This window comes from Chrysemys picta, chromosome 7 (assembly GCF_011386835.1).
Source record: "Chrysemys picta bellii isolate R12L10 chromosome 7, ASM1138683v2, whole genome shotgun sequence".
Lineage (NCBI taxonomy): Eukaryota > Metazoa > Chordata > Testudines > Emydidae > Chrysemys > Chrysemys picta.
In genome coordinates, this window is record NC_088797.1 from 126,818,488 (window position 1) to 126,887,957 (window position 69,470).

The 69,470-nt window shown below is 56.1% G+C and overlaps 2 protein-coding genes across 3 annotated transcripts in view; both read right to left on the reverse strand.

Annotated features, from left to right (window-relative positions):
- Positions 1-409: 409 nt before the first annotated feature.
- On the reverse strand, positions 410-51,179 carry FGF8 (fibroblast growth factor 8). Of its 2 annotated transcripts, XM_065552678.1 has the most exons (7): positions 47,858-51,179; positions 20,403-20,535; positions 14,819-19,281; positions 14,620-14,656; positions 12,226-12,373; positions 6,774-6,880; positions 410-2,034 (listed from the first exon to the last, which is right to left on the reverse strand). In XM_065552678.1, the coding sequence occupies exons 3-7, from the start codon at positions 14,848-14,850 to the stop codon at positions 1,747-1,749; spliced, it is 612 nt and encodes a 203-aa protein (XP_065408750.1). In that variant the 5' UTR covers positions 14,851-19,281; positions 20,403-20,535; positions 47,858-51,179; the 3' UTR covers positions 410-1,746. The 2 variants fall into 2 exon arrangements, with proteins under 2 accessions (XP_065408750.1, XP_008178015.1); XM_008179793.4 differs by lacking the exons at positions 20,403-20,535; positions 47,858-51,179 and having other exon boundaries at positions 12,226-12,406; positions 14,819-16,509.
- Positions 51,180-65,358: 14,179 nt separating this feature from the next.
- NPM3 (nucleophosmin/nucleoplasmin 3) overlaps positions 65,359-69,470 on the reverse strand; it is a 5,578-nt gene continuing 1,466 nt past the window's right edge. Inside the window, exons 2-6 of the mRNA XM_005289392.4 lie at positions 68,945-69,030; positions 67,922-68,041; positions 67,171-67,264; positions 66,575-66,680; positions 65,359-66,237 (exon numbers count right to left, since the gene is read on the reverse strand). Coding sequence (XP_005289449.2) covers positions 66,580-66,680; positions 67,171-67,264; positions 67,922-68,041; positions 68,945-69,030 — 401 coding nt within the window. The 3' untranslated portion in view covers positions 65,359-66,237; positions 66,575-66,579. The remainder of the gene's footprint in view (positions 66,238-66,574; positions 66,681-67,170; positions 67,265-67,921; positions 68,042-68,944; positions 69,031-69,470) is intronic.

Here is a 69,470-nt window from a genome sequence, read left to right on the forward strand (position 1 = left end):
GGACGGTGATTAACCACTGAAACAACCTGTCAAGGGAAGCGGTGGGTTCTCCCTCTCTTGAACCTTCTAATCAAGACTGGCTGCCTCTCTGGAAGACGCCTTAGCCAGGCTGAAATTCTACCCCTGTGCTATACAGGAGGTCAAATTATGATCGGCTGGTTCCTTCTGGCCTTAAAATCTACGACTCTAAGTGGGAGCTGAACTCTTTGGAAAATCTGCTCCCGATCGTGTATGCCGAGCCCTGGGGACTCCGGCCCTAAAAGGCTCAACACAGCTGCAAATCACTAAAACCTCCTGGTCCTACAAGTTCCAAACAGGTTCCTCATTTCCAGGCCTCACTCTGTCCCTCTCTAAAAAAATTCTTCCCCCTACCCCGCCCTTGAGCCCGGAAAGCAGACAAGCCCGTTCGTACTAATACAAATTTTAATGCACATATTAAATAAATATTTCAATCATTTCATATTCAATTTGTACACAACAACAAAAAATCCTCAAGGAAATAAAAACAAACAATCAAAAAGATCGGCTGAGAAGCCACCCGGGTTCTGGCTTTGCTAGAGTGTCTCTGTTCTTTCTCCCCAGTCACAATCTCTTTTAACCCTTAGGCGAGTCCTCCTCCTGGGGCTTGGTTCAGAGCCAGGATGGCTGGAAATTTTTCCATCAATATTTTCCCCCCAAAGGAAAACTGGGCATTTGACAAAATGAAATTTGTCATTAAAAATGGCAGATTTCCTCAAACCAGTTCCATCTTTGTGTTGGAGGACTGGAACCTGACAAATTTGGCCTGAGAATGGAACGTTTTTTTTTCAAATTCAGCCAAAAACTGCTGAACATTTTTTGGTTTTGGGAATTTCTGTTTTAGCCAAAAAAATGTTTAGTTTTCAATGAAGAGTCGCAATAGTTCATGGGGACAAAACCCCCGTTATCCAACCCTCCCCAGTTCAGTCACTGCCCCCTGCCCTCCATCGCAGCTTTAGAAAATTCCCAGGTTCCTTTTGTTAACAGAGGGGCCATCTCCATTCAGGATTTTGCCCGGGGGCATCTCTATCCCCCCATCCACTCCAGCCTACTGTGGAAAGATGGGGAGCTGGGAAAGAAGCAGTGTTGTGGGATCAGAACAGTATCAAACCACCCCTTGTCCAGCTAAAGATATAGATATATTGATTGTGGAAAGCCGTAGGCAACCCAATTACCACCAGAAACCCAACAGGCCTCTGAGCAGAGCTGGGGAAAGAACCCAGGAGTCCTGGTTCCTAGTCTTCAAATCCCTCCCCCACCTCTTTTATTTCCCATCTTTTTTTCTTTTCAAATAAGCATCCATTGCTTTATTTGAAGTAGTACTTTGGTCCCGGATTGGGGTGGGGTTTTGTTGTTGTTGTTGTTTGTTTGTTTGAAAACGATTTTTTTGCCCCCTTTCCCCTAGAGCTACAGAAATAAAACACAACCCCAAACCGACTAGAACGAGTCTAAGTGACGGGGCTTTCCCCATTCACGAGTCTTTGAACATTTCATTGCTTTTTTAAAGTTGGAATACAAAAATAGAGCCTCTTTCTTTTCTTTTCTTTTTTTTTTGTAAAAAACAAAACAAAACAAAATTATAAACAACTCGATCGGGTCGGTTTTTTTGTCCTCCTTTTTTTCCCTCTTTTTTAATAACCGTATAAAAAAAAGTCTCTAGTCACAGTCCAGCACATGTCTACGCAGAAGAAAAGGGGGCAGGGCTTGGGAGGCAGGGGGCGGGGCAAGTCAGGGGCCCTGCCGAGGGCTGGAGTTTCGAGTCCTTTTACTTCTCCGGTTGAACGGGTAATTGAGGAACTCAAAGCGCCTGTGGGGCTCGGTGGTCTGGTGGCCCTTGGGGAGCCTTTTCATGAAGTGCACCTCGCGCTGGTGCTGCCGCGTCTTGGAGCCCTTGCGGGGCCGGCCCTTGCGGGTGAAGGCCATGTACCAGCCCTCGTACTTGGCGTTCTGCAGCGCCGTGTAGTTGTTCTCCAGGACGATCTCCGTGAAGACGCAGTCTTTGCCTTTGCCGTTGCTCTGGGGGGAACACAAAGATACATTCAGCCATGGTTGGACTTCACTGTGGCCAGCCCCACCACTCACAAAGATGGACCAGGCCCCCAAAATCATGAGATTGGCTTCAAAAAAAGAGAGCTTTCAAAAGAATAGATGCGGGAGTCTCCTTCTGAGCCAGGAGGGGTCACCTTCCCAAGCTTGTCTCGTCTCCACCCGCCGGGGAGAGAGACACTATAAATGAAAGCTGGATTCTCCCAGGATCCCCCGTCCCCGGGAGGTGGGCTTTCAGCAAAGCAGCCAGCATCCCAAACTCACCCGATTTGGCAGCGCTGCAGTTTGTGCTGCCGCGGAGCCAAAGGACGTGGCCCCCGGCTCTTTGCAGGAGAGGCTGGTATTTCCTGCTCCCGGCTAGGCCAGACACATCCCAGGACACTGGGAGCCAGGGTCTTAGTTCTGCCATTGTCGTCATTTCCCCTCCCTCACTGGTTCCTACATCCCTCTGCTCTGGGAAGCAGAAGGAACAATAGCACGTAACGCTGTCCTGACGTCTTTATTTCAGGTTCCCGACGCGCGTCACCAATCTGAACTGATGTCATTGGAATTTGGGGTGCAAAGAAGCATTTTTATACCCGTCTCACCAAGTGAGAACCTGAGGCACCAAGAGATGAGCTGACTTGCCCAAACCACCAGTGGCAGAGATGGAATTAGAACCCACGAGTCCTGTCTCCTTGTCTCCTGCTAGACGGCGCTCTCGCCCTGAGGAAACAGCAGGACAGAATCTGCGCTCTGGCCAGTCCTGCCAGGAAACCCCAGAAATCTCAGCGGGAAACTTGCTCACGTGAGATTTCCAAGCACTTGAGGGTCCGTTCGGTGTTGGCCAAGCATCCGCGCCTGCGCTCTGCTCTCTTCCAGGACCCCTTGGAGACACCCCCTCCCCATCGCTCAGGTCTGTATTTTAATGCTGTAACTCAGGGGCAGTCAATTGGGTTTTGTCAAGATTAGGGTGACCAGATGTCCCAATTTTATAGGGACAGTGCCGATTTTTGGGTCTTTTTCTTATATAGGCTCCTATTACCCCCACCCCCTTATCCCCTGTCCCAGTTTTTCACACTTGCTGTCTGGTCACCCTAGTCAAGATCCAAATTTCTTGGTCAAGTTATAGTCAAGTTCCAAACTCCAGAGAAAATAATAATAAAAATAATAATAATAACGATAACAAGTAAAAGATTTTGGGGTCTGTTCAAAAGCTGGCGGTCCGGATTTGGCTGGCGGTCCGGATTTGGCTGGCAGTCCGGATTTGGCTGGCGGTCCGCCTCTTCGCTACCTCTGCTCTAATTGGGGCTTTAGTCCTCTATCCTCTCCTTTGATTGGCTCAAATAGTATCACATGACTACTTAATTTGCAACCAAGAAGGGCGGGCGCGTGCTGAGGAGGAGCGCATGGCGCACTTCCCAGTCCCCAGGTGGCCGCAGTCACGGTTAGGAGGAAGGTCTCACTTCCGCTATTTAAAACACACTCAGGATGCTGCGCTGCAGATGGGACAACCCTGGCCCCAGGCTAGGACGGTTCCTCTGGCCCTGCTGGAACGCCTAGTGCCTGAGGCCGCAGGCCAGGGCATGGTAGCACATTTCCAGTGATCAGGGAACAGTCCCTCTCGCTCTGAAATGCAACTCCCGCGGCTCCCAGGGGCTGAGCATCTGGGCTCCCCCTGACTGCAGCTGTAGGCTGGGTGCTCAGCGCCTGGGAAAGCTCCCGCCCGTGTGACACACCCATATACACACGTCCCGGTAGGCCTCCTCCAGCCCCCATCGTGTGCATCGCCTGGAGCATGGAAGGAGACAGGGCTGAACCCGAAGAGCTCCGAACACTGCATCCCAATCCCAGATTTGTTGGGTTCCGGCTCCGGACACAAACCCCTCGAACCTAGAGGGGAGTTTGGCTACCAATCCAGAGCTAGACCCAACTGCCCTGATAGTACAAACATTTACACACATGCTCCGTTATACCCACACGAACAGCCCCATGGGGTAGGAGCTGTCTGTACAGCTCCTAGCACAGTGGGGTCCTGATCCTGGAGAGGGCTCTGTAGGCGCTGGTGCAACAGTCATACTCAATCACAAGGGGCTGTGGTGTTTTCCATATCCCTCCCGGCGTGAGCCTTACGCTGTGTCTACACTGGCAATTGGAGTGGTCTCCTGCCGACAATGCCAACGCCCCTTGCTGGGGGTGGAAGTGTTTGCCGACAAAGAGCGGCTACACTGCCTGACTTTTAGCCGCACGGCTGTCACTGAAAGCTGTGTAGTGCAGACAGAGCCTTGGTGACCGCAGGCCAGCTGGGCAGGCATAGGGAGAGAAAGAGACTGGGACTGATAGACGGGTAAAGCACTAGAGATGAGCTGGAGTCTCTAGCCCTCCTGGCTGGGATGAGCCGGGCTCCTGAGATACAGAACTGAATGTGATCTGGGGCAGCCCTGGCGTAAACCAGCAACCAGTCCAGATCTCCCGCGCCGGAGCTGCTCGGATGCTGAAGCCCTGATTAAAAGGGTTGCAAATCTGAGGCTGGAAAGCAGCAAAAGAGGTGGCAGAAAGAGGGGGAAAGCCTGGCCCAAGTGAAGTCCGGGGGAGTTTTGCCCACAGGTTTATACTGCTGGAGTGCGGACTGAGTAAAAGGGGAGTAAGGAGCCTGACAACAGCAGCGCCTGGCGTTTCTGGAGCAGTGCGTGAGGACATGTGGGGGTCGCTCCATCGACTGCAGAAGGGAAACTGGCTCTGGGGTGAAGCACGGAGCCTGCACAGCCGCGCACAGCAACACTGCCTGACGAGTTAGCACCGGAAACACAGAGTGCGGGGCCCGGGCAGCACCAGAGGGTGACGGAGCTCTCGGAAGGCAGAGGGTCAGTTCCCAAGCTGGACACCAGCGTTAATTGTCTGGCTCCTGAGACGAACGCCCTGGGATCTCCAGCGAACAGGAGCGGCCAGTCTGAGCCGTTGTAGCAAGGGGCAGGCAGCATCACGTATGCACCTCAAACCCGAGGTGGAGCCCCCTTTCCAACCCTCCGCCTCGGGTTCTCACTAGCCCACGGATAGCAAGGACTGTACCATGGGCCCCCAGATCTTTACAAAGGGTGCACACGGTATGCAGAGACCACAGGTCCCAGCATGCATTGCAGCCCAGCCTCTCAGATCATCCATGCTGGGACCAGGAGTCTCCCCGCGCTGCACCAGTTGCAGTCTGCTCCATCTGTCGCCAGTCCCCTGGGCTCCCTGGGGGCTGGGCACTGTTTGAGCACCCGGAGCACTAGCCGTGTTAGACGACGTTTGGCTCCTTTCTGGGGCCCCGCACCCCGATCCGAGCCCATGCGCTGTGACGCCTACGGCAGCTGCATGTGAGCAGTGAGATCAGGCACCCAAGCAGATGGCAGGACCCAAACAGCGCAGGGAGCTCATAATCCCTCGCAGTCAGATCACACATGCAACATCCGGAAAGAACTGGCCGGGGGAGGCGGGGAAGAGAAGCCGGTTAATGTCCGGCAGCAGAGCCAGGCGAGCTCGGAGTCAGGGAGGAGGGGAAAGGGGACAGGGCAAGGTGGAGAGAGAAACCAGATTTAAGCAGGTTGCACTAACCCTTCCTGCTGCTGCTCCAGACCGGGAGCTGGGGCAGGATGGACGGGGCTGGGGACGTGGGCCAGGAGGCGCCGTTTGACGTGTGCGCTCCATTCATGCATGCAGCTGATGAGCCTGTGGCCAGCCAAGCCCCCGGCAGAGTCAGCGTGCGAGCGAGACATATGGCGCACGCCTGCTGAGCTAAGCCAGGCACGCGCAAAGATCTGCCGAGCTGCCACGCTCCCCGGTTAGCTGATGTCAGCAACTGGACTCTAGAACAGGACACCACCCCCTCCTGGCTGAGAGGAGGAACTGCCCCGATAGTGCTAGGCCCAGCGGAACCTCCTCCCACAAGAACTTCTTCCTGCCAGGCCCCGTTTCCCCAGCGCTGGGATGCCTGCGTGCGCAGAACGCCCCAGGGACAGAGCACCGCAAGCAGGAGCCGGCGCAGGAATTCCTCACGCGCCAGCTCCCCGGCTGGTGCCAATCAGAGCCTGCGGATTGCAAGGGCACGCCCCGATTTGCACCAGCCGCTGGGTTCCTTGTGTCTAAACTTGGCTCTTAAACCAGGGCCCGCCCGAAGAGCTGTGAAATAAACGTGCGTGGAGCTATGGAGAGAGGGAAGAGGAGATAAAGGGCCCACCGGGATGAGAGCCAAAGAACTGCCAATCTATGTACATGCAAGTGGGGGCAGCGGCAGAACGGGGGGACAGGGGGAGGGGGCTGGTTCTGCTGGCAATGGAGGGGTCTGGGGGCGAGAGTACAGGAAGCAGCTACCGCCGCAGGTCTGTGCATTGCCTGATCTCCCCGATCGCCCCCAGACGAGCGCCAGGGAAGGAGAGTAACACAAAACCTTCCAGCCGATCCTGGCCTGAAAGTGGAGTTTACTCTCCCGCCGCCCCACAGAGCAGCTCCCCCGTGAGGAAGGAAGCGTTGGGAGTTCAGGGGGGCGCGTACAGGAAGGGCCAGCCCCCCGGAGCAGCTGAACGCTGCGGGTGCTGGTCCCAGAACCGCAGAGCAGCCCGGCTGTGGAATTCGCCCCAGGCCGCCCGGCTTGCCAGCCCCATCGCCTCCTTGATCCCCGCAGCCACGTTCCCCCCTTCCCCTGCCTCTTCCCCGGGGGGCGCTGGGTCCCCAGGCCTGCCCCCCGCCCTTACCTTGCCAATCAGCTTCCCCTTCTTGTTCATGCAGATGTAGAACCCGGTCTCGGCTCCTTTGATGCGCACGCGGCTCCCGAAGGTGTCCGTCTCCACGATGAGCTTGGCTGGCGGGAAGGAGAGAGGCCAGGTCATAGCGACAGACTCCAGCAGGCACCCCCCACTCCGCTCCCCACCTGGTGGGCCAACGGCCCCCACCCCGCCGGTACCCGCGCCTGACTCTGAGCACACCAGGACCACAGTCGGCTTCCTGTTACGCCCTGGCTAGATCCGCAATCCAGCCGCACCGGACCCAGCACAGAGCGCCGGCCCAGCTAGCCGGGTGTCCCACCTCTGGCCAACACTAGATGCTTCGGAGGACGTTGCACAAGCCCCAGAATGCACCTCTTGCTGGGCCAGGCTATGGTGAAGGGCGCGTATTGGGCAGAGAGGTGCCTCCCTGTCAATCTCACAGGAAGGGCACTGCCTGGGACTAAGGAGACCACAGATTCCCTGGGTGACCATGGTCCAATCACTTAGTGGCTCCATGCCTCGGTTTCCCCTCTGTGAGAAGGGGATGACGGCACTTCCCTGCCTCACAGGGAGACTGGGAAGATCAATAAGATCATGATGCTGGGATAATAAGAGCACAGGGGCTGCGTCAGTACCCCAGGGATCTAGACTTTAGTTGGGAGCTGCAATCCATATAGATGGAGAGAGAGCAAAGTCACCCTGGACGCTAATTCGACACCGAAAGGACAGGCAGGGAGGCAGATCTGGGAACTGAATCCAAGCCAAGGGGAAGGAAGGGGGAGCTGCTTAACTCTCCTTGCATCTCCTCCCCCTCCCTCGCTCCGTCGCTCACCGCCCCAAGCCCAAGCGGGCAGAGGGGGGCCTCTCTGTGCAGTGACTTTGTGGCTGGCAGGGGAGACGCCGACGGGCACGGCCACCCTGCTAACGTGTTTCACCTTTGCGGGAGTTGAGGGGGCGTATTGATTCGGGCTCCATGTTTTAATGGAGCCATCGATCGGCGGCCGAAGGAGCGATGCACATCGCCGATCGATGGGGCGCCTATAAATAGACCTGTCACCACCTCCTCCCTGGGCGTGTGCCGCCCGGAGCAGGGAGCTCCCCCCAGGACTTTAGTCATGTTGATGCTGCCAGCAGAGAAAGCCTCTTGCAGTGGGAGCTCGGGAAAGCCCAGCAGGGACCTGTTCTTAAATATCCACTGGCCTGATCAGATCCCACCCTCCTGCAAACGGGGAGTAAGTCTCTCCCGGTCAATGACGCGGCCCCGGGGTGAATGGGAGGAGTTAAGCCCTATAACTACAGGATGCAATTGACATGAAACAGGACCAGATCTACACTCCTGAATCAGCTAAGCAGCCCCTCCTCCCCCCGGTCACAGAGGCTGGCAGGATCGGGCCCTCATGATTCTGTAGCAATCTGGGGAGCTGGTGATTAGACCTTCCCACAAGGGCTGTCGCTGAAGCTTGCACTTCATGGCCTTGAGGATTGGAGCGCCCACAAGGGCCCCTGAGATCACTGAGCGAGAGCTGGGTATCAGGCCACCTCCGCACGCCCGTGACGAGCGAACGGGCAGGCTTGGATTGGCACGGCACATGCGGCCCAGTCGCCGTGATCTGACATTGTCAGTTCAGCACAATGGATTTCCCGCCACACCTTCAAACCAAGGCTCTCAAAGCACCTTGCAAATATTGCTTCGTTGAGCTAGATTAATTAGTTGAATCAGCAACAATCACCCCCATCTTACAACGCACAGAGGGACGTAATGACGTGCCCAAGTCATTGGTGCGTCCAGGAGTAGAATCCAGGAACCCCCTGGCTCCAATCACTGGAAGATCCTTTCTCCCAGTCCACAGGACTCTGCCCTTTTGCAGACACCTCCCATGGCAAGAACTGCTCTCTCTTGTTTTGGCCTTGTGTTGCTTGCAGGCCAACAGCTCCTGCATTCTGCCCCAGAGGCAGCTGCACTTCAGGGGCGAACGAAGTGATGGAATGGTTCTGGTAGTGCGTTGGGATCCTTGGGGATGCAGGCGCTGGATTGATGCGAGGGGCTGGGGCTTTTTAGAGAGGATCCGAAACTACCTTTGAAAACCAAAGGGAAGAATTGCACAAAGAGCAGCCAGACTGGGACCAATCTGGGACAGCGACTGCCTTCCTTGTGATTAATCTGTACAGCGCCTTGCACAGGGCATGACTGGAGTCCCTGGCACTACCAGAATGCCACCACTGCCCCTGATGTCACTGAAGCAAGGGCCCTGCCCTCAGAATCGTACACTATTCAGTCACAACAGGACAAGTCAGAGTCAGAGCTGCCAGCCTGGCACACCAGCTCACCCTGCAGCCCGGCACGCCGGCTCACCCTGCAGCTGCTGTTAAGAAAGCCCTTTGAAAACCATCCCCAAGAGCCAGACCCCCCTAAAAGAGAGGGGCTTCGACACACAGGGAAGCCTCAGCCAGGGGGCCAACTCTTCCGTTCCTGCAGGTCAGCTAGAAAGATGGGAAGGCTCCAGCGAAGCAAGGTCCACTGAACGAGCAGGAACCCTTGTCCGAGACCCCCAGCCTCACGATGCCAGCACAGCCTCCCACCCCCAAACGGTCCGGGCAGAGCCTGACGCCCTGCTGTGGATCTGGCATTCAAAGCCCACTGGTACCAAACCCGCTTGGACTGGGTCTCTCCCCCATGGGCAGGCTGAACGTTGAATTGATGAGCTGGAAAGAAGGACATGCCCCTCGCCCCCGTCACACCTCCTCTCCTGGGCCCGGCACCTCCCAGAGCACACCAAAATATCTCCAAAAGCACAACTTGAGCCGAACAGAGTCCCTGCGACGGGGACCCCTTCGTGATCTGCCTCTGGAGGGGGCCAGGGGAGCGGAATTGATCGGAGAGGCAGTAAAAGGTTTAAAGAGCATTGATTTTCTTTCCCTTTGCTGATCGATTGACAGATCGGGGTGGGGGGGGTGGAGGAAAGCCTGAGGAAGAGCGGCACAAACCCACAGCTTTAAAGATGCACATCTCTTTCCTCTCCGCCTCCTCCCCTGATTTATAGCCCTGTTGGTCGCTTTTGCTTCCCCGCACCAGCCTGGCCAGGGAGCCGCTCCGATGCCGGGCAGCTGCTCACGCCGAGGACCCTGTAAGCACTCGGCTCCAGAGAGCAGCTCGATAGAAACAATGGGGGCGCAAAAGAAAAGACAAGTCCCAGCCTGTCCCAGGGACATGCAGCTCCCAGGGCTGCACGCTGGATTCGGGCAACCTGCGCCCTTCCAGAACCAAATCCCCCAGCCCCCAAAGGTGCAGCCTGGATTAAATCGTACAGAAATCAGAGCACTTCGGGATCGTTCCTGGGGGATCCAGCACCATTTCCGAGTCACTTGGCCTGTGGACATTGTAATCCGGATTAAAGCCGCTCAGGGTTGGTTTTTGTCAAAGACACAGCTCAGGAAGGATGAGGAGGGCTTTATCATCCAGCCCACTTTGCCCATAATTAAAAAGTCAGTCAAATATTGACAATTAAGACAAATAACCGAGAACAGTGCACGACATTAAGTCGGCAGTAAAAACGTCACAGCGGGGAAAGCGGTCAGTTGCAGAAATAAATCAACCCTTTTATTCCCATCCGAAAAATATAATCCAAATGCTTTCAGTTTTTAATTTTTGTTAAAGGGGATTTTTAAATAACAGTTGTTGGGGTTGATTTTTTTTTTAAAAAAAAGCTTAACATATTCAACTCTATTCTTTCACTTAAGTGACAGATTTATCCCAGTAAAATTATGTTTCATGCTAAAACTTTGAAGGGAAAGTGGCTACGTAAATGCTGAAAAAATGCAGCGAGACACACTTGATCCCCTAACTGGACTGCGAAGAGGAGAAAGTATTCAGGAAATGTTAAAAAAGGTGAAAGTCAGAAGAGTTTTAATAGCTCTTCCAGACATGGGGGTCTCTCTAGAGATTCATATAGAACAATCCTGAACCTCTATTTTAACATTTACAGACTTGCAACTCTTTTAAAACTTTACATCTGAAAAACTGCTTGTACTTTTTCTGTTTTAGATCATTCTTCATTTTTTTTCTTAGCTCTTCAAATGCTTAACCTTTTTTATTACTTTTTAATAGAGTTTTTCATGCTGCCACTAGCCCTCCCTCTTGCTGGCTTTGTTTAACTTGGTCATTATTTAGATTTGCAATAGCTGCTCTTCTTTTTTAAAATACATATATATATATATATATAACAAGAAGAGATTTTTTTCATTTCCTAGGAAATAATCTAATACCCTTTCAACCTGGGGCTGCTTTATGCCAGGGATATGTCATTTGAAAGGTTAATATAGAGCAAGATGTGGAATCCACACTTAGTTCTAACTATTAAAGTTCATCATAAAATGTTCAGCCAAACCAAAATATATCTATTTTCCGCTAATCTCTCTGAGCAAGGAAGGGAAATTGCAGCTAATACCAAAGAAAAACAGTAATGATTCGAATGTGTAGCACCTATAAATACATACACAAACAACAGACGTGAGCGTCTCCTGCCACTGAATTCGCCAGGAGCGGGAGCCAGTCTGTCCCCTCATAGCTGCGTTCCACATATACGCAGAGACTGCCAAAGGCCCGCAACAATTTAGAGCGTCCACAGCTTTGCTAAGACCCCTGACCTCCGGTATGTGTTTGACCATTTGATTGTGTAATTAACACACATGATCAAAGTATTTAGACTTTCACACGTCTTGGGGCTGCTCTGTCACACCCTTTCCCCTTTGAGAGTGAAAGCTGCAAGGCCTGGTGTCTTTCCATGGGTGCCCTGTCAAAGGCCCCATCTGGAACACCCTTGCAAGTGGCCGAGGGAATCTGTCCCTGGACTGATCTCCAATTCCACAGCCTCCTCGCTTTTGTCGCTGGAGCTACACTGCAGTCCTCTTCACCTCCCTCCCTCCCTCCCTGCACCTTAGCTCCGGGCTAGCCCGGGTAGGTGTGGAAGTCTGGGGCACAGAGTATATTTCAGGGAAATACCACTCCCATTCTGGGGTTAGTTCTAATTTGCCCCCCCTTCCAACAAATCAGTAACTCATTTATGTTTCTTTGAAGGGAATATTTGCAGCCATCTCCATCCTGGAGCCTAGCCTGCCACTGGCTGTAGCAGCTATCAGACGTCAGGCCCTCAACGCACCCGGGGTCAGGTGTAAAAAACAACAACTCCAACGCTCCTATTCCCTCCTTAGATACGGTGTCGCTTGGAACACACCCTGACAATTGGATCACGTCAGAGCTAAGTCTTATTATAAGCATTGATCCCCATGTTCTCCCTTTGCAGGACCCCGCGACCCAAACGATTTCAATGATTCCTGGCTAACGAACGGGACGGGAACCATCAGTTACTCCGCTGCACCGGTAACGCTCCCCCATCACCGTCTGTTCCCCCGCCCCCGTGTGCGCCCTGTCCTGGGCCCTTACCATGAGCGTCCCCGTCCTCGGCCATGGCATTGATTTTCTTGTTGTCCAGGACTTGCACGTGCTTCCCGCTGGTCCGGCTGTACAGCTGGTAGGTGCGGACGAGCCGTCGGCTGAGCTGATCCGTCACCAGGCTCTGCTCCCTCACATGCTGTGTAAAATTAGGTGGGGACTGAACAGTTACCTTTAGGAAATTAAAAAATATACAACACACCATTATAATCTCTGCTCCTCCGAGGGGCTAATGGGCTGCGTGACGGTGGCTGGCCTCCAGCGGGGGTTTACGAGGCAGCTAGTTTATATGGTGCAAAGCCAGGATCGCTATGGGTTGTAACACTCATACAGTGCTTTCCAAATGCAAAGTGCTGTACAAACATCAGTCAGCGGCGAGAAGGAAATCACTGACTCCAGGGGTGCGCAGGTGATTACACCCAGGGCGGATTCGGACCTTAGTTATCTCCGGTTTAGAACCAGTGCCATTCCATTGACTTCAGAGGAGTTACTTCGGATTTATACGGGTACAAGCCAGATCAGACTCCAGGCTGGTGCGTACTGAGGAACAAACTCCTCTCTCATTTACATTGCCTGCCGTCAAGCCACTGACTATAAGGGAGTTACTCCAGATTTACCTCCAACGTGACAGCAGGATCTGTACCACTACATTATACATTGTCCATACATTTCCGTGGGAAGAGACTGGTTCTCGCATTATGTAACCACGGTCCTAAGGTGTCACCTAGCCGTGTGCAAGTATGTATAGGCAGTATCATTCCCATTCGTTTTTAACAACTGCTTTTCTCTCTGGCCCTTTGCTCTTCATTTTTCTGCTCTTTCAAACCACCCCCTTCTGATTTTTGAGTCCTCGTTCAACGAAAACCCATCGATCAAGGCAGAGCCCGGAACTGCTCCAAGAGAACCGTGCCTGAGACCAAAATAACCGATGGCACAGAAGGCAAACACAGCCACAAATGATCCCCCAACCGGACTCAGCCCTGTGTAGCAGCCAGGCAGTTTGCAATCAATTTTCCCTCTAATATTTATGAACGGCTCCAGCGAGGGGTTTCCCACCAGCAGCCCCCCCCCAAAAAAACATTCCGATTAAACAGAAACCCGTTAGCACCAGATCAGTTACTGACCCAGTTCTCTACAGAACCAACTGTGCCACTGGGGGGCTTTTGTTCCCGGTGAACGATTTGGGGAGCACCAAATCTGCTTTTCCTCTGCCAGTCAAGTCTGCTCGGAATTCCCTGGCTCTGGGCTCAAATCCCTCTTTTAAGTCTGGAAGGTTTCGCTTGCCCCTGACATTTATAAAGACGTATTCTGAGCAAATGTTGAGGAGATCGCTCTTTTCAGCATCACCCGAGCCCCCCGCCCCACCTCCATGTCAAACATGAAGGATTCCTCCCTGCTATCAGAACAGCCACTGTTTCCCCAAAGCTGAGTTTATATAGATATCTCCCCCTGACAATTTAATCTCGCTCGCTCGCTCTCTTTGTCCGTGTATTTCCTATGGATGTTTTTTGGATAATATCTCTGGGTTCTCTTGCCAACTCTGATGAGGGTACCATGTGGAGAAGAGGATTGCCTGCCATACGGCTATTTGGTCTCCATCTGATACTCCAAAATATTGTAACTATGTTTTAACACAACTCCTTCTCGCTGGGTTGGCTCCGTTCCCTTTGCTTTCCACCCCCTTCGTGCCGGAATCGTTATTTTTCCAAGCTTCCAAAATTGTCGATCAATGTCCTTTTTAAACAAAACCTCCCACCTGTAATCTCTCGATTGTTCCCACCCTGGGTTTGAAATCAGAGGGATCGCAATTCCCCGAGGTGGGTTTTGCACAGCATCTAGCTGTGTTGAGGATGGGCTGTTGAATATATTCACAACACGATTCGAAGCTTTAGCAACCAGAAAGAGTGATGCTAAAGACTGACATTATGGGCTGGGCCAAATCAGATTTTTTTTTTTAAAGTGAAGGCGTGTGTATAAAAAAAGACCCAATAGTGGAAAACCCACAATGCTACTTGCAATTAAAATAACCACGCCACTTACAAGTTGTGCTCTCTAATTTCAAGCCATCAACTTATATTTCCTGCTTTGTATTTTGGGTCTTCTTCTCATTTCATTTCTTAAATCTGCAGACTGCAATAACCTTTTCTCCTTCAACCTCCTACAGATGGATTATTTCCCCTGGATCTTGGTGTAAAATAACTCTCCTTTCTGCCTCGTGTCGGATGGGTCAAGAGTTACCACCAGTTTCCCCCTTCTTCCAAAAACTCCCCTTCGATTATTGTTATCTTTTTGTTAAAAAGCAGATTTGACTCTGGAACAATTAAACAACAAGATTGTTTTTACTGGTTGGCTTCAAACAAAGAAAGAATAAAAGAAGATACTTACCTGAGCTTGTAAGGAGAGAACAAACAAGTGCAATAACCTAGAATGAGGGGGGGAAAGAAAAGGGAAGGGGGGAAAAAAGAGGTGTGAAGTGATTGCTTTGAAATGGAGCCGAAATAAATGTGGAAAATAAAGGGAGGGGGGGGGGGGTTGCACCAAGGCTGGGGGAGGGAAAGGGACAAACTCAGCCGAGATTACTTACAAATAGCTAAATACTGAGGAGGAGGGCTCCATCCTGGGACTGAGTGGTTAGACAGAGCTGTAACTTTGTCGGAGGTGGGCGGCTGGTGCTGGGGGGGAGAAGGGGAGGCTTAAAGGGCTTTTCCAGCACGGTCCTTTCCTTGATGTTGTTGCAAAAAAAAATATTAAAGATTCAGTGGGGCCGAGGGGCGCGTCCCCCCCAAACCAGCTGGCCGCAAGCAGAGAAGGCAGAGGCGGCTACTCAGTGCAGGGGTCCCCGGCTGGCTCGCCCGCCCATCCCCCTGCAGGTCCGATCACGGAGTGGGGGGACTAGAAAGGTGGGAGGGGGACGGGCGAAATCTTCCAGTGCGAGCGCAGGACCTGAGCAGCGAGTGGGGAGCCCGCGGTGCGTCCCAGCGAGGAGGGGGGACGTTGGGGTGCAGGTGGAGGGTGAATCGAGGGGACTCCCCCGTCTTATGGCAGGATCCTGAGAAATCCTTGAAAGTGACCGGCGCTGCGGCGGGGCTGGTCTCGGGGCGTGCCCTGTCCGTGCGCCCAGGCGGACCCCCTCTCCGCCGGCTGGTGGGAGGCTCCCCGGCCTTTCTGCGGGGCTCGCTCTGCTGCCACCCGCGACAGAGGCGGCTTTGGGTGGGGGGCAGCCAGCCAGGGGCGGGCTGGAGGGAGGCGAAGCGAGACCCGGCTTTAAAAGGGCCAGGCGAGGGGCGCAGGCTGGCGAGGGGCGCAGGGGCCCCGGGGCATGGCTGGCAGAGATCCGAGCGCACGGGCCCCGGGAGCGCAGGGGAAGGCGCCCGGAGACGGGTCGGCGGCTCGGGCTGGGCGCTGCGTGTCCCGCTCTCCGCACGGGCTGGGGGAGTCCTGCGGGCAGGCTGGTGGCGGAGGCTCCCCGGGTGATGGCCCCGTGTGGGGACGGACGGTGGCGTGTGGCTCGCTCCTCTCCCGGCGCAAAGTGTGGGAGTGAAGCTGGTCCCTCCTCTCGGCTGCCGCTCTCCAATGTCAGACCCCCTTCCCCTCTGGCCTGAGAACCAGCCCCTCGCCGCCCGGCCTGTGCAGCGCAGGGCACCCCACTCTGCCGCCGAGGGGCCGGCAGCGGAAACCGGCCGGCTGCCAGGGCAGGAGGCAGATAAAGGGAGGGGGCGCGGGGAGGGCGGGGGGTTGTAGGGTGTCAGAGGGTGCTGGGAAAATGGGCTTGTGGGTTAGAGCCACAGCAAGGGGGGGGGTTGTGTGCAGGGGTTGTGAGCTGCACACGTGTGTGTCAAGGAGCAGAGGTGTGCTTGGGTTGTGGCTGAGCCAACACAAGTCATCAGTGGGTGCAGTACAGACCTACACACTACAGCGGTGGGTGCAGCGGGGGTACAGTACCCTACAGGGGAAAGCACAGCCCTACACACTACAGCGGTGGGTACAGCGGGGGTACAGTACCCTACAGGGGAAAGCACAGCCCTACACACTACAGCGGTGGGTGCAGCGGGGGTACAGTACCCTACAGGGGAAAGCACAGCCCTACACACTACAGCGGTGGGTACAGCGGGGGTACAGTACCCTACAGGGGAAAGCACAGCCCTACACACTACAGCGGTGGGTGCAGCGGGGGTACAGTACCCTACAGGGGAAAGCACAGACCTACACACTACAGCGGTGGGTACAGCGGGGGTACAGGGGAAAGCACAGCCCTACACACTACAGCGGTGGGTACAGCGGGGGTACAGGGGAAAGCACAGACCTACACACTACAGCGGTGGGTACAGCGGGGGTACAGGGGAAAGCACAGCCCTACACACTACAGCGGTGGGTACAGCGGGGGTACAGTACCCTACAGGGGAAAGCACAGCCCTACACACTACAGCGGTGGGTGCAGCGGGGGTACAGTACCCTACAGGGGAAAGCACAGCCCTACACACTACAGCGGTGGGTACAGCGGGGGTACAGTACCCTACAGGGGAAAGCACAGCCCTACACACTACAGCGGTGGGTACAGCGGGGGTACAGTACCCTACAGGGGAAAGCACAGACCTACACACTACAGCGGTGGGTACAGCGGGGGTACAGGGGAAAGCACAGCCCTACACACTACAGCGGTGGGTACAGTGGGGGTACAGTACCCTACAGGGGAAAGCACAGCCCTACACACTACAGCGGTGGGTACAGTACCCTACAGGGGAAAGCACACCCTACACACTACAGCAGTGGTACAGTACCGACCTACACCCCGCAACAGAGAAATGCCAAGATCCATTTAAAAAAAAGGCCTTGGAAAAAATAAACCCCAAGCGAGATGGGGGGAAATCCTGGCCAGAAACAAAAGGAGCAGCCGGCTGGGGGCTGCTGTTATCAGGGAAGGCTAAGGGCTGAATATATGCTGCATATGGTGCCACCTGTGGACCTCCAGTGCCCGCGGTGGTGCTGCCCAGTGAGAACCAGGCTGAGTAGGTCCATGTGTCTGGACTGAGGATATGGGAGGGGGCTAAGAAGCGGGGGCCAAAGAGAAGGAAAGCAATGTAACAACGCACACAGCTGTTGCAGAAGGAAGAAAACATTAATTTCTAACACAGAGAGAAAGGGCCAGACACCCAGGGCATTACCGATGTGCCCGGACATGCCCCTGTGCCCATCACACGGGGCCCCTCAGAGCCTCACCCCCTCTCTTCCATGGGATGGGGGCCAGGTTCTCTTTGTGCTTTGAGGTTCTCAAAGCAGAAACTTTCCTCTTCAAAACCTGAGAAAGCCTTTTGGGGATCAGGGGCTGAAAGTCTAGAGGTAACCCAGACCCTGTCCTCACCCCTTACCCCCAAATCCTAGCCTGGCTGCAAACGCCTTCCCCATTCGGCAGCGCTACCAACCAAGGCTCTTGTCCAGCAAAGCACTTAAAGTACCTGCTTAAAGTTAAGTACCTGCTTAAGTGCTTTCCTGAAGAGGGCTGGTTTCCTCAATGATGGCCTATCAGCTTGGCCAGAGATACAGACACTGAGTGTGTCTCCGAATGCATGCACAGACACACAGATCTGTATCATCCCCATCAACCTGCGGCCTGCGGGGCTTGTGGTTCTGCTGTTCTGGGCCAGCGACAGTGTTTGGTCCATTCCCCTAGCAATTGTTAGAAGGGTCCAGCCTGCCGGTAGAGCAGCCAGAGCTGGGTGTGCTGTGTCTTTGTGGATTGGGGCAGACGGCGGGAGGCCGAAGTGCGAGACATTAAAAGGATTACAGTGGAAAACAAGAGTTTTGGGGGCAGAAAACTGTCAACAAATATATACGCTGCAGGGCCCGTGGCCTTCACGCTTAATGGCACATTCTTTGCCACGCTCCCCCAGCACACACAAATACACACACGCGGCACCAATGCCCAAGAACCCCGATCGACAAGCGGGGCCAGTCTTGGGATCGGGGGCCAGCAGCAGCAAATGAAGCCCCTGGAGACCCCCCGGCCGCCTCCCCGACATGTTATTTACCCTCTGCCGCTATCTCAAGCCCAAACACAACAAACAGAGAGGGGGGTCGAGAGGGATCCCGGCGCTGGGAGAATTCAGAGAGCGGCACACCTTGTGCTCTGGGGTAATTCTATCCCCGCTGCCTGCTGATAAGGCCAGTGCAGCAGCGCCACAAACTGCCAGAGCATGCAGAGAGTGTGCGTGCGTGTGTGTGTGTTGTGTGTGTGATGACTCACCTTCAAATACAGCCCGGTGCTGGCTGGTAAAGGGAAGTGCTGGGCACTTTTTCTTGTAATGACCTCTGACCTGCCTACCATTCCAGTAGACGAGGGATGGGTTAAACCCGACCTAACGCAGAGCAGGATGGGCATTTCAAAAAACAAAAATCTTGTCACCCAAACCAAAACACTCCACCACACACACAGCTCGCCCCCTGGGGCGAGAATGACTCACGCGTGACAGATGTCAGTCACGGTGCCTAATGCACCATGGGTAGGCGCTCGGGGGGGATAGAACAGACCTGTGGAAGCAGCAAGGCACCAGAACAGTAACGTCACGTGAAAAGATTGGAGAGATGGGTGGATTAATCGGACAGTCCAGCCTGGACTGATACGCTGCTTCTAACGGCTGTATGTTGTACGAGTTACAACTAATCTACTGCGAACGCTCGTCACTGGCCAGAGGGTGCTGGAGTTCGTGTTAAATCAGCCAAGAGCAGTCAGACTAAAGCGTTTGCTTTCAGCCAGGAAGCCTACAAGGTTAATTACAGTTTCTACCTTCAAACATGCTGAGTCAACCTGCCACAGTGCATGTTTAAAAGCCAGCCAAGGAAGATGCCAGTGATCTTTTTAAAGAAGAACTTTTCATTGTCTATTGCAAAAGGAGGTGGGGCTGTTTAAACTTTACCTCTCCTCCCTCGAGCTTCCAGCATGCTTATTTAGATACACAAACACACACATCACATGAAGACGATGCTCCCTACCTGATCCTGCAGGCGGGCCCATGCACCTGGCTGTGCATGAGATGAAGCAAAATAGAATCACTGAAAAAAAAACCCAAATAAAACAAAGGCAGAAGTCCTGAAAGCAGGCAATTCGAGGATGTGTTTGTGTGTTGGAAAGGCCAGGTGAGCTGCGACGTTGCAGGTCAGATGGAAAAGCCATCAGGAAATCTGCGTCCTCAGACCCTCCGTAGCACCCGAGGAAGGTTGTACAACAGCTGCATTGGGTCCCTACAAACAACATCCATTGGAATCCTAGACCCAACCAACCTGCCCGCCTGCCACTGAAAACAAGCACCTAACAACTGACCTGCCAGGGCATGTATGTTTCCTAGTAAAGAGACCCCAGCACTACACACCCACCCCGCCACCCTTGGGAGCCGGAGACCAGGACAGAGCCAGAGAAGGGTGGGGAAGGGAACAGACACTCTGTGAAATGACAGTGCAGGCAGAGATGGGAATCCCATTTGAAGAGGGGAAAGGGTGTTAGCTCAACACACAGCGAGTGGCCTGATTTGGCCAACCCATGCCCTGCACGGATTGGATAGATTCTCTCCGGTAAATCTAACAGACTTTGCCCCCCTCTGAATCTGGACTGCTGTATGCGCCCTGATCCCAGAATCCCAGCTTCCCAGAGTCACTCATTACGTGGAAATGTTTCTCCAGTGAGAGGGGGCCAAAACTATTTCTCTAGATCTCAACGTCCCCGACCCAACTCGCTTTCATTCTCGACAAGGCCCCAGGGCAGTGGTTCTCAACTTATTTACCATTGTGGGCCTCATCCAATACGACCTGTATGGCCCAGAGGATGTCACATGGGCCACAGCTGTGTGGTGATTGGGCTGCAAGTGGCCCACGGGCTGCAGGTTGAGAACCACTGCTCCATGGTAACCTTGAGTAATACCCAGGGAGCCTTTTCTAGGAGACTTGGGTCCCAACTAAGCAGCTGTCCATGTGAGCGTCAGGTACTGCCCCAGCATTGAGATCCCCTAGATAATGGGAGGGAGCAGAGAGCATTCCAGCCAGCAGGAGGAGAAGGAGGAGATGGCTGCAGGAAAGGAGGCATGTTCGGTGCAGGGGACCCATGTAATGGGCGTTTAAAGAAAACACCAGGTGGCAAAATCGATCCTCTGTGTTACACTGAAAAGCTCTAGGCCGCTCACCTGTCATGAGCGCATCCAAGCAGGGCTCTTTCCACCAAGGGAGAGGATGGGGAGGGCACGCTGCTGTCTTTTCACTCTGCGTGTGTGTGTGTCCTTTTGCCCATCACAGATTAGGTTACTGCGATCTTCACACCTGTCGAGTAAGGGACAAAGGGCATGAGAGGGAGAGAGAACTGTGACTCTGCTAATGACGCGCTGCCCCAAACGCTGCCGGTTTGCATGATGGGGCAGAGAAATTACCTGGCCAAAAATGTTTATCCCCTTGCTGCCTGCTCCTTCCCCCCCCCCCCCCGCCCTGCAGTGAGTGACAGCTGCTAATTCACGGGCTGCCCCCTCCCTCCCCCCTTCTCGCCCTGCTCTCTCTCCTCCTCTGCCTCCTTTATCTTATCAAAGCCCGTAATTACAATTGCTATTTTGTTTCCTCAAATCAGCAATCAGTGCTATCGGGCAGCGCTGGAAAGCCAGCTCCTGTCAGCCTGAAGCCTGAGTGACAGAGTGAAGGAGCTTCCCCACACCCCGCCACAACGTACATTCTCTCTGCCACACACAACACAACACAACACATCGGCCACCCCCACGCGCCCCACACCCATTCCACCAGCCACTCTCCCACACCGTGCATTCTCTCTGCCACACACAACACAACACAACACAACACAACCCCCACGCACCCCACACCCATTCCACCAGCCACTCTCCCACACCGTGCATTCTCTCTGCCACACACAACACAACACAACCCCCACCAGCCACTCTCCCACACCAGATATTCTCTCTCCCACACACCCCCTCCCCTCTACGGACACACACCTACATTCATCACACCCCTCTCCCTGCCCTAACACAAATGCACATCCCTCCTTCTTCTCATACCGCAATGTCTCTCCTCCCGTGGGGAATCTCAAGAGGGGAGACCTGCTAAAACTGGACTAGAGAGCATGTGGAATTTAGCTCCTAGGCCAATGCTTCCCCGAAACCGTCTCCTCAGCTAAAGTGACCTCTAGGAAGAAGGGAGGAGACAGGAGGCTGCCCTAAAAAGCTCTGGGAGAAGGAATGTGACGGGTTAAAGGATCCTTGGTTAACTTCATCACAAAGTGCAAATGCCCCCGGTCACTTTGCTGTGAAACTGACACAGCGGCTGGCCACCAGCCCTGGTCGTGCAGTATTTGCTCAGTTTACCAGTCAGTAAGGGCCATTTCCAATGGCTGGATCTGCAAATTTCCACCTGGTCTAATCCGGACAAGCTCTTTTTCCCTGTCACACCCCAGCAGCGTGGAGCTCCCAAGGCTGTAGCCAGGCAGAATGGACTTCAGCTCCCTCTCCCATCGCTGGGGTGGCGCAGGCTGGCTAGTGGGTCCCCCGCTTGCTTTTCACATTAGGAATCCAGGTCTTGTCTAATCTTCTGTTATCCAGAAGATTCTATGGACAACTGAAGAACTGGCAGGACTGACAGTGAAATCTGATCTGCTGAGTGGGGAAGGGATTTTTACCCACCCTCTTAGCAAATGCTTTGCTTGTGCTAAAACCTATAACTCAAAGCTAGGAGACACACTTGGGAGAAAATCTTTCTCTGGTTAAGGGCCGAGAAAGCTCCCCAGACCATCTCTCTGGGTCACCCGAGGAGACCTCCAGCAAAGCCGGGGTGACAAGATTAGATTTTCCTGCTATTCTGAAGTAAAATAAGCCCCCCTCCTCTAAAAACCAAAATCAAACAAGGGGTACAAACCCCATCTCCCTTCTCCCAAGCCTGCCCGCATTGAAGTCAATGGCCAAACTTCCTTTGCCTTCAACAGAAGCCAAATCAGGCCCCGTGTTCATATCCTGCTATAAGGGAATGGGAAACTCTGCTCACCCCTTCATTGTGTCTTGGTAGCATCCCCACGGCACAGACAGAGCAGCAGCATTCGAACCCCCACCCCCGCCAGGCGTAGATCAGATCCCAGAGCAGACACACAGCCGGCAGCGGAGAGATGGGAGCAGGCTGCACTGACCAGGGGAGATTTATGACAGGCGGTGCGGGGTCAGGGTCAGCAGCGAGCTAACAGGCTAGGCTAGCAGGACTCAGCCAGCTCCGGGTGCCCCCGCTCTTGACATGCAGGTTGAAGTGCCACTCACAGCTGTAAAATAGTTTCAATGGGGGATAAGCCAGAGGCAGCCGCACTCTCCCAACCGCCCAGCATGATGCCAGAGCTGCATTTATCCCGCACGGGGGGTCCAGCTCCCACCGTCGCTAATAGGCACAGAAAACTGCCACCGCATCTTGCCTGCTGTTTAACACTGAGAAGATGAGAGCAGTGTGGTTTAGGGGGTAGAGCTAGGTACCAGGACACCTGGGTTCTATTCCTAACCCTGCTGGGTGACCGGGGCAAGTCACTTTCCCCTCTCAGTGCCTCAGTTTTCCCATCTGTGAAATGGGGCTGACACTTATGCTCATTTGGAGATCTACGGACGCCTGAGAGGTTTGATTGTTTCTTAAAGGGCTTCCCCTCACATACATTCAGAAGTTTGGTCTCATCTCCCCTAGAAGGCTCTATGGGTGGCTGGAGAACTGGTCGGTTTATTGTCTCATTGTTTCCTTGGACTCCCCCCCCCCCCACCCCGTCTGTATCCATCTGTCATATCTTGTCTCACACTTGTGAGCTCTTTTTGTCCTGTGTTTGTGCAGCACCTAGCGCGCTGGGGCCCTGGTCTGGGACTGGGTCTCCTAGTTGCTGCGGTAATACAATTAACAATCCCCGCAGGTATCCCTCGGAATCAGGAGACGCACAACTTGGCCTTTTTCTAAAGCAAGAAACCAACCCACTGGGGATTTCTTTATCCGCCTGAAAGAAACCCGCAAAGGCCCCTCTGCAGGCCGCCTGTAGCGAACCGGGAGAGTCAAAACACTCAGCCCCTGGAACGCAGCTCGTTTCACAGCTCCTCAGCTGCTGTAAAAGGGGCGTCACAGAGGTCGGGGGGGCTGACGGGCCGGCCCCCGCAGCCTAAGGGCAAAATTCTGCTCTCCAAGACCTCATTGCACTCACTGGGAACTTCCCCTTTACAGATATGAAGGCAGGAGAGACCATTGTGGCCCCTAGTCCGACCTTCTGCGTAGCACAGGTCAGAGCTCAACCCAGCGAGTCCCACCTCCCTAGGAACGGGCTGTCCCCACCCCCTGTGAAAAACATGGGCCTTATTTCTAGTCTGGCCTTTCATCTTCCACGCCCTGGACCCCGTTCTGCCTCTGCTAGGTTAAAGAGCCCTGGGCTATCAGCATTCTCCTTCCCACGTAGGTACTCCTGGTCCAGGATCGAGTCACTTCTCGCTGTCCGACTGCTTCCTGATCTCCTGGCTCAGGGGGCCTATCCTCGTGGGCAGGCCGCAGAGATCAGAGCCACCCCATGTGCCAAAGCTGGTGTGGGCTGGATGGGCACAACTGGGGATCAAGGATTCCCCCCATCCCACTCCATAGTACCCCCTTTTGGGGGACGTCTACACTGCAGGAGGCGGTGTGATTGCAGCATGTGTAGACATGCCTGAGCTGTCTTTGACCTAGCAGTGAGACCATGGCAGCACGGACGTCGATCTGGCTAGCGACCCAAGTAAGCACCCAAGGAGCCGGGCAGGCGCATTCAGCCTGCGCTGAAGTCCGGGGCTGCCAACCTTCACGGTAGCTCCGTTCCAGCAAGCGGGGTGTGGCTCCGTGTGCTGCAATCCCGCTGCAGTGAGGGAGGAGCCAGTCCTGCCCCCTGCCGGGGATAGGGATAGGGCAGCCCAAAGCCCAGAGCTCACAGCCCTGTCCCCTGAGAGAGGAAGGGCCGGCAGGCGAGGCCACTGGGTCAGAACAGGCGCTGCCAAGACGCCTGGCAGACCCAGGGCCGCACCTAGAATCTCTTTCCAGGCAGTGCCACAAACCAGTCCCTCTGGCCCCGGCTGGGCTGGGATCCCAGGGGGTTCTCCCTGTCCCACACCTTCCTGCTTCAGGGCCTCCTGCAGGAGTCTGCCGCACTCCACTCACTGAGCACGGCCTCCTATGGCTTCCTGCAGGAGGCCTTTTCCCCAGCAGCGTCCACAGCCTCCCCGCCCAGAGGACTCTGGCAGCCTTTGCCAGGGGACTCCCCGCTGCACCCACTCCCTGCTCCTCTTGTGGAACAATGGCCCCAGGACCGCGCTTCCCCCCGGTGCCTGGCCCCAGGACTGAATTCTGCCCCCCCTCACCCCCGCGCCCCACCGGTCCCAGAACCGACCGGCACCTGGCCCCAGGATCGCCCTTCCCCCCGGCACCTGGCCCCAGGACCAACTTTCCCCCGCCTCACCGGTCCCAGAACCGACCAGCACCTGGCCCCAGGACTGACTTCCGCCCCCCCCCCCCCCCGCCTCACCGGTCCCAGAACCGACCAGCACCTGGCCCCAGGACCGACTGCCCCAGCCCCAGCACCTGGCCCATTGTTCCAGGGCCCACTCCAGGAGTTAGCTCCACTCCTCACGGCTCTGCTCACCAGCCACAACCCAGCTGGGCTGCTCTCCTTCCCAGCCAGCTCCTACCTGTGGGGCTTCCTCCCTCGTTAAGCCCTACACCCAGCGAGGCTAATCCCACAGGGCTGGCTAGCCCCAGGCCACCTGGCCCTAACAGGCGCGCACAGCTAGCACCCATCTGCTGAGCGGGCGCGCACACACACAGTCACAGGGTGCGTCCCGTGCCAATAGACCCCCTCATTGTGACTGCCCCAGGCACGGCCGGCCCCGGGCACATGCTGTCATATTCACACTAGCGTTGCAGTAGTGCTGAGAGCTCAGCCGTGCCAGGGGCTGTACCCCCAGGGTAGGAGACACCTGAGCACCCTCAGGTCCCAGTGCCCTTGGGTTGGCGCCTCCTTGTGCCCTCAGCTCCTGGCATCTGCAGGCCAGTGAGGGTCTCACCGCCTCCGATCCACCCTGGGGTTCTGGCGTCTCTGGAGCCCAGCTCCAACCACTTCACAGAGCGTGGAACGTGTCCGCCTGCTGCGAGTCACCTAGACACCAGTGCCAGTGGCGCGAGGAGCCAGCGCCCCAGCCTACATCCGACAAGCCGGGTGGCTGCAGCATCTCCAGCGTCGCGCTCGGGGTTCCTGGGTCATCGTGAGCCATCACAACCATCATAGTGTGCCCAAGACCCCACAGCCGCTGTCCAGTTAGTCTGGTGTCCCGTGGAGCCACCGTGTCTGCTAGACTCACGGCTCATCTCCTGCCGGTGCCAATTCCACCCTACCCAGGTGTTTGCTGTACCAAGCAGCGATTGCTGAGGTAGCGATGTGGCAGCCCAAGATTTAGACCCCACAAGGGATTCCCTGCTCTGCTCAGCGGGCAGCTGCCACACAGAGGTGTGTGACGCCAGCCCTTCCACAACCTGAGACTAGCCCCAGAAACACCGTCTATGCATAGGAACATGTAATCGCCCATGTACACATTGCAGTGTAGACACAAACACAGTCTCCTCCACATGCGGAATCTCCCATGTGGGTGCACACACATGGTGATCTGAGCTTATGCAGGCGAGAAAATTCCCCTGCATGTGTAGTAATGTCTGCGGAGCGCTTTGAAGATGGTACAAATGATTTGGGCTCCGAGTGAATGACAGACAGACACACACACAATTTTAAATCCGTTCTAAGGGGCTCATGAAACACCCAGAGAAACTCCCCAAGTCAGCGAAGGTCCTAAGGTCAGGGACTTTTCCCCTTCAGGCAAAACATCCTCAAGAAGCTCCACTTTACCGCCCCTTAGGTTTAGGGTGATCTCCTTGAAAAAGCATCTTCAAAGTAAATGCTAAGAGCAACCTCTTGGCAACGAGACAGATGTTTCCCCTGCCAGTTCTGCCTGTCTCCACAAGGTGGCATCAGTAATATTAGGTAGGCATGGAGAAGAATCCCACAAGAGAGCTCGGTGGCCAGCTGTTTGTCCCAAGGATGTGCAGGTGCGGAGTGGGGTTCCCAAGATGGGGATCGTTTCCCTTCCCAGTGCTCCCGACTCGGCCCCAGCGCCCTGGTGCAGGATCCGGGAGCTGCTGCGTGCTGCACCAAATTCCTCCTCCTAGCAGTCCCGCGGCAGGCGCCATCCTTGGGGGAATGCAGGCCATTCGCCGTGCCGGCGCCGTGCGCTTTCGGAAGCCAGGGAATCTGATTCTCGTGGAAGTGAGGAGCTGAGAGCATCAGCAATGGAGTCAACTCTGTCCCCAGATGCAACAGAGTCCAGGGGAGCCGCAGGCAGCATCTGGGGGCGGGATCCGGCCCAGCACAAGTAGGTGCTCTGCAAGCAAACAGCTGAGTTGATCCCCCCCTCAGTCCCAGCCTGCAGCCTCCTGTCCCACTATTCCAGCCCTAGGCTCCCTCCCAGCTCTGCTGCATGCCCCTAAGTCCTGCCCTGCAGCCCCTCTGCACCCCAGCCACATGCCCCCCGCCCCTCAGGGCCAGGGCAAGAGGGAAAGCTGGGGCCCGGTTGGGAGCTGCAGCGTTTCCCTGCAAAAGGGACCCACAGGGCAGAGGAATGGCGCTAGCAGCCTAGAGAGTGCTGGCAGGCAGGGTGACCAGACAGCAAGTGTGAAAAATCAGGACAGGGGGTGGGGGGTAATAGGAGCCTATATAGGAAAAAGACCCAAAAATCGGGACTGTCCCTATAAAATCGGGACATCTGGTCACCCTACTGGCAGGGCCTGCGCGAAGGGCCACAAGTGGAAACTGGAAACGCACGGGCAGAGATGGCTGCTCGGGAAGGGTCCTGCAGCAAATCGCCCGGCGAGATCCGCAGGAGGGGGAATGCGGAGTAGAGCCCCTCGCAGCCGGGACCAGCCTAGCACGCCCCCTACAGGCTCAGCCGAAGAGGCTCCTTCCAGCCGAGAGCAGCCCACTGCCGCTCCTCCCAGCTCAGCCACTGAGAGGCAATTCCCAGCAGGGCCCAGCCCCCAGCTCAGTGAGGAGAAGGCGACTGCCAGCCAAACCACCCACGTTCCTCCCAATTCCCAGCCAAGACCAGCTCGGCGCGACTCCTGCTATCAGCTCACCTCTTGGACGGAGCCCAGCGTCTAGCAGCAGCAACGCCCAGGTTGCACACACAGAGGGTGAGTCCACACTCGTGTCTGGCCGTCAGCGGGTGGATCCTGCCACATTGCAGGGTTCTACTGTGACTGCAGGAGTGGAGAGGTACCCTCAGCCAGTGCAGCCTGCCCGGTCCATTCAGCAAGCAGGTGCCTTGGACCTGGGCCATCTCACACCCCAAATTCAGACAGCCAACCTGAGCAGAAAGCTCTCTGCCCCCACTTCGTAAGCCACCTTTTAGGTAAATGGGGAGATCTCGATGTTTCAGGAGGATGGAACGACTGACTGAGTTACAGAAAGGCCATGGGCCTCGGATGAGGTGGGCTCATTTGAACAACGTATGTTCTAATATGGTGTTGACACAGACGTCAGGGAGGCATTTGGCTTAGTGCGGCAGGACATTAGCACTATGCAAAGTCATTGCAGCCCATGTTAAATGGATTAAAAACTGGCTAACTGATAGATCTCAAAACCAAATTGTAAGTCAGTATCATTATCCAATGGGGGTGTTTTAGGGGGATCCCAGTGGGGATCTGTTCTTGTTCCAATGTTACTCACTATCTTTATCAATCACCTGGAAGAAAATGGTAGAATTTTCAGATGACACAAAAATTGGCGGAGTGGTAAAGAATGACAGACAGTTATATAGACCAGCCGGGATCTCTGGGTAAGACGGTCTCATCTGAACATGAGCTTTAACACAGCCAAATGCAAGGTCAGACATCTAGGAACGAAGAATGTAGGCCACAGTTACAGGACGGGGGACTGTATCCTGGAATGCAAGGACAGTGAAAACGACTTAGGGGTCATGGTAGAAACCAACTGAACATGAGCCCCCAGCGTGACACTATAGCTAAGAGAGCAACGCGATCCTGGGATGTGGAAAGCAGAAAAATATCAAGTAGCGACAGGGAGGTGGCGTTACCCCTGTATCCGGCATTAGTGAACCCATTACTGGATCCTGTGTCCTGCTCTGATGGCCACACGTCAAGAAAAGACGTTGACAAATTGGAGAAGATTCAGAAAAAAGCTACAGGAACATTCTGAGAACTGGGAAAACTGCCTCATTGTGAGAGACTCAGGAAGCTCAATGTATTTGATTTATCCAAGAGAAGGTTTAGAGGTGGACACTGTGATCAACTCATGTCCCTACATGGGGAGGAGATTTCTGCTAGCAGACAGCTCTTTAATCTAGCAGAGGAAGGTCTCACGCAGGGGTTCTCAATCTTCATTGCACCGCGAGCCCCTTCTGACAACAAAAATGACTTCACGACCTCAGGAAGGGGGGGGGGGGGGCAAAGCCTGAGCCCACCCAAGTCTCACTGCTGGCGGGGGGCAAGCCCGAGCCCCAGTGCTCCGTGCAGGGAGGCCAGAGCTGAAGCCCAAGGGCTTCAGCTCCAGGCAGGAGGCCAGTAACCTGAGTCCTGCCACCCAGGGCTGAAGCCCTCGGGCTTTGGTGTCGGCCCTGGGTAGTGGAGCTCGGTCTTCAGTCTTGAGCCTCAGCAAGTCTAAGCCAGCCCTGGCAACCCCATTCAAAGGGGGGTCCCACAGTTTGAGAACCGCTGGTCTAACGTGATCCACCGGCTGGAAGTTGAAGTTAGACAAATTCAGACCGGAAATAAGGCGTACATTTTTAAGTGACAGTAATTAATCATTGGAAGAACTTACCAAGGGTTGTGGCGGATTCTCCATCGCTGGCCGTTTTTATATCAAGATGGGATGTTCTTCTAAACACTCTGCTCTGGCTCAGACAGGAATGAATTCGGGGCTGTCCAATGCCCCGGGTTCCGTAGCTGCTGAGACTAGGTGATCACAACAGCCCCTTCGAATCTATCAACTCAAAACGTTCTGTAGGAACATGTTGATTTCAACAACATTTTTGCCGGAAACAATGTGGCAATGAATCATTTGAACTTTCCCCTTTTGTTTCAACAAGGCAAAGACGTTTCATTTTGACTTGAGAACCTTGATTCATTTCATTTAGAAGTTTGCACTAGATTAAAATCGTAATTTTAATAATTTATTGGGGCTTAAATCATGCTTTGACATTATTGCAATGAAACGGTTTTGCCCGATTGAAACAGAACGAGTCAATGTTTCGGGATTGTATATTTTTGGAACCTCCGAGCCATGAGAAATTTCAGTATTTTCATTACCATTCGGAACAAAAACAAAAGACAAAATGTTGGAATTTCCCAACGAACAGAAATTCTGTTTTCTGACCAGCTTTCCCACCTCTTCCCACATAGCCTGGTGCCTAAAGCAGGGGTTCCCTACCTGCTGTGCACAGATGGAGCCCACCTAGCTCCTGAGAACACGGGAAGGGCGTCTCAGTGTGGAAAAGGCTGAGATCCCCTCGCTTAGAGCCCTAACTGAGATCAGGTCTCCAGTGTGCAAGGTGCTGTACACACTCAGTCAGAGAAAGTCTCTACTCTGAAGCACTCACAATCCAAACAGATAAAAGACGCATTGTCTTAGGGCATAGATGGACCCCCTTTGCCACTTGAGCTAAAGGAGACTCTCCACTAGCTGTTACCAACGTAGGGCCTATGACACAGAGTTGAGCAGTTCACATGCTAACCAGGAGAGGGCAGAGGTGCCTCACACGGTACCCACGTATCGCAAGAGGCGATAATACGCTACTCACCCTCAGGACAACGAAAGCTCCCGGGCTCCAAGGCCCTTCCGATTCCGTGGAGTGGCTCCTTGCGTAATGGCCTTTCCCCCAGAGAGAATCGCTGTGCCTTGGCGAGATGGAGATGGCAGCCCTTCCGCCCCGAGGGCGCTGGGACGCTTTCCGACTGCCCCAAGGGGACGCCAGAACCGGGCAATTGCACACAGGAAAGGAGCCTTCCGGTGCAGAGACCTGGACGCCACATCCCCCAGCCTGGACGCCAGGGAGCGGTGGGTGGCCAGTGTCACGTTAAGTGACAGTCTCTACCCACGTCCCCCAGCCTCACACATGCTTCTGAGGGCACCGCCCGAAAGACAGGCGAAGGGCAGGGAAATCGGGGCCTGGGGCAGGTGTCTGACTGGGCTAGGACAAGGTTTGGGCCATTGCCACCCAAAGCACGCAAGCCCAGACGCCCCTCAGCCAAGAGAGATTCCTGCTCTCCAGCCTCCCGCTCCCGCCCGCCGAGCCTGTACAAAGGGACCCTGGCGCTAATGGTGCATTTCAGAGTCAAGGGCAGCTTGTCCATGGCTGAGCGGAGCTGAGCGCCCCGGGCGTTCCTGCTGCTTTTCATTAACACTCCCCCGCACACAGGTAAGGGATGCCTTTAACACCCCCCCCCCCCGGTGTGATACATGGGAATGACCTTGTATTCTCTACCCACAGCATACAGCTGGCCCCGGGGCAAAGCGCGCAGGGTGGCTCTGGGCTGGGGGGCACAGCTCCTCCCACTAGTTACTAGCGACGCGTAAGTCATGTATGCCACGCACAATGGGCCCGTCAGGCCATGAGATCCCAGAGTCCCCCGATCCCGGCCTGCCCACCCGCTCTGCCCCCACATCCCTGCACCTCAACTGGAGATGTCAGAGCTGGAGTAGCCCGAGTTAGCTCATTCCCTGCCTTGCTCCCCATAGTCTATCCTTCGGGGCTTTACCCCAGGCCAGGAGACTCCTACTCCCTTGGGACTGATGGATTCCAACGACGGCGCTTTAGTCTTTGGAAACGAAGCCCATTCTGGGAAACGCAGCAAGATCCCGGTAAGCTCCGAGCTACCGCACCCAAAGAGCAAACCTGAGCTCGCACTACAAATCTCCAGAAAAATCACCTTTCCGGAGCCATCTGGCTGCAGCCATCAACTCCGAATTGCACACGTGGACTCTTGCCGTCAGAAGGCCGAGCCCTTCAGTACAAACCTGACTATCTAGTGGCATGGACCCTGGCCTTCAAAGCAGACTTTGACTCCCTCAGGGAACTGATGGGCAGGATCCCCTGGGAGAATAACATGAGGGGGAAAGGAGTCCAGGAGAGCTGGCTGTATTTTAAAGAATCCTTACTGAGGTTGCAGGAACAAACTATCCTGATGTGTAGAAAGAATAGTAAATATGGCAGGTGACCAGCTTGGCTTAACAGTCAAATCCTTGCTGATCTTAAACGCAAAAAAGAAGCTTACAAGAAGTGGAAGATTGGACAAATGACCAGGGAGGAGTATAAAAATATCGCTCAGATATGCAGGAGTGAAATCAGGAAGGCCAAATCACACTTGGAGTTGCAGCTAGCAAGAGATGTTAAGAGTAACAAGAAGGGTTTCTTCAGGTATGTTAGCAACAAGAAGAAAGTCAAGGAAAGTGTGGGCCCCTGACTGAATGGGGGAGGCAACTTAGTGACAGAGGATGTGGAAAAAACTAAAGTACTCAATGCTTTTTTTGCCTCAGTCTTCACAGACAAGGTCAGCTCCCAGATGGCTGCACTGGGCAGCACAGTATGGGGAGGAGGTGAGCTGCCCTCAATTGTGAAAGAACAAGTTAAGGATTATTTAGAAAAGCTGGACATGCACAAGTCCATGCGTCCAGATCTAATGCATCCAAGGGTGCTGAGGGAGTTGGCTGATGTGATTGCAGAGCCAGTGGCCATTATCTTTGAAAACTCATGGCGATCGGGGGAGGCCCCGGACGATTGGAAAAAGGCTAATGTAGTGCCATTCTTTAACAAATGGAAGAAGGAGGATCCTGGAATCTACAGACCAGTCAGCCTCACCTCAGTCCCTGGAAAAATCATGGAGCAGGTCCTCAAGAAATCCATTTTTAAGCACTTGGAGGAGAGGAAGGCGATCAGGAACAGTCAACATGGATTTACCAAGACCAAGTCATGCCTGACCAACCTGATTGCCTTCTATGATGAGATAACTGGATCTGTGGATCTGGAAAAAGCGGTGGATGGGATATACATCTTGACTTTAGCAAAGCTTTTGAAACAGTCTCCCACAGTATTTTTGCCAGCAAGTTAAAGAAGTATGGGCTGGATGAATGGACTGTAAGGTGGATATAAAGCTGGCTAGATCGTCGGGCTCAACGGATAGTGATCAATGGCTCCATGTCTAGTTGGCAGCCGGTTTCAAGCGGAGTGCCCCAGGAGTCGGTCCTGGGGCCGATTTTTGTTCAACATCTTTATTAATGATCTGGATGATGGGATGGATTGCACCCTCAGCAAGTTCACAGATGACAGTAAGCTGGGGGGAGAGGTAGATATGATGGAGGGTAGGGATAGGGTCCAGAGTGACCTAGACAAGTTGGAGGATTGGGCCAAAAGAAATCTGATGAGATTCAACAAGGACAAGTGCAGAGTCCTGCACTTAGGAAGGAAGAATCCCAGGCACTGCTACAGACTGGGGACCGACTGGCTAAGCAGCAGTTCTGCAGAAAAGGACCTGGGGATTACAGTGCATGAGATGCTGGATATAAGTCAGCAGTGTGCCCTTGTTGCCAAGAAGACCAACGGCATATTGGGCTGTATTAGTAGGAGCATTGCCAGCAGATCGAGGGAAGTGATTATTCTCCTCTATTCGGCACTGGTGAGGCCACACCTGGAGTATTGCATCCAGTTTTGCCCCCCCCCCCACTATAGAAAGGATGTGGACAAATTGGACAGAGTCCAGAGGAGGGCAACGAAAATGATTAGGGGGCTAGAACACATGACTTACGAGGAGAAGCTGAGGGAACTGGGATTGTTTAGTCTGCAGAAGAGAAGAGTGAGGGGGGATTTGATAGCAGCCTTCAACTATCTGAAGGAGGGTTCCAAAGAGGATGGAGCTCGGCTGTTCTCAGTGGTGGCAGATGACAGAACAAGGAGCAATGGTCTCAAGTTGCAGTGGGGGAGGTCTAGGTTGGATATTAGGAAAAACTATTTCACTAGGAGGGTGGTGAAGCACTGGAACGGGTTATATAGGGAGGTGGTGGAATCTCCTTCCTTATTGGTTTTTATGGTCAGGCTTGACAAAGCCCTGGCTGGGTGATTTAGTTGGGGATTGGTCCTGCTTTGAGCAGGGGGTTGGACTAGATGACCTCCTGAGGTCCCTTCCAACCCTGATATTCTATGATTCTATGTGCGGGGGGGAGTGAGTATGCAGGAAGGGGACTAGTGAGGGCGGTGTGCTCACGGGGGACGGACGGACGTGCACACGTGTGACGTGCAAGAACCGTGCATGCATTACACCGATCCTCACCAATAAAATGCTGATCCCCTCCCATGGAGGCAGTGTGGTCTAGTGGACAGTGCTGGGAACTGGGGCCTAGGAAGGCCTGGGTTCTAATCCCAGTCCTGCAGCTGACTCGCGGAGCAGCCTATGGGTAGGGTGCTTCCTCTCTCTATGCACACCCCTCTCAGCTATGCAAAATGGGGCGGCACGGCCTCGCTGGGCTGTGAGTGCGCCAGGGGTGCCCAACGTGCACATGGCTCTGTGGGTGAGGCACTGGAGTGGGGTTGGCTTCAGCAGCCCCTGCCAGGCCAGGGCATCAGCCTGGTTCCACTGGGCGCCCCAGAGCCGATGCCTGTTGCTAAGGGAGAGAGAGTCCCTTGCTGCCTCCCAGGAGAGAAGAAAGGGGAATTCCCAAGCGGGTGTGTCACAATGTGCCTGGCTAGGTGTGGGGAAGAGAGCAAAGCTGGGGAGCCAACGTGCATGAGGCTCAGGGCCCTTCGCTTGTCGTCCTGCCCCTGCAGGAGAAGGCAAAGAGGTTCCAGGGAGGCTGCTGGATCTGCGCCAGCTACCAAGGCTTTGGGAAACCCCGTCCCAGCGGTTGCTGCTCACTCCAGAGAGAGCTGCAAATCTCAGGACACAGGGTTACTAAATGCTGGTCAAGGCGAACCCTGGGGGTGGGGAAGGAGCCCGCCCGGAGCTGTAACTCAAGCCTCGTTTGTTTGCTTCCAGCTCCAGCCTGAACGCCCGTGTGTGTCAGGACCCCCGGCCCTGCAGCAGCTGAACCGCTGACCCCAGGAGTTTGCAAAACACCAGGGTTATGCCCCTTCTGACATCCTGGCCCCCAGGACAGACAGCTCCCCCCGACCTCAGTGCAGGAGAGCCAACCGCAGGGTGCAACCGCGCAGCATTCGGGTGGGGGAGGGCAGCAAAGGAGAGCCAGTCCTGGCAGGGGGTTAAATGGAGGGACACTGTCACCCCATGACACTGAGCCCAGCCCCCCTCAGAACTGCCGAGCCTGCTCTTATGGGGGGGGGGGACAGCACAGCACACAGCCACGTTCCCTCCACGCTGCCCCCCGCTGACCCGCCTGATCCTGGGTCGTGAGGGGAGCCCATCCAGGGGGCGACACCCCAAACCCATCCAGCCTTGGACCTCTCCGCTATGATGCCAGGACCCCCATCCCCCAAACACAACTTATTTCACAAAGAGCCTCCAGCTATCCTTGGCCAACATTTCCTGTTCCGGCCCCGTGTTGTGCAGGGTACCAGGGGCTAGCCAGCAGCAGCTCCCCACCCCAGAGGTGCTGCATGTCAGAGGGGCTTTCAGCACATCTAAGGAACTTTTACGGGCCCCACCACCGTTGTCTCTGAGCGCCTCCCAGTCTCAATGGAGGCCTGCCATCCCCACTGACCAGATGGGCACCTGGGGCATGGAACTGAACCTGCTCTGACCACTGGACTGTCCTGCCTCACACACAGCCAGTCGGTGAAGCAGCTTGGGCTCTCTCAGAATAAAGGCCCAGGAGAAAAGGAGCGACGCTGGATAAGGAAAAGTTATTTACTTATTCCCATAATACAAGAACTAGGGGTCACCAAATGAAATTAATAGGCAGCAGGTTTAAAACAAATACAAGGAAGTTCTTCTTCACGCAGCACACAGTCATCTTGTGGAACTCCTTGCCTGAGGAGGTTGTGAAGGCTAGGACTACAACAGCGTTTAAAAGAGAACTGGATAAATTCATGGAGGTTAAGTCCGTTAATGGCTATTAGCCAGGATGGGTAAGGAATGGTGTCCCTAGCCTCTGTTTGTCAGAGGATGGAGATGGATGGCAGGAGAGAGATCACTTGATCATTGCCTGTTGGTCACTCCCTCTGGGGCACCTGGCATTGGCCACTGTCAGCGGACAGGATACTGGGCTAGATGGACCTTTGGGCTGACCTGGTGTGGCCGTTCTTATGTTCTTATGACGTTCTCGAGTCTGCAGGACCAAAGAGGAACCATTCATTGGCTCTGCCTGGTTCCTGCTCCCATCCTTTCGCACCACCCTGGGGCCACCCAGGAGGGGAGAGAGGGGTCCCAGCTGCCCCGGCCAATCTCTCTCCACCAGAGACCCCGGTCCAAGCCCCCTACGCCGGGTCCTACCGTCTCTATATCTGGTGAGAGCGGTGCTGAGGGGACACTGCTGTCTGTGCCATTCACAGCCGCCGCCCCCCCTGTGCCAACTGTGACCCCCCCATTCTGTTTCCCGGCCTTTTGGGGGGTTTAAAGATTCAACATGAAGGAAGAAGTTTGAGGAAACAACTGACCTCTAGAGTGTCAAACCCAGACACCCTGCTCCCCGCCTCAGACGCCCTGCTGGCCCCACGGGATCCCCCAGCGTGCGCTGGCCAGGCTGGGTACCCCAGGACAGCGCGGGGTAGCGCCAGGGGAGCTGGAAAACAAGCATGCGATGCAGAGGTGAGCCCGCGGCACCCCTTGGAGCAGAGGAGAGGCAGGACGTGGTGGCGGTGGGCAGGATGGGGCTGGTCCCGGGGCTGTGGGACACAGGCAGACCCTGGGGTTCTCTCTGGTTCTCGAGCTGGCCATGCCCCTACCCACCAGACCTACCTCCCCTCTCCCCCCGCTGAACGTGGGAAAGGTCCTGTTCAGGACGAGGAGTCAGACTTGGCGCCTAGGCCCAGCCATGCAGCAGGCAGAGAAGAACACGGGCTCCAGCCACCCCCAGGCGGGCGTGGGAGAAGTTCCAGATTGAAGAACACTTCCCAAGCCACTCAGCTCAGGGCCCAGCTAGAAAAGGACGACGGAGGCCCCGGCGTGGAGCGGAACGTACCTCTCCAGGGGTGTCCGGTGTCTCTATGGACCGGCGGCCTCACAGCAAGTTTGGGAGCAAGTTTGAATCTTAGGCCATGGTTCAAACTAGACACAAAGTGTCGGGCTGATTTCTTTTCTTCTCCTTTATCTCCTGCGGTCTCGGACTCCTGGGTTCCAGCTGGGCTTGGAAGCAGAAACACTGGAATCTGCTGCTCTTGGGGCAATCCAGCCTTGACCCAAGTGGTTGGCAGACATGGGAGGGACCTCAAATGCTGCCCACACTATTCAACGCCATCTCGGCGCGGCGCAGCCTGGGGGGCCATCCCACCCCGAGGCTACTGCATATACAGGCCGTCTGCCCCGGCTTCCGTGCGGCCCTGCTACATGGCTGGTTTGCACTCTCTGACCACAGACGCTCGCTTTGCAAGGGTCCTGCACATACCTTCCCCTCCCCCAAAAAACCCAGCAGGTTTCTGGGTGACTCCTCTCTCTCTCTCACACACACACCCCCAATGTGGCAGCTTCTCGTTTGTTTCCTGCTCATATTCTCAGTCGGTTTAGCTCAGAACCTTGTCTCCGAAAGATGTAACCTGCAGCTGCACCTACCACCCCGCTGGGTTATCGGGGCCGGTCCGACTGCCAGGGGAGAGCTGAGAACCCCACCCCGCTCCCAGCAGCTACAGCACCCTGGGACAGTGGGGCCAGCACTGACTCTGCAGGGAGAGCGCCCCCTGCTGAGCCCTGGTCCCTGCAGCACAGCACCCCCTAGTGCCCCAGTCGGGCATGGGGTCAGGGCTCCCAGAGTGGACCTCTGTTGCATCTCACTGTTCCGGGGCACTGGAAAGTCAGTCCTCTCTCGGCTCTCTGCTTTATGGGCTTCTGTTGGTTTCTCTGGCTAAACGCTTGCTTTTATGCAGTGTCACGATGATTTTATAGGGCCCGTGAACATACCGAGGGCTTCAGAGGAAACACAAAGTTGGTCCCCTGGGCCAAGCAGCTTGCAAACTAAACGGAGGGCTGGGCAGACAGGTGAGAATGGAGCAGACTGCAGGAAGGGGAAAGCACCAGCTGCTAGAAAGGGGCCGACCGGTACTGCTGTTAGGCAAAGTGGGTCTCTTGGTGGTTCAGAATTTTCCTTTGCTGCTTGTTTTTCCACGGGCGACGCTGTGGGAAGAAGCATCCAAGCGAGATCAGAGCAAGGTGGGGACGGAGGCCAGCAAGTCGATTTCAAGCGGGCAGGCCGTGCCACCAGCAGCTGCCATGAAAAAGACACAGGGACGCCTGCAGGAAGAGGAGAGGGCATTGAGGCCGCTGGTGCTGGTCAGGTGTGGGGGGGGGAAGGGGGGGAGGTCACAAAAAAGGAGGCCAGGGGCTGCATGATGGGCGGCATGAGAACAAGAACAGGGAGTGAACTGGGGAGCCAGAGAAGAGTTTCGAGCAGGGGGGGATGGATTTTGGCAACAGCATTTGGTGGGGGCAACAGGCCAGGGATGAAGAAACCCAGATTTCAGTAGACTCCTCTGTCAGAGGCTGACATCCCCCCTTTAAGAACACTGCCCCCGGCCTGTCCCCTCTAGACCCCGAGTTCGGATTCAGCCCATTTTTCAGCAGCTTGTCTGAAATGAGTTGGACCGGATCTCAGCCCAATTCCTGGTTCATGTCTCCAAGAAACCAGGATTAATTTTGGCCTCTGGTCAAGAGTCTCAGCGGAGAAGCCAAAATCTGAATGGGCCACAGAGACCAACCTCCCACCTGTCCCTTGTCAGCATGACAGGACAATGGGTGCAGAGGGACCTGGCAATACCAGGTCATACCCGCTGTGCAGGCAGAGGGCATACGTCTCTAGGGCTGCCAATACAGCTGCGCCCACCGAGACTAAATCACCTGTCGAGAGTGGGCGAGGGAGAAGCAGCATGGGGCCTCCCCAGGACTGGAACTGCTGCAGCCTTCCGCAGACCCGCTATGGAACGAAAGACATCGCCTTCTCCCGAGGAGGAATACCTGGGCAATCCCAGACGGAGCCTGTCACGAAGGCAGAGGATGATGAACTGGCGGGGCAGGGAGTTGCCATCAGAAAACAAACATCATTTTAGCTTTAAAGAAAAAAAAAATACAAGGTGGACGTCTGGAACAGAGACACCGAAAACCATTTTAAAAGCACACAGGAGAAAGCAACGGCGAAAGCAAAGGCCAGGCGCCCCCAAGATGACTTTAGCAGCCGCATTCCCCCGGCACGTCCCAGCTCGGCTCTTTGAAAAACCCTCCCTTTCAAGTGACGGCCTTCTTGCTTCCCTTGTTGCTAGCGATGCGGTCCGATGCCCCCCACTCTGGAAAGGCACTTAAAGATGCAGGGATGTTTGCACTGTAATGCCAACGAGTTCAGACAGGATTGGGGTACCTAGCCCACCCTCAGCTCTCTCTCTCCCCACTTTGGTGCAGGGCCGGAAGGCAGCTGTGTATTTGTTCTGTGCTTGTGTCTTCAGTTAATACCAGGATCGTAATCAGGGTATCTGCGGAGAGTGGGGAGGAGGTTTACGGACTAGCCCCACCACTGCTGCTGTGGACTCCGGCTGAGACAAGAGCCCAGGACCGATGCTTTTGAGATGCTTCCTGGAAGGGAGAGGCAAGCAAAGGTACATTGCTTTGCATTTAGCCAAGCACAGCCCCCCACCCAGGCCCACAGCAGCACCTCCCATCTCAGTTTGTCCTTCAAAACTGGCCAGCATCCAACTGACGAAGACTCCCCTCCGAGAAACATGGAGGAATGTGCCCTGCATGTCGTCTGGATACTCTCGGCACCTTTGATACCATCCGGAAATAGGAGCTGACCTGCCCGCCCTGGACCAACAGATCACCTTCCCCAAATATGGGCCGAGCAATAACTCAATACTCAGTTTACAAACCCAAGGAGCTAAATGGAACCCTTCCCCAGTGAACGCAGCATCATAAAGACGGTTATAAATGTAACCCAAGGCACACAAGCAGAATGGAAGGTAAGCAAACAGCAGGGACCAGACTGAGCAGAGAACACGGGGAGGCCATCGGTACACCGAACTGGAGGACAGGAGCTGCAGCGTCGTGCACGCGGATCAAAGCAACCACTTTGCAAAAGTTGGGTCACTCTGCGTAGCACAAACCGCAAAGAAATGCAAAACATGCCAGGCCAGGCCCAAAACCTTAGCACTAACTTCTGATGAGCTTCCTGAGCCAAAAGAATTAACCTGGACATAGCCGCAAGAGCTGGATACTAGATTTGGCATCGCCCACCCTTGTGGTATTTGGTGTTTTTCTTAAAGACCCAGCGCCCGGAGCCAGGTGATTTTGGGAGGCTCTCAGTTTTCATTAAAAAAAGGAAGTTGGGAAGAAAAGCCTGAACCTATGACCCAAGTGCAAGGTAACTCAAAGGAACCCACAATATACTGATTTTCTTTTCAATCTCATGTTTGGGGGCAGGGGCAAGACAGGCTCATGATTTTTGGACACTTGGGACTGGTACCACTTAGAGTCCGAAGAGATGGTCACTTGCCAGGGCAATAGTTATACCATGCACGCCAGGGTCACAGGTCCTAGCAACCTTGGGGAGACACAGAGACCCCTAAACCAAGCCAAGGAAGAAACTGGCTGTTGCTCGAGCGTGCTCAGACAGCAGCTGACTGTACCGTGTGCCCAGCCCAGCCTCCAACACACAACGTCAGACAAGCGCCAATGAACCGAGACAGCCCCACCCAGCAGGCACCTAATGCATAGCGAGAGGGGATGGAAGAGCCCTTTGGCAAGGCATAGGCTGCCAGATCCGTCAATTGGAGGGGTTTCTTAGGCACCCAAGCCCAGCATGAGCTGAGGACCATGCATCATTAGAACCAGCATGGAGTGCATCCTAAGTAGAGATAGTATCAGAGGGGTAGCCGTGTTAGTCTGAATCTGGAAAAAGCAACAGAGGGTCCTATGGCACCCTTGAGACTAACAGAAGTACTGGGAGCATAAGCTTTCGTGCATCTGAAGAAGTGAGGTTCTTACCCACGAAAGCTTATGCTCCCAGTACTCCTGTTAGTCTCAAAGGTGCCACAGGACACTCTGTTGCTAAGTAGAGATAGTCTCATAGCCTCCATCGTTGCAGGTATGGGGGGTTGATTTTTTTGGGAGCGGGGAATTGCTGTTCCTTCTGCTTCCTCCCCTCCCACCTCTCCAGCTGTGAGTTGGTCCTGAGAACCAGGGTGAATAAAAATTGATGATTTCAACAACAACAAAAATGGGATCTTTTTGTATTTAAATCAGATTTTTTTCTATTGTTTATCAGAGTAAATTTTTCTTTTTAAAAATAAACCTGTTTAAAAACAAAATCTGACTTTAATACAAAATATGTGAAGATCTAAACATCTTATAATCTCTCAACTAAAAAATCACACTGCCGAACCCCTGAGCCTCTACCAAAACCTCTGAGTTCAAGGCGGCTTTGCTAGATAACGAAAGAATCGGGATAACAACGTCTACCTTATGAGGTCAAGCTGTCTCAATATGGCACAATAGGTCCTGTGCTGTATTAAGGGCTTGATCCTCTCGGGGATGCAGGGACTCTCCTGAGGTCCCTTCCAAGCCTGATATTCTATGATTCTATGACTGTGTTACTGGGTGCTAGATACTGGCAAAGTCATCACAGGTGCTGGGATCCAGCCTCTGACTCCAGGAGATACCGTCATGCATCTCATCTGGATCAGCCACTGAGCCCACCTGGGTGGTCTCATATGCCTAAGGTATAGCTGCTCTCTCTCTCTCTGAGTGCTGATTTGCTCAGTTCTCAAAATTATGAATATTTATGACCCCCCCCCCCGCAGTGAAACTTACTTACTCCAGATCACGTATGCAAAACGTTGACGGTTGTGCTGTTTAACCAAAATACTTTGTGTGTTTAATTAAATTCCAGTTACCATCCTAATGCAGCTTGACACAAACCATGAGCAAAAAGTTAATTATCTAGTAAATAAGCAATAGATCAGTCACCATTTCCTAATGTACTAAAAATGCACAAGTAATAAGAATCTGAAAATATTAAGCTATATAAATTGCTTCCATAAATATCCCGTTCTTTTCTTAGCTAAAAGATGTACCAAATCTAATGTAAAGGCTCTATTTAGTTATAAATCAACATGCTTAATGGTTATGTGAGCTACAAAAGAGAACACACCTTTCTATAGAAAATAAGGGAAGTACAAATGGAAAAGTTGATTAAAATGGATGATTTAAATTGAGGCTTTCCATTGGTGATTTAAATCGAGATTTTTCCCTTGGTGATTTAAATTGCTTAGATTTAACTCAATCCACTCTGCTGAGATGTTTTCACTGTGGGGAGGCGGGAGAGAGAGGACAGAGAGGGTCCCATGTCCCTTCTCCAGCTCAGCCCCTGGGCCGCAGTCCAATCTGGAGGAGGCAGAGGAGCTCCCATTTAGACAGGTGCCTCCCCAAACCAACCCTGAACTCCACATGGTGGAGGCCTCGCCCATCACTGACAGGCCAGCGTGGGACGGAGAGTGAGGCGGCGTGAGGGGAACGATTGGAGTAGCCAGCGACACCCGAGTGGCTTGTTCAGATGGGCACTCTGAGGCCTGGCAGTCAGGTCCATTCTTCCGCAGACCTGGTGGTCAGTGGCTGGGCTGGAAATCTGATGGGAACATGATTTCTTGGGTCACAGCTGCTGGGGGGAACCTGGGTGGGGTGCAGAGGCGAGCATGGAAAAGAGGTGTCAGAAGGGGAGAGGAATTGTGGGGCCGGGCCAGGCTTGCAGCAATTTTCAGGGGATGTTTTTGGGGGGAGAAGGGCTGTTGAGGGTTGTTATTTTACCCAGGTTGGTTTGTCCGCTGCCCGGGCATTCAGGGAAAAGCTCTAATTGGCATATCACACCCAGACCTCCTGCAGCAAGGGGCCAGGGAGCTGTGGCTGGTGGACTTGGCACCTGCCCAGCCAGCCTTGGCTGGGATGATTTAGTTGGTGTTGGTCCTGCTTTGAGCAGGGGGGTTGGACTGGATACCTCCTGAGGTCCCTCCCACCCTGAGATTCTATGATTCTATGACGGTCCCGCTGTAAAAACAGCCTGGTGGCTGGGCATCAGCTTCCCAGCGCGCAGTTCTCCAGCAATGCCGCCTAAGCGGGCCCCTGCCCAGTGCCCCGTGTTCAGAGCACACGGCTTCTGGGACACTGAAGGCCCACGGAGAGATGGGATGAGGTGGGAGTCGCTCCCTTTAGGGGTCACCGTCAGCTTCCAGGACCCCGGAGTCCTGAGACAAGAGCTGGGAGGAAAATCATCGCCGGGAGAGTTTTCCAGGGAGAAACACAATTTTGGTCCAGCAAAATGTTTAGATTTAGACATGTCAATTTCAGTTAAAATTTGACAGGAAAATTTGAACTCGATTCCAAATGGAGCTCGGATGTGGCTTCCCAGCTCCCGCGGCTCACGGGTTTGGCTCAAAGAAGTCAAAAATACGTAACCAACCTTTCCTTGTGTTCTATCTGAGTCGATTATCTTCACCGTCATGTGTGGTTAGCATTGTGCTGTAGGATGGATCCCGTTTCACCATCGCCACAATGAAACATTTCGACCAAGTCGTTGTGACGCATCTGAATCAAAATGTTCCCAACTCAGGGCGAAAACAAATATCCAATTCCCAGCGTTTCCCACAGGCTGGAAATGCCGTTTTCTGACCAACCTAAGACACCTTTAAAACTGCCCAGGGCGGCCTTCCTCCCGCCCGCCAGACACCGCCCCCAGGCCTCACCCCAGAGCCACCTTCCTCCTGCCCACCCACTGGACACCCCCCCAGGCCTCACCTCAGAGCCGCCTTCCTCCCGCCCACCCGCTGGACCCCCCCAGGCCTCACCTCAGAGCCGCCTTCCTCCCGCCCGCTGGACCCCCCCAGGCCTCACCCCAGAGCCGCCTTCCTCCCTCTTGCCGGACCCCCCAGGCCTCACCCTAGAGCTGCCTTCCTCCCACCCACTGGACCCCCCCAGGCCTCACCTCAGAGCCGCCTTCCTCCCGCCCGCCAGACTCACCCAAGAGCCGCCCGCTCTCCACAGGGCCCATCCTGATATGGTCTCGCATGATATTCTTATCGATAAACTAGGCAAATACAATTTAGATGGGGCTACTATAAGGTGGGTGCATAACTGGCTGGATAACCGTACTCAGAGAGTTGTTATTAATGGTTCCCAATCCTGCTGGAAAGGCGTAACGAGTGGGGTTCCGCAGGGGTCTGTTTTGGGACCGGCTCTGTTCAATATCTTCATCAACGACTTAGATATTGGCATAGAAAGTACGCTTATTAAGTTTGCGGATGATACCAAACTGGGAGGGATTGCAACTACTTTGGAGGACAGGGTCATAATTCAAAATGATCTGGACAAATTGGAGAAATGGTCTGAGTTAAACAGGATGAAGTTTAACAAAGACAAATGCAAAGTGCTCCACTTAGGAAGGAAAAATCAATTTCACACATACAGAATGGGAAGAGACTGTCTAGGAAGGAGTACGGCAGAAAGGGATCTAGGGGTTATAGTGGACCACAAGCTAAATATGAGTCAACAGTGTGATGCTGTTGCAAAAAAAGCAAACATGATTCTGGGATGTATTAACAGGTGTGTTGTGAGCAAGACACGAGAAGTCATTCTTCCGCTCTACTCTGCTCTGGTTAGGCCTCAGCTGGAGTATTGTGTCCAGTTCTGGGCGCCGCATTTTAAAAAAGATGTGGAGAAATTGGAAAGGGTCCAAAGAAGAGCAACAAGAATGATTAAAGGTCTTGAGAACATGACCTATGAAGGAAGGCTGAAAGAACTGGGTTTGTTTAGTTTGGAAAAGAGAAGACTGAGAGGGGACATGATAGCAGTTTACAGGTATTTAAAAGGGTGTCATAAGGAGGAGGGAGAAAACTTGTTCACCTTAGCCTCTAAGGATAGAACCAGAAGCAATGGGTTTAAACTGCAGCAAGGGAGGTCTAGGTTGGACATTAGGAAAAAGTTCCTAACTGTCAGGGTGGTTAAACACTGGAACAAATTGCCTAGGGAGGTTGTGGAATCTCCATCTCTGGAGATATTTAAGAGTAGGTTAGATAAATGTCTATCAGGGATGGTCTAGACAGTATTTGGTCCTGCCATGCGGGCAGGGGACTGGACTCGACCTCTCGAGGTCCCTTCCAGTCCTATAATCTATGAATCTATGAATCTATGAATCCTCAGCCTTCTCCTGCCTCAGTGCCCCCTCTCCTGAGAGCCAGCCCTCCGCAGCCCCCCCACTCTCCACAGCCCCTGCCTCAGAGCCCCCACCCCCTTCCATAGCCCCCTACCCTTCACTTCCCCACCTCCTCCCATAGTCTCCACCTTCCATAGCGCCCCCACCTTCCACAGCACCCCCACCTCAGTCCTCCCCTTCACCTCCTCCCATAACCCCTACCCTTCATTTCCCCACCCCCTCCACAGCCCCCCACTCTCCACAGCCCCTGCCTCCGAGCCCCCCCACCCCCTCCCATAGCCTCCTACCCTTCACTTCCCCACCTCCTCCCCTCCACCTCCCATAGCCCTCTACCCTCAGCATCCCCCCACTTCAGAGTACCCCACCCTTCTCCTCTCCATCCTCTCCCATAGCCCCCTACCCTCCACAGCATCCTCCCCCACTTTAAAGCCAGCCCCCCCCACAGGCCCCCACCTTAGAGCCCCCCACCCTCCACATCCCCGTATCTTCCACAAGACCCCCCCACCTCAAAGCCCAGCCCCCCCTCCACAGCCCCCCACCCTCGGCAGCCCCCCCCCAGCCTACCCCTCCCCCTCCCTCGCCAGGCGGCCTGCAGTGGTCGTTAGCTCTGTGTAAACAAGACCTCCACCTTCAAACAGAGGGGCCATGGGCCGAGGGGCCTGTTAGCCAGGGGGCCTCCCCGAACCACTGCTAATGGAAACTCCAGCAGGGCTGGCTCCCTCGCCGGCCCACGGGGAGGCGGGTGTAACGGGCGCCCACTCCTCGCCCCCCAGCCATGCCCGGACATACCCCCTCCACACACAGCGCCCCCCTGCCACCCCTCCCCATCAGGCTCCAGGCCGTCCTACCCAGCCCCCCTGGGTACCCACCCCACACGCACCCCGGGGACCAGAGAGCAACGTCCTCCAGCGTCTAACAGGGACCCCGCCCGCATTTCTGGCCACCCTAGAGAGCTCCCCAGCAGCGTCCGTCCCTGCCGTGGGCAGCCCCTCTCTCTGCCCCCCCGCCCCCCACCAGACCCACACAAAGAGCCGAGCTGTGAATCCGGAGCAGGAGGAGGAGGACCGAGGCCGAAGCAGAGACGGGCAGCGGCCTGGTGACCTGATCTCCGCGGGGGGCCTGCAGCCCTCTGGGGGCTGCTGTGCTTATAAATCTCCTGCCCTCACCTTGGCATCCCAGGGGGTGAAGAGGAGCAAGGAAGAGAAACCGCAAATTAATTTCCCAGACGCCAATTAGGAGCCCTGGGCCTGGAGCAGAGCTGAGCCGCGGAGAAGGCGAAACAGCTGGGCAGACGAGCTCCCACTGGAGTCCTTGGGCTGCTCCCAGCCCCGGGGAAAGGGCCCGCCCTGGCCACCCAGCGCAGCTCGGACCACACGACAGCTCGCCCACGCCCCGGATAACAAGATGGCAGGGGCCGCAGCTGAGGATGGGGGTAGAGGGGAAAATAGGGAGGGATCGAGAGAAGGGGAGACCCCTCCAGCCCCCCTCAGCCCAGTGCTGTGCTGGTGGCCTCTCACCCAGCTGCCCATGGTGGGGGGAGCATGCAAGATTCGCCTCCCTCCCACGAGATCTCGACTGTACTGACCTGGGCCCCCCAAGCGTTGCCCGTGTAATTACGCAGCTCCTAGCCCTTATGAATTCATCCGTCCGCGACACCAGCTTTCACGCCCCCCGCCGCGGGAAGTCGGGCAAGTTGACCTCCACTTGCAGCGTGCCGTCCTCTTCATGCTATGCGTGCCGCCCATCGGTTCAGCCCATCCCTCGAGCAGCCTCTCAATGCCAGCGAGAGGCAGCCGTCCTGCCCCCGGGGACCTCAGAGCCCCCAGCCTTGAGCACGGGAGCCCCCGGGCTGCAGGTAAGTACCAGGCCGAGCTAGGAACGCAGATGCGTGGGTAACCGGTCGCAGGTCTGTCACCGCAACATCTTTGCGGATTGAGAAACCGAGGCATGGCGCAGCTACAGTGATGGGCTCGAGAGAGGGGCTTGGACCGGTAACGTGACAGTGAGTCGGCACTGGGGCCTAGAACAGAACCTGCAGTAGCCGAGGCTCAGACCCACAGAACCCTCCTTCCTCAGTTTCCTCCCCAGCCCCAAGCACCCACCCCCCTGCAGGGACCAGCCGGCCCCAGGGAGCTGCTCCAAGCCTTGCTGCCCCCACAGCTTTCCCTTCCCTGCTGCCTCACCTCTCGTGGGATGGGCCCTGCTGACAGGATCAGCCACTGCACCCCTGGCGCCGACGCGAGATCCGTGAGTACAGCCACCCGAATCCCCCATTCCAATCACCCCCCCACACACTGCCCCCTGTCCATGCCAGCGGATGGGTAACGCGCCAGAGGCACAGATGCTGAGGCCGCAGGCAGGGCCGGCTCCAGGGTTTTTGCCGCCCCAAGCAAAATAAATAAATAAATAAATAAAGCCAGCATGGCCCCACTGAAGGCAATGCTGGGCTTGTCCTCTCCCAGCCCAGGAACCAGGCCCCCCCACCATCTGCAGACTGGCTTCATCGGCAGAGCTTTGGGGGTTCGGCTCAGTTACGTCTCCTGGAGCACTTGCCTTTCAAGCTCACCTCCACAACGCTGGGCTGACCCTGTAAGGGGACCTGGGCTCCATCCCACCAGTGCCCAACATCTGCCTCCCAGGGGCTGGGGCCCAGCTTGGGGGCTCAGGGCAGAGGGGCCCGAGGAAGAAGTTCTCCCTACCAGCCGGAGGGAAAACTCTGGCTGGAGCTGCTACAGCAAGGGACACAAGCAAAATCTTCCAGAGGGACGCAGGGGGCCAGGAAGGGCACAATGGTCTGGCGAGCCTGGCGTCGAAGGCTGGGAGATTCTGGCTTTGAGTTAAACTGTTATTTCAGGCTAATGAACCAGACCCCAGAAGCACCTGCAGTGATGGTTGGTTAGGCACCAAAGGTGAAGCAGGATCCAACACAGGGCAGAAGTTCAATCCCGCTACAGCTAGAAACTTAAATAAAAGCCGAGATTCCCACCTGGCCACGTGAATCCTGGAGCTGGGGCTTTAAAAAAGCACCGAATATCGCCAGACCTGCAGTAACATTGCAGGAGTCGGCGACCCCGCAGACCCAGCCTGCCAGGAATAACCCTGTGAAGCGTGTTCTGTATGCCGGGGATAAAAGCAAGGGGAGGCTGGCCGAGTCCCGCGCTGGGGGTGAGCGAGCAGGGTTCTCAGCCAGCCACACCAGCTCCTTACCCACAGACTCACCTTTGGCTGGAAGGCAGAAGAAACCCCGGCTGCACCCAAACACAGCGGATGGGTTTAATTAACAGGAGGAAATCCTTTATAAAGGTGCAGCAGAAGCAATATCCCGTGATGCAGGTAACCAGCCCTGCACCACAGAGAGGTGGAACTGGCCCCAATCTGGGGCTGTTCCACGAACAGGAACGGAAGAAAACGGCTCAGTTCTAATCAGCCGCTCACGTGGGCTGGATAAAACAGCGCAGCCCTTGGACCTGGGCACGTCCAGCTTGCCGCATTTCTCCAGGGCTCCCAGTCCTTGTTGACGGGGTGAATTCCTGACAGCCGTGCTTCTGGGCCCCATGGCTAACTGCACTCCTTCCATCTCTCCTCCCTATTTTCCTTCCTGTCCGTCAGCCTCTTTATCTGTCTCCCCCGCACGGGACACCAGGCTCTGCTTTGCTAATCACCACTGGTGGTGACAGAGCTGCAAACTTCTGTCTTTAGACACCGATAACCTCCCTTCTGCAGTTCCATGCGCTCCAGCTCGGGGAGCGGTTCCCTGGCCAAGCGGCCTCCCCAGAGAAGGTGGCTGGGCCGGGAGCTCTCCCTCATCAATTGGAGGGACCAGAGAAGACAGGAGCGTAGAGCCAGAATCCTGGGGTTGGGCCTTTCAGGTCAGGGCTGTGGCATGCCGATGGGGGTGGGAGGACATGAATGCAGATGCCCCCTGCTGTACCTGTGCCAAGGCTAAAACAGAGGATGATTTTCAGTCTCCAGCGTTGACAAGGCGACAGTTTTCGCTGGCATTAAATTCAGCTGAAATGGAAAGAATGGAGAGCGGCCAGGCCGGAGCCAGTCTGGTCCAAGCTTCCTGGACCAGGACACTCTCCATTCCAGCGAAGCCCAGAACTCAGACCAGGCACCGATAGCCTTGCGGTCTCAGACTTGTCTTTCAAGTGTGAACCTGATAACGACGACCCGACAAAGGTCAAACCTTTGGTCAAGGACACAGGGGCAAATGCCATCACTTCATGGATAGGGCATGGGATCATTACCGGGTTTCACTACCCCAGCGACGGGCACTGTGGAAAACGCTAAAGGAGATGGACGCGTTGATCAAAGAGGACTTTGGGGCTTAGGGCTCGTGCAGGAACTGGAATGAACCACCCAGGACCCTGTTAGGAGTCACTTCTCGAGGGATTTTCCCTCCTGTGACTCAGCCCCCCATGCTGTCCCCTCTGAATCACATGGGGTCTATTATCAAACCCCTCTCCCCCCCGAGAGGGACACGTGGAACGCTTTGCCTGTGTTATGTGCATGAGGGCCACACTTACCGTGGGACCTTTAACATCACCCGTCCCAGATGCCACACTGGTTTTAACCCTAGCTGCAGTTATGTGGGGTTTTCAGGGGACTGGGGAGGAGGGACAGGTCACCTATAAGCAAGCCCTGTCCACCTTGCAGAATATTAAACCTATATTACAGGGCTAGCCCCTGCTCCGGCAGTGCACAGGAGCTGCCCAGGGCAGCCACTTTCTCCAGCAATCATCCACGACCCGCATGCTCCCTGCTCCCCACAAGCCAGCTGCGTCCTCCCCTCCTGTGGGCCTGTGGGCAGCCGAGGGGCTGGGGTAGCAGAGGCACTGCAAGAGGGCATGGGACCAGCAGCCGGTGGGGCGGATGCCCCATTGGCCTTTAAGAAAGCGTAGCAGGGTGGACTGACTGCAGGAGCGCCCCCCGCGTGGCTAGCCACGGCGTAGCAGCTGTGTTCCCCAGTGCCCCCTGGCACCAGTCACTCCGGCCAGGGCAGGATGTAGCCCCACGCTCCTTTCAGGGATCTGCAGCCCCACGTCCACATAAAACAATACCCAGCATTCCAGTCTCTCCAGCCACTGTGCCCCGGGGTTACCCAGACGTACGGCTCGTCCCTAGGATGTTGGGCGCTCAACGAAATCTCAGCTCCAGGACTTCTCGTCCCAGTTCAGCTCCCTGCCCCTTACCGAACCCTCGCAGGCTTGCTAGGGTGAGAACCCGAGTCACTGGCTGTCTGGCTACTGCTCCCAATGGAACCTGCTTCCAGGCCAACTGCCGGGAAAATCACCATCTCTCGTAGCCTTCACTCTTTGACCGTCCATGCGGAGGGTTTTCCCTGCCTCGAGCTGCCTGTTCCCTGGCACCCTCAGCTTCCCGGGCTTCCTTCCCAGGTCCTCCGCCCTCCTTCCTCCCGGCTGCTCACTGGGGCCCCCTGGGAACCTGTCCCTTCCTGCAGCTCCTCTCCACCATCCGCCAAACTTCACCCTTCGGCTCTCCCCTTCCTGCCTCCACGGCCTCCGGCTTCCTCCTCTCTCATTCTGGTTCCAAGCTTCAGGGCCCTCTGGTGCCTCTGGGCCACCAGCCCCAGAGAGGAACCTCCCAGTTACCTCCCTGGCCTTCCTTCCCACTGCCCTGGGCTCCTTCCTTCCTTTACAAAGGCCCAGCTCCTCCTCCGCTGGGTGCGAGGCCCAGTTATGCATGATCCAGGGGCCAGCTGGGGCCCAACGGGGCTCAGGTTCCTGTTAGCCCCTGATTAAGCCGCGTGGGGATTATAGCCCCCATCACAGCATGCAGAGGAGGCTGAAGGAAAAGTGCAGGCTGCAGACGTTACTTGGGCTCACTGCAGGAAAGGTGGGGGGTCTCCGGCCTGCGTTAGGTGGGAGGTCAGACTAGATGGCCATTATGTCTGGCTGTGAGAAATGCAGCTGTAACGACCCCACCCCTCAGATCTGACCCTGTAACCACCAACGCTAAAGCAGCAACCTCTGCCACGTCAGCTAATGGAGTAGCTCCCTTGGCTAGCGGCTGTAGTAGACTCTTTTCCTCTCCCGTGGACCGGCCACTAGCAGGACAGAGACTAGCGGGGGCTAGGCAGCTGCTACAACCAAGTCAAGGGTCATCCAGCTGGAGTCTTGCCGTCACCGGAGAGCACCAGGTGCTGGCTTTCCCCTGACCGATGGGGAGGAGCAGGTTTTGACCTTAAGGACTCAGGGCTGTCAGTCAGGTGTTTCCTTTGGCAGGTATATTCCGGGGTCCAGGCACCTGTCGGGACTGCCCTCTGCTGGTTGCTCTGGGCTCTGCGAGAGGAGCTGAAGGGAATAACCATTGCTATAGGCCAGACGTCTCCAGAGAGCGCTGCTGGGCGCTCAGCTCTTTGGAGCGTTGGGCCTCGAGGGTCAGCGCTGAGCAGGCCCACATCCCCTCGGCCTGCTGCACATGCCCAGTGCCACCTCCCCTTGCTGCTTCCCGTAGCCGGGAAGTCAAGCCACCTGCCCCTCTGCGATTTGCTTCCAAAGCGGCCAATTGAGACTCCCAGGCTGTTCACCACCCAACGGGGGCCACAGCTGTTCCTCCGGTCGGCAGCCCCGGCGTTCACTCGGAACCGTTCATGCAAGCACAGGAGCAGGCCCGTGCCTAGCCCCGGGCGGCTGATGCGGCTGTGTGTGTCTGGGCTGCGCACACCCGCTCAGCTGTGTGCGTGTGCGGCTGTGTGGCATGTGCGTGGTACGTGCATTGATGCCGCTCTGTGTGCGAACGCACCCATGCTTGTCTGTGGGGGGTCTACGTACCAGTACGTGTGGGCGTCTGAGCAGGGCCAAGGGGGCCTGGTCCGGTTCCGTCTCCACTGGGAATCCCTGAAACCCATTCTCAATCTCTCGCCATTTCACCTGTTTTCCCGGAGCTTCCTAAACAGAATGGGGTGGGGGAGAGTCTCTCCTGGGGACTCAACCTAGGAACCAGAATAAGCCATTTTAATCCCCCTCATGGAGATACCGCACACAGCCCGGCCTCGTGGGGGTGCGTTTAACTGCGCTTTTAGCCAGGGCAGCTCGTCACCTTGGGCGGCCGTGGCTGACAGGGCGGCGTGCCCAGGGCTCCGGGTGACACCCTCCACGGAGCCTCTTCAGGCACGAAGGGCCAAAACTCTCCACTCGCCTGAGCTCTCCGGCCCATTCTGAGCACCAAACGCCAGGCCGGAGAAGGCAACACCGCGGCCCCTGGTTCTGCTCGGCTACCGGGCCGTCTCCGCGCGGCCCCCCACCGGATGATGTCTCTCTCCGCCCAACACCAGACTGACGGTGACAACGCCCCAAACCTGTGGGGAACAAAGTGCCACCCGCTGAGGTCCAGCGGTGTCTGTATTCCGGTAGCGCCTAACGGGCCTGGCTAAAATCCGAGCCCCATTGCGTGAGGTGCTGTACAAATACAGAAGCAGCTCCTGCCCCAAACCGCTTGCCATGTAAACAGGCAAAGGAAATACCATCACCATTCTACTGCTGGGGAAACTGAGTCAGGCAGGGGATGGCCATAGGGCAGTGGCAGGAATAGAATTCAGATCAAGCGCTTTAACCACCCGGCCAAGCTACCACGCCGCCCGGCCAACCCGCTGCAGAAATGGCCCCTATCGGCAGAGCGCTGGAGCATCCCGGGGATGTGAACGGGGCGGGCGCTGGACAGGAATTGTGCCCCCCATCAGAGCAAAACCCCCGAGGAAAGAGAGCGGCCTACAATGGAGGAGCTCTCTGCCCACGCGCTGGAAGGCCCCATCCTCTGGCTACAGCGGCCGAAAGGTCACGACGGGGTCAGGGGGAACATCACCGATCCCCCGAGAGCTCGTTCAGCCCAGCCCGCCAGGCTAACGGCTTTCCCGGGGCAGCTGCGCTCCCTCCAGATTCTGCAGGTAGATGCGGCATCTCCCCTGAATCCCACACCCGCCGGGGCCTGGTTCAACCCATCGGCAGGAGGCTGGCCCAAAGCTTAGCTCTAGAGAACGGGACGTCTGCAGGCTCCTGGGTGCCAGGGTCAGCGTGCACCCTGAGCAATGTGGTGGGTGATGCCCCAGTGACCAAAGCCCACCTGGGTGCGAGGAGCACCAGCAACGGGCGATTCAGGAGAATCACTCCAGATATTTATGTTGTGCCCATCCCTGTGGTGTCTGATGCATCACCTCCCCGCCTGGTGCCGAGAAGCCGGGATATGGAGACGTTGCCAGCGCGAGTGATCTTCCTGGAGATTCTTCCACAGCCCAGTGGGAGCCGGGGGGAGGAGAAGACGGATGCCCTGAGCAGCCCTTGGGTGGGCTGGTGGGAGAGAGGGGAAGGTTTCAGCTGCACAGATCGGAGAGCCAAAGGGAGCGGCAGTAGAACCACTCTAGACAGCACCGAGCAGTAGCAAACTCAGACCTCCTAGGTGGAGCACCCACAGGGAGAGAAGCCAGCCTGCTGTGTCCTAGTGTGGGCTGGACAGATGGACGGACGGGGACACAGACACACAGCTATCCTGGAGCTACCCGCTGATGCCAAGCAAGCAGTGACTGCAGGAGAACACATGGGCCGGCTGACTGTACCATAGCAAGGAACGGGACCACCAAAGCCAGCCAGACATGCAGTGACACCCGGGCCTTTAATCCAGTGGTTAAACTGAAAACTTTGGCAAAATACCACAATACAGGAGCTCCTCCGCCCATCACAGGCTCCAGTTCCCAAAGGTTCCCCCACCGCTCAGCCCTCCTGGGTCTTTGCCCTGTCCAGGGATCCCTGCGGGAGCCTTTCTGCACCATGCACGGCTCTGGCTCTCCTGAGCTCTCGCTGGCCTTTATAAGGCGATCACCTGCGTCCTAGTCCCGGAGCCTCAGCTGGGAGGCTGCTGATCAGTCACAGGGGGAGCTGGGCTCATCTCCCCTTGCAGGGGCCCATCCCCCTGTGCGCTGATTTCACCCCGCTTTGAGGACGTCGGGAATCGGGTGAGTCGGAGGGGAAGCCTGTAAACCCAGTGGCGTGGCAGGGGGCAGCTGGCGATCCTGAAGGCGCCGGGAATCCTGCGAGAAGGACGAACGTGAGGGACGAGCCAGAGACAAGGTGCTCACAGGCTATGTCAATCGGGCCCCGGCTGGGGCCGGTTCGATCGCCAGGCCGAGTCCAAGGTCTGGTGGCTGAAGTGAGCATGACAGGAAGGCTCAGCGGAACGCCAGCCCTTGTACAGGACCAGAGAGGCCGATTCAGCTGCTCCCGCCAGCCCTGCACCCAAACCAGGCTGCCTCGGCTTTATCCAGACTACCGAAGCCATTAACCCCACGGCACTTTTGTTGCCCTTAAAATGTAAGATGCGCCTAATCTCTTAACCCTACACGTTCTCCAGGAGCCTCGGGCTCCGCTGGCCCCCTCCTAACAAAACCCCAGAGGAGCCAGAGAGAGCATTCTGCTTAGGCCCGTTCATCTCCGCTTGGCCACGGAACCAGCCCCACGGACGGCAAAGGGGCGGGGGCACCCGGCCAAGCGACCAGTCAAGCGTGGCACAGACATATCCGCCTGCGATTACAACATGGCCCGTTCCTATCACCCGGCCTGTCAGATTGTGTATTTCAGCAGTGCCCAGCCGCACTCAGAACACCAGCAGAAAATGGTTTTTAAGCGCCTGGGTTTTACAAAAGCGTTGGCTAGCGTCCATGGAGCAGCCCTCGGGACGGTCCGACATGCTATGGCATTCCAGCAGATTGTTCCCCCGATAAACGCTTTGCACGATGGTGTGGCTGCGTCAGGACGGCGCGTGGAGAAGGGGAATGGTTCCTGATTGCTACGGGCGTACGGCAAGGTTGTGGACTGTCCTCCCGTCTCTTCAGCGTGATCATCAGAGGAGAAGAGCTGCTGCCGAGGACAAGATATTTTCTGGGCAAGGGCTAAGGGGCGAGATGAGATTTTGCAGATGACACGGTCCTCCTAGAGACCAGCTTGGATGGAAGGAAATGGCTCCCAGATCATGGAGCTAGGAGAGAATGCTGTCAACACTGGCAGATGGGCAGTGGATGGAGAGGCGTAGGACAGAGTAGATGACTTTGTCTATCTTGGAAGTACAATAGCTGCTCACCTCACTGAGGAGGTGAAGGCAAGAACTGGCAAAGCCGGAGTATCATTTTCCTGTTTGTCAACCACCTGGACGAGTGAGAAGATATAACTAATGCCCTCAAATGAAATCAGACAACGCGATTGCCCTCCCAGCAGTAGCGCACGCCACAGAAACGCAGCGGATGGTGGAAGGTCACAACCGGACACTGAACGTGTTCCCCCAGCGTTGGTTAAGAGGAATCTCGGGAATTCCTTGGTGAGCGACTGTAACCAATGTGGAAGCATTGTGCGGCACAGGGCAGCAGACTCCGGACTCAGGAATTAGAGATGGTGGCAAGGTACCGCTGAGATTTGATGCCACCTGGAGGGAAGAGAAGGTGTGGAGGATAGAGAACGACCTATCGCAGGACGATTGAAAAGGATGTTGCCATCCCAGAGACAACTTACACTGGAGTCACAGATCTCACTCCGGACAGACGGCAGTGGGAAAAATGAGGTGCCCATGTGTTACTAAGTCTAAGCAGGCTGGGATCTGGGCCCCCCTGTGCCAGGCGCTGCACAAACACACAGTGAGAGACAGCCCCTGCCCCAAAGAGCTTCCAATGCATATGGACAAGACAGCCAAAGGTGTGAGAAAGGACGGGTCATTCCCATCTTACAGGTGGGCATCTGAGGCACAGGGCAACGATAGGCCAGGTTGCCGAGTCCTCCACTCCCCATGCGCCGGCACATGCTGCTGTATAGACCCAGGTCAAACCATCTGCCACCTGTCAGCACCTTCAAAAGCTCCCCTGTCGCCCCCAGACATCTCCATTGGAACGCGAGATCCCAGGACAGATCCTCCACTGGCCACAGCCCTTCTCTGGAGTTAGCTGCCGAATTGCCGCTCAGCTCTCTGCCCATCCGATTCAATCACACTGCAGATCCCACCCTGGCCCCCGAAGAGACCCAGGCACGGAGCTGCGGAAGGGGAAGGCGAGCTCGGTCCGCATTCTGGGGCTGGCCCGTCTGTGGCAGTGAGGCCCCCGGCCCGCTCCAGGAGCCAGCAGCGAGCCAGCTGTCCAGGCTGTTCTGGAGCACCACGGACACGGGCGGGTCATTCATTCCGGCTCATTTCGCTGCATCTGAAATCTGCAGACATCCACGGGGAGAAACACCCTTTGCTCTCAGCCTGGTTTTCCCCATCCCCTCCAGGTACCAACCCCCCCGGTCCCAGAGCTCGCCTGCTCTCAGACAGTTCTGTTTGTTTGCCCAGGGGATCTGAAGTCAGGGCAACCTGCTCTGATACCATCAACTCCCGAGAGGAAGCAGCTAGCCTGGCCTGACCCCTCTAATCCCATTCTTCCCCATGACACCATGTGTGTACAGCGAACTGATCGCAATCTGAGCGTTTAGCCTTTAATCCGGGGGGTGGGTTCTCCTCTGCCTCGAGCCAGGCACAGGTAAACGTTGGCCACACACGTTACAGTCGAGCCCCAGAACTCGCTGACGAGGTGGATACAGCGATTGTGATTCCCCAGAACCCACCGCTGAAAGTCCCTTCACGCAGCGAGCGCGCTCCACTGCCCGGCCTTGCGGACTGATGCTGCAGGGGTGACAGGTGCAGCTCAGGATGAGGGAAGGAGGCAGAGGTTTGAATTCCATCCAGTCCTCTTGGGTTGGAAACATCCGGCTAGGAACTAGCCGAGGTTCTGGCCAGAGCGAGGACGGGCAGAGGGAGCCGGGGAAGGCGGCTGGGATGGGGAACATTAGCTGAACCATTTTAGAGGCGGAAAGAAATGGCTGGGTTCCAGTCTTGAGGCAAATGTTCAGGTCAGTTACCTTCCGCCCCAGACCCAAGCCAGGTCCATCCGGCCCTCACGGGACTGACTCTGGACTTTCAACGTAAGGGGAGGTTTTCAGCAGACGGGAGCGGCGCTGCCCCACATCCCATAGGATCCCCTGTGGGCATCAAAGCTGGGCTCGTCCGTGGCTCGCCCGCCCACCAGGCCTTCCCGCTGCCCCCCTGAAAGCTCGCCTCTGCCAGGCCACCTGCACCACATCCAGCAGCGAGCCTGCAGAGGGTGCACCCGCGGCCTCTCAGCTCCCCCGCCGTTCCCACGCGCTCCCCAGCCGGCCGCCAGTCGCTGGCTGCGCTCGGACGCTGGATGTCAGCTCTGCCCGGTGTCTGTGCAGCGCCCAGCAGATGGGGACCGGGACTGGAGCCCTGCGGGCCTGGGGACCCCGGAAGTTGCAGTGCTCCAAAGGTGCTGCTAGCACCAGGTCTGCATCTGTCCCAGGACAAGGCTGCTTTACCCAAAGGGCCTGGGGACGAGCAGCCAACCCCACCCCCGCATCTCTGATTCCCTGAAGCTTCCACAGGGCAGCTCTGGCCATCGCTCTCATGCCGGCTTTTTTATTACCTCACCTAATTACCACTCCTGTTAATTGGAGAGGCCAGATCACAGCCCCAGCGGCAGCTTCCCCCCCACCCTCCCCCGCTTTCCAGTAGGGTCTCATTAAAAATGATCTACAGCCTCTTATCTGCCGTGACCCAGGCTGCTGGTACACGGAGAGGGGAGCAGAGCCCTGGCTGTTAATCTTGGGCCAGGGGCCCAGCAGATAAACCAGCCCCACTGCCTTTCAAGTGCCTCACTGCGCCGTGACTCTAGCTGGAGCCCAATTAGCTAGGGAAGTTGGTAACCTGGGGATCAGTCTTGCCCGCTGAAGGGAGGGTGTGGGCAAGGCCGAGAGCCGGGCGGGAAAAGGAGAGAGGCAGCGTGAGAGGGGCCTGCTCCCCATGGGATGGGGCAGGGGAAGAGAAGGCCTCGCCTCCCCGCAGGGTTCACCTGGACACGCAGGTGGAGGTGGCTGTGTGGCAGTGGAAGTGGATTGTCCCTGCGGGGCTCTGGCTGCTTCTGCGTCCCTGTCTGGCCGGCCCCCCACCATCTCCACTTGTCAAAACCTCCTGTCGCCCTCCAGGGTCTCCCTCTGGGTCTGCCAAGAGCGGCCAGGCAGCTGCCTGCCACTGCCCAGTTCGACGGAGCCATCGCCCGAGCCGTCGGCATCTCCTCCGAGCAGCCCGCCTGGCAAGATCGCTGGTTCCCACCTGCTCAGACTAGCCCAGCTGAGGCCCTACGCACCTCTAAACCCTGGGGGAGCTTCCCTCCGGCCCTTCCCCAGATCCCGTCCAAAGCTGCCAAGCGGCACGTCTGCCATGGGACGTGCTGGTCCAGGTGGGGTGTCCCCAGAGCCAGCCAAAGGGATCGGCTCCCAGTGCTCGCCCAGGCCCAGGGAAACGGCCGCAGCACGGTGGGGATGGAGGGAGGGGAGTCGGGGACCCCTCTCAAAGTCTCTCATCAGCCCCCTCCCCAGGGAACTCCCTGCTTCAGGACACTGAAGCCACAAGCTCAGGAGAGCACAAACCAGAGTTCTTAGACACTTGTCTCACTAAGGAGAGAACGCCCTCAGATGGGGTGAGAGATACAAAGGACTAAGCACCTAGCCCTCCTCTAAGCGTACAAGCCCACCTCTACCTGACCGATTACAGCACAACTCCGCAGAGGCAGGTTATCCCATTAGTGTCCTCAAGGAAGTTTCTTTCACCTTCTTCTGCAGGAGGAAATCTGCAGGGCCAGAGAATCGGCATCCAAGAGTTTTAGAAGAGCTGGCTGAGGAGCTCGCTGGACCATTAAAGCTGATTTTCAATAAGCCGTGGCGCACAGGGGAAGTTCCAGGGATCTGGAAGGAAGTTAATGTTCTGCCAATTTTGAAAAAGGGTAAATGGGCTAAGCTGGGTGATTATAGGCCTGTCAGCCGGACATCAACCCCAAGTAAGATAATGGAGCGGCTGATACAGGATGCAGTCAATAAAGAATTAATGGAGGGTAATGTAATGAATGCAAATCAACAGGGGTTTATGGAAAATACATCCTGTCAAATTAACTTGATTTTTGTATGAGATTACAGGATTGATAAAGATAATAGTGTTGATATAATAGACAGACTCCTGTAAGGTGTTTGATTTGGTACCACAGGGCATTTTGATTAAAAAAACGAAATGCTATAAAATTAACATGGCCCACATGAAATGGATTAAAAGGTGGCTAAGTGATAGGTCTCAAAGTGTAATTGTCAACAGGGACTTGTCCCCAAGCAGGCGTGTTTCCGGTGGGGTTCTGCCGGGATCGGTTCTTAATGTTTTTGAACATTCACTATTTACCATTTTTATCAATGACCTGGGAGAAAACACAAAATCATCATTGATAACGTTTGCAGATGACATAAAACTGGGGGGAGTGGTAAGCAATGAAGAGGACAGGTCAGTGATCCAGTGTTGTGGGGCTCTTGGTCAACTGGACGCAAGCAAACAACATAAGTTTCAATACAGCTAAATATAACTGTGTACATCTTGGACCAAAGGAGGCCGGCCGTTCTTACGGGACGGGGGACTCTATCCTGGGAGCAGCAATTCTGAAAAACACTTGGGGGTCAGGGCGGAGAATCCGCTGAACGTGAGCGCCCAGGGTGACGCTGGGGCCAAAAGAGCCGATGAGACCCAGGGAGGCATAAACGCGAAATCGCAAGAGGAAGTAAAGAGGTTATTTTATCTCTGGATTTGGCACTGGTGCGACCGCTGCTGGGATCCTGTGGGCCACAATTCAACCCGGACGTTGATCAGTTGGAGAGGGGTCAGAGACAGGGCCGGCTCTAGGTTTTTTGCTGCCCCAAGCAAAAAAATTTTTGGCTGCCCGCCCCCCCCGGCTCTCTCTTTTCCCCCCTCCCCCCACAAGTGCACCCTCCTGCCGCCCCAGCCCTGGGTCACTGGTAACTCGCTCCCAGGGCGGGTCATTCAGCAGGAATTTTGGATGTGCACAGAACACAGACAGGATTGGTTCCCATATGGTTACAGAACTGCAGTAAAGTGGAACAATTGTCAGCTTGTGTGATTGGAGGATATCTGGATGCAGATTATAAGACTGTTCTACAGAAATGAGGAAAAGTTGAGGTGCCTTTATTATTCTTTTGTTCCATTCTTTGTTTCTATGGGGAATTTGCCAATGCAATATCACTGTCTTCCTTTTAAACAAATACAACTAAAACTTAATAATAATAATAATTTAAAAAAAGGCAATGGCTGTTGAAAATAGCAATTCCAGTCCTAATAACCACTGGGCAGCATTTCTTGCTCAATTTATTCTACTTTTCCTACAGCAAGTTAGTGGATCAGTAGATTTGATTTGGGAGAAATGAAGTAACAGCCGCCCAAATGGAGCTTGAGCACTCCTGAATGTTGAGGTGTTCAAATCTGGAAGGCAGGTGCTGGATTCCCTTTCTGAATATTAGCTAAATCTGGAAAGGAAAAGTCAATTTCTGCTTCCATGGCTCAGAAGTGGAAATCCTCCTACGTGCCTGGTACTGTATCTAAAGCTGCCCAGGTCCTCTAGCAGAGCCTCCCCTCCCTTACTTTTCATTTTAAATTCTAGTGGGATCCACGTACCTGCCTTGCTAGGCTTCAGATAGGGAGGTGCAATGTCCATTTAGTCCCCCCAATTCTTTCTTTGGGGGAGAGCCCAGGGCAGCAGGAGGGGTGGGGGGGAGGGGGAGCCCAGGCTGGGGCGGCAGGAGGTGCAGGTGGGGGCCAGAGCTGGGGCAGCAGGGAGTGCGGGGAGGGGGAAGAGCCCAGGGCTGGGGCAGTAGGGGGGTGCAGGTGTGGGGGGGAGAGCCCAGGGCTGGGGCAACACGGGGGTGTGGGGGGAGCCCAGGGCTAGGGTGGGGGGGCAGCAAAACACCTCAAGCTGGCTCTGTCCCTACCAGTCACAGCAAGCTGCAGCATGAGGTTTCAGTTCCACACTCCTTCCCTCTCCCTTTCCTGTTAATTGCAGCCAAGGGAATGCTGGGAAATGTAGTTCTTTCCCTGCTCCAGGGCTGGCTCTAGAGGCAGGGAGCTAACCAAGGAACTACAGCTCCCAGGGCCCCCTGTTGGTTCTCAGCTCTCACGCTGGATTCTTGTGCCCCTGCAAATTTGCCGCCCCAAGCACCTGGTGGACCTGGTCCTGCTGGTGCCTAGAGCCGGCCCTGGTCAGAGAAGAGCCATGGGACTGATAGAAGGATTGGAAAACCTTCCATAGTGCCAGACTCAAGGAGCTCGATCTATTTAGCTGAACAGAGAGAAGGTGAAGGGGTGACCTGATCCCAGTCTGTAAGTACCTGCCTGGGGAACAAATCTCTAACGATGGGCTCTTCGCTCCAGCCGAGGAAGGTCTAATGGGTGAGCTGAACAATCCAAGGCTGGAAGTTGAAGCCAGACAAATTCAGACTGGAAATAAGGTGGACATTTTGAATGGTGAGAGAAATGAACCTCGCATCAATGGTTGTGGTGGATTCTCCATCAACACCAGTTTTTAAAATCAAGGTTGGCTGTTCTTCTAACAGATGTGCCCTAGGGATTATTTTGGGGCAGTCCTGACCCCCTGGATAAGTCCGATCACAGTGGTCCCTTCTGGCCTTGGATTCTAGGTGTCCATGTGACTGTGGTACGAGCGGTGTTGCAGAAAGCGGAGCTCATGGGTGAGACACAGTGCTGAGGCGTGCAAGCCAGGCCAGCCCACTGCTGGCCAAACACGGGCCTCAACGACCTCTCCTCTCCGGCCCGGCCAGCCACGTCTCGCTACGACTGGGACAATCGCTCCCATCAGAGCCATGGCGCTGGGCTGATTTTATCTGAGCTCTGTGACAGAAATCATCTGGCATGGCTGATGCTGCATTTCCCTCGGAGCCGGCCACGAACAGCCTCCTCATTCGCCCTCTTGTTCAGAGTCAATTTCATCTTCAGTCCCCTGCTTTGCTCTCCAGCCTTTAAATCCCGGGAATCCCCCAGCTCAGCTCCGCTGCGGGGTGCACCTGTGACAGGGGCCAGCCCCAGCTACTGCAAAGAGAGGGGTGAGGAGACCCCCGGGGTGGAGACAGGCCCCAGCTGCAAAACACGGCTGCAGATTTCAAGTGCCCCAGAGACCACATGGGTGGCTGGATCCCAGGGTTTGCATCGACCCATTCTGGGGAGGGGAACCAGCTGCAAACTTCGGATGCAGACTCAGGTTTCTCTTCCAAGCACCCATAAAGTCCAGGGTGTTTGGGCCCAGGGGATGGGGGTCGGGTCTCAGCTCCAACCCTGATCAACTTCCAGGGTAACGTGCTGCAGACACGGCCCCATCCCCCTGAGGGGGGAGGTACAAGGGAGCGAGACAAGGAGCCCGTGGTGCCCAGCAGGGATGTCCCTTCCCCTCCCCCAGGCCGAGCGCTGTGCCCAGGCCTGTGGCCGCACTGTGGAGCTGCCACAGGTCTCCCCTGGCAGGTAAAACAGGTGCACCGTCCCCCTCCCCCCCCCACACACACCTTCAGAGCCCTGGTGCTGCCAGGCTGCCACCTGGTGGCTACACAGCAGAACTCCTGTTCTTCGCAGCCCTGGAATACAAGCCAGACTGGCCCACACGGCCGGGGAAAGCAGATTGTCCCGTGCAGCGCCTGGGCCCCAGCAGCCCCCGGCCAGCACAGACGGGGCAGCCCAAGGACTGCAGAAGCCCAGAACTGTGCTCCCGCTCAGGGCATGAAGGTGACAGAGGAATCCACGTTACTAGCCTGGACGGGAGTCGGGGTCCATGCAGAATCCCGCCACTGAAACCAGCCACTTAGAGCCAGGTCCCTTGGTCCCCCGCTCTGTCTCCGTGACGCCACCTGCTCGTGCCTCAGTTTCCCCCGGTACAATGGTGATGACACCCACGTCTCTGCATTCTCCTGCCCAGCTGCAGCCCCACCCCCTGCTGCAGAGAGAGATCAAGGTGCTAGGACAGGAGCCATTGACCATGTGAGTCCAGGTTTCCTTACACAGCCAGCCACCCTGGGGCTCCGCCACACATAAGAACAGCCAGACTGGGTCAGACCAAAGGTCCATCTAGCCCAGTCTCCTGTCCACCGACAGTGGCCAGTGCCAGGTGCCCCAGAGGGAATGAATAGAACAGGGAATCATCAAGTGACCCATCCCCTGTCACCCATTCCCAGCTTCTGGCAAACAGGCTGGGGACGCCATCCCTATCCAATAGGCATTGATGGACCTAACCTCCATGAACTGACCTAGTTCTTTTTTGAACCCTGTTATAGTCTTGGCCTTCACAACATCCTGTGGCGAGGAGTTCCACTGGTTGACTGTGCATTGTGTGAAAAAATACTTCCTTTTGTTTGTCCTGCTGCCTATTAATTTCATTGGGTGACCCCCTAGTTCTTGTGTTATGGGAAGGAGTAAATAACACCTCCCTATTTACTTTCTCCACACCAGTCATGATTTTACAGACCTCAATCATATCCCCCCTTAGTCGTCTCTTTTCCAAGCTGAAAAGTCCCAGTGTTATTAATCTCTCCTCATACAGAACCCGTTCCACACCGACAATCATTTTTGTTGCCCTTTTCCACACCCAGCTGAGTTAATACACTTCAGTCCTGCCCTGCAGCACCCACTTCTTTCCAGTGCCCCTGTGCCCTGGAGCAGCCCCTCTAGCTAAGCCGGTCCTGGTTGGTGCAGATTTATCAGATGGGTTGCACGACTTCCCTCGGGGACAGCCTGTCCCGTGCAGCCGCCCAGGAAATCTCTCGCATCGCCATTTCTGCCACGGCTGCAAAGATCATTCTCCTAGCCCACCTCTGAGTCCCTCCAGGGCTCCCCCTTCTCTATTGCACCAACCACAAACTGCTTGCCTGGCTCTTCATCACCTCCCCCGGTCTGTCCTCTCTCGTTCACTATCCCATGTCGTTTCCCACCTCCCATCGGCCCGCAACACCAGCCTCGCTTGTCACATTTCCAAGCACACCCCTTTGTGCTGTCGCCCTGCTCCCCATAAATGCCCACAAAACCACCTCATTGTCCCGCCCCTGCCCGATTGGCTACTGGGGAGCGGAGACCACGGCCTCCCACGCTGACCAATATTCTAGGCACTACCGCAATCCACACCAGAACAGTGGCTGCTGAGAGCCCGGACACAGAGGTCACGGTAGCCTCTCAGAAGGATCAGGTGCTCTTACTAGCCCTGCACTAAGGTCAGCCCCAGCCAGACACAGCCCCTTGGTGCTGCTAGAAGCAGAGTGGGCAGCGTGGAGGCTACCTGGGGGTCTTGGCCCTTGTCCGGGGGGAGGGGGAGCGGTTGGAGCAAGCTCTAATTCCTTGCCCACATCCCCTGCCAGTGGGGCAGTACTGCTCCAAGGGCTGTACCACTGCCGAAGCCCATTCCCCATGTCTGCTCCAGCACAGCGTCTGCCAGCAGGAAATGCTTCACCACTTCCACCCCGCCAGGTCTCCACGGTTCCTCTTCGGGTCCGGCCGGGCTCTGGAGTCTCCCTCCTTGTTGGAAACCCTGAGCAAACTCTGTTCGGTTGTTTGAGTTTAGCCTGGAGCGGGGCCATGACTCAGGCACACAGAGCGCACCGAGGGGGGAGCAAAGGGGCACCTCCAGCCACCCGCCCCCAGGACGGAAAAGCAAAGGGACATTCAACGACGGTGAAAGGCAACGTTCTGAACCGATAAAAGGAAACTGAAGACAGTTAGCCCGTGGAATTCCCTGCCACAAGATGTCATGGATGTCGAGTGTAGAAGGATTCAGAGAAAGGGCAGGACGTCCCTAAGGATGAGGAACATCCGAATACAGGGGGAGGACAAGAGGTGTAAACGCTCCTGCTTCACAGGGTGCTCGGAAAGTGGTTTGAGCATTGGCCTGCTAAACCCAAGGTTGTGAGCTCAATCCTTGAGGGGGCCATTTGGGGATTTAGTTGGGGCTTTGTCCTGCTTTGAGCAGGGGGTTGGACTAGATGCCTCCTGAGGTCCCTTCCAACCCTGATCTTCTATGATTAATTCCCACCGGGGCAGGTTGCTCTGCCATTGTCCACTAGGGGGGGTGTCGCCCCTTCCTCTGCACCAGCTGGTCCCAGCCCTGGAGAGGGGCCGCTGGAGCTGATGGGCAGAGGCTGGGGACAGGTCGGTAGGTTTTAAAGCGCAGCCAACCCCCCCCACACACACACACCCCGGATCCAGAGGGGTTTCCCAGCAAAGCGCAGTTCTAACTCTGGACCAGCTGCCCTCCCCTTTCAGCGGAGATCTCTCCTGCAGATCTTACCTCTCCTCCGCGGCGGGGATGGTGCTGCTGCGTGGAACCAGGGGAGGGGGAGAGGGATGATCCGGTGGGGCCCCTTCCCCCACCGCCAGCGCAGGGCTGCTCCTTCAGGACTGGCCTCGATGGGCACAGCCCAAGCCAGGGAGCATCATTAACAGCTACTCTGAGGGGTCAGATGGCCAACGCCGGGTTACTACTCTGCGCCGCGATAGGAGACACGGCCCCTTTCGCCTCTGACCTCTCGCTCCCATGCCCGGCCGCAGGTGGGAGCGTTGTGGAGGCTGCATGCACAGGCCAGGCCTGGAGGAAGGACCAGTGACCCTCGGGGAGCCCCGGGGCCAAGCCAGGAGCGTCCCGGCGTCTCCACTGAGTGAGGACACAACAAGCAGGTGTCGGGAAAGACAAGCACGTGGCTCTGCCAGGGCAGACCCTGCAGCAGGCGGGGGGGGGGGGGGGGGAGGGAAGGGGCGGAGCATCACGACGAGATAGCCAATCCCAGCCCACACCAACTGCACAGTTGACACCCAATCAGAAACGTTTATTGCAAGGTGCAAATAGCCCTTTACAGAGGTGGGGTTTGGCTGGAGAACCACCGTCCAGCAGGGGCAGGGGGGGGACTCAAAGGCAGCCCAGACCCGGCACGATCCGGTGACACCCGGACGAGGCCCCAGCACCAGAGCCGGCCATGTAATGCACGGTGCGGCACAGACAGATCTTGGATGCCAAGGTCAAAGATATCATATACACACCCAGCTCACCCGAAATATTGCACTGGGGAAAGGAGCCCGGGGTTCTGGGGCGTGGGGACAAGATTCCCCCTAAAACTTCCATGTGTAAAGGCAGCAAATATTAAAAAAGGGCTTAACACCCCCCTGCCTAGAAACTCTGACATGGGGAAAGAGAGATGCCACCGCCCCACTCAGCACTAGGCACCCCCAGAATCAGCGTGCGAAACTGACCGCTCTATCTGCACTCTCCCAGCTCAAGCGTGAGGTCCGTTGGCAGACAGCAGCCTGGCATCTCAGAGGGTGCAACGGAGCAGAGCCCAGCCGGACCAACCAAGGGGCTGGTTCGCAGAGTAAGGAAACAGGAAACAAGCCCCAGAAATTCCCTCTCCTGAGCAGCACGGGGTTGGCAGAGCGTGACACTGATCACTTTGCTGGCTCGCCTCCAGGCGCTGGCAATGTCAGTGCAAAGAGCAGAGCACCCCCAGCACACTCAGGGCCCCGTGCATCTCCCCAATATCAGCCTCCATGGCCCCCGTGCATCCCCGTAATGGGAGGGAGCCCCCCAAAACCCGACGGCAACAACCAAACACCAAACTGCCACATAAACCAGAGAAGTCCCAGGAGAACAGCCGTCCGGGGCAGGGCTCCAGCCGGAGCCAGGGCAGCACCTGGGGACAAAGACAGAGGTGAGACCGGCAGCTCATCCCCCACCAGGCAGGACCGGCCGCTGCTCCCATTCAGGGCAGGGGGCGAACGCCGCCCATCTCGCTCTCGGTGCCTTGAACCAGAGCTCAGCCCAAGCTCACCCGACTGCAACCCCTCAATGGAAGGGGCTGACAGGACCCCCCTCCTCACCCCCAAAATGAGCTCTTCCATCAGGTCTCTGGGAGCAGCCCAAGCCCAGCTGGAAGCCGCTTCCCTGGCCAGGAAATGGGGCCTCACAATGCCACGCACGCTGCACAGCTCCCCCAGGGGCTAGGTCCAGGGTACCCCCAGCCCCTGTACCTTAGCTACGGCCTCCTTCGGTGCTTCTTGGCCGGCATGATGGGGGTGAGCTCTTCTTCCTCCTCTTCCTCGCTCTCCTCTTCCTCAGACAGCACTCTCCTGTGCACTGGGACACACCGACAGGCCCTTGTCACGCTCTCTGTGCACTGGGCCTTTCAGACACAGGGGCGTTCTCACGCCTCCGCTACCCCCGACCTCCTCGCTGCCCACGGCTGGGACGCGCCCACAGGGAGAAAGTGAGGGGCCAGGGCCAGCTGACTCGGACACCACCCAACCAGCCCGAGTGCTCAGGGAGCAGCCCAGGGGGCAGCTCTGGGGCACGGTTAAGGGGCCAGCTGCTCAACTGACCCACGCGCTCAGCCAGGCAGAGTGGGAGCTGGTTGGGGTAGATAACAGAACTCAGGCATCAGACCCTCCTCTGCAGACACAGCCCAGGCATGTCACCTGTTCAGGCAGTGACCTCCCTGCAGGTGGGAAATCCCTCCCGATCTCCGCCCCCGGGCCTCCCCTGAAGGAACCTGGACAGAGCCCCCGGTCAGCATTTCCCCCTGGGCCGCGTCCCCTTCCGTGCCAAGCACCGCCCCTCGGCTCCTTACTGATGTGGTGCCGTCCGGAGAGGTGCACGGGGCCGGAGCCGGATTTCAGTTGGAAGGTCACAGGTGGCTGGAGCTGGAAGTTGTCCAGGCTGAGCTGGGAAGAGACAGCGAGAAGCGGCAGAGTCAGCGGCAGGGCCCGAGCCTGGGGCTCCCCCACCGCAAGAAGGGCTCTTGGCTGGCCCCGAACCACGTGATGCTTCCTGCCCAGGCCCCCGCAGCCCCCAAGGGGGCAGCAGAGCCAGCCAACGAGGGCACCCTGCAGCCATGGCATTAGGGGCGGGGTGAATTTCAGTGACCGAGGAACCACGATGCAGGGACAGAACGTTAAAGTCCGGCCAATTCCCCCACACACAGCCCTGCCGGTGCCTCTCAACCCCGACCCGCCAGCTCCCTGCTAACCCAGCCCCGGGCTCCCCCCAGCTCTGGTCTGGGGCAACCTCTCCTCTGATGCAGGCAGGCAGCACAGCCACCAGCTAAACCAGACATGGGGGAACCAGGACTTTGGGCTGCAGCACCGGAGGGGAAGGGGATTCCCACCCGCTGCACTAGCACTTAGGTTTATATCCTCCGCGGGCGGCAGCCACTACAGGGTCATACAAAAATAACTGAGCAGGTCCGATTCTGTCCAGCAGAGGGCAGCAGGGAGCACAACTGGGCATGCTGGGTAAAAGCTAGAGAACAAACCCAAGGCTTACACCCCCCCCCCCAAACCCCCAGCCCCCGCAGGGGTCGCCCCACGAGGTCCTTTTACCGCGGGCTGGCACGACAGCTTCAGATTGGCCACTGGCACAGCAATCTCCTGGTTCTGACGGTCACGCCCCACGACTTCCACCACGTTGCATTCGTCCTTTGCGCCGTCTGTCAGGCACACCTGGAAGGGAGCAGAGCGAGGGGTTAACAGGGGCGGCCATCTCAAGGGGAGACGGTGCATCCAGCCAGGGTCTGCCTGCCAAGGACGGCTCGCGCCTGGACCAACCCGAGGATCAGAGCAGTACATGGATGGTGCAAGCAGCCACCGTGACATTGGCTAGGCCTGTGGCTGGGACACTGCCCCAGGGCACGAGCCAACCACCAACTGACCGGGTTAGCTGGGGACTTCCCGCAGCAGCACGGTCCACTACGGGGTTCTTGCACCTTCCTCTGAGGAAGCTGGTGCCGACACCTGGCAAGAGAGAGGACGCTGGAGCAGAGACACTGCCGGCCTGGCAATTCCTGGGTGAAGTGACTTGCCCAAGGACGGGCAGGAACTCACAGGCAGAGCTCAGAGCAGAACCCAGGCGCTGAGCTTGATCTAACCACTAGCACATGCCCCAGGAACGAGGGGCGCAGATAAATCAAGCAGACTGCACTGCGTCATGTGATTGCTCCCCCCAGCTCCCCCCCTTGCACCGCTCTCTCCAGACCGCCGGGCAGACCGCGCGCCGCGCTCAGACACCGCTTCCAGGCCCGGTCCCCAGCCCGAGCCAGCAGCGGCTGAAGGATCCGCCCGTGGCGGCCCGCTCTGCCCGAGCAGCAGCACTCTCCTGTAGAAGAAGCAGGCCCTGAACGTGAGCCGCGTTCGTTTTGCGTAGGAGCGTCATTAAGACACAGAGCAACGGCTCCTCTCGGCCCACGTCCTGCCTCCACCAGAAGCCGCTGCTGCGTGCTTCAGAGCCCCATCGCGAACCTGAGGGTGAGCAGGAACCGGGCAGGGGAGAGGGAAGGACAGCGCAGAAGCCAGCCAGAGAAGGTAAGTGACGTTAGCCCTGTCCGCAGAGCAAGGGTTCCCTCTTACCATAGACAGGGCCAGGATGTGCTCAGAGTCGTCAGCTTCATCCACCTTAAAGGTATAGGACCTGGTACTGCCCGTCAACTCGCAGCCTGGGGAATCCACGTGAGGAGTCAATAAAACCAAAGGAGCTGCTACTTCCCCCTCGAGAGCCATCGGGAGACACTGGGGCCGCTGACCCGGCTGAATCCCAAGCTCCGGCCGCCCGACATTCCCTCCTGCAGCTCAGGCTGGAGAAGCTGGTGGCTGGCTGCGAGTCACCCCAGAGCCAGCTGCATTCCAGTGCTCAGAGAAGGAGCCTTAGCCCATCCGCACAGCCGGGAAGGGTGGCACTGTGCCTCCTTTGGGAGACGAGAGCAATGCACTGACCCCCAGTGCTCTGCCTGGTTCTGGGCCAGCAGCACCCGAGTGCCAGGCTCCTTTTCCAAACAGCTCCCAGCCGTTTCTCCACGTGGGGCGGCTCCAGAGCCCACCCCCTAGCGCTCGGCTGAGATGAGATAATGGGCCAGCAGGCCGTGGGCGGCGCCGTGGG

What these genes read in the sequence shown, in the direction of transcription:
- FGF8 (XM_008179793.4), bottom strand. Translation starts at nt 14,850, where the DNA reads ATGGAGCCCTCCTCCTCAGTATTTAGCTATTT. An exon ending in TTCTCTCCTTACAAGCTCAG is followed by an intron (nt 12,407 to 14,619) that starts GTAAGTATCTTC and finishes AATTTCCTAAAG; the next exon opens with GTAACTGTTCAGTCCCCACC. An exon ending in CGAGGACGGGGACGCTCATG is followed by an intron (nt 6,881 to 12,225) that starts GTAAGGGCCCAG and finishes CCTTCCCGCCAG; the next exon opens with CCAAGCTCATCGTGGAGACG.